This window comes from Bufo bufo, chromosome 5 (genome assembly GCF_905171765.1).
Source record: "Bufo bufo chromosome 5, aBufBuf1.1, whole genome shotgun sequence".
Classification (NCBI taxonomy): Eukaryota; Metazoa; Chordata; class Amphibia; order Anura; family Bufonidae; genus Bufo; species Bufo bufo.
In genome coordinates this window covers 320,373,133-320,445,221 of record NC_053393.1, presented here as the reverse complement: position 1 = coordinate 320,445,221, position 72,089 = coordinate 320,373,133, and the positions used below count along the sequence as shown (strand labels likewise).

The following is a 72,089-nucleotide window of genomic DNA, read 5'->3' as shown; positions in this document are numbered from 1 at the left end:
CCTCTCTCCTCTGCCTGGGTGCCTGGGCCTAAATGTGTGACAGTGGCCTGTTCCAGTGGTGGGTGACGTGAAGCCTGATTCTCTGCTATGACATGAAGACAGATTCTGCGCTGACATAAGGCCAGATTCTCTGTTACGGGACCTCTCTCCTCTGCCTGGGTGCCTGGGCCTAAATGTGTGACAGTGGCCTGTTCCAGTGGTGGGTGACGTGAAGCCTGATTCTCTGCTATGACATGAAGACAGATTCTGCGCTGACATAAGGCCAGATTCTCTGTTACGGGACCTCTCTCCTCTGCCTGGGTGCCTGGGCCTAAATGTGTGACAGTGGCCTGTTCCAGTGGTGGGTGACGTGAAGCCTGATTCTCTGCTATGACATGAAGACAGATTCTGCGCTGACATAAGGCCAGATTCTCTGTTACGGGACCGCTCTCCTCTGTCTGGGTGACGGGGCCTAAATGTGTGACAGTGGCCTGTTCCAGTGGTGGGTGACGTGAAGCCTGATTCTCTGCTATGACATGAAGACAGATTCTGCGCTGACATAAGGCCAGATTCTCTGTTACGGGACCTCTCTCCTCTGCCTGGGTGCCTGGGCCTAAATGTGTGACAGTGGCCTGTTCCAGTGGTGGGTGACGTGAAGCCTGATTCTCTGCTATGACATGAAGACAGATTCTGCGCTGACATAAGGCCAGATTCTCAGTTACGGGACCGCTCTCCACTGTCTGGGTGCCGGGGCCTAAATGTGTGACAGTGGCCTGTTCCAGTGGTGGGTGACGTGAAGCCTGATTCTCTGCTATGACATGAATACAGATTCTGCGCAGACATAAGGCCAGTTTCTCTGTTACGGGACCTCTCTCCTCTGCCTGGGTGCCTGGGCCTAAATGTGTGACAGTGGCCTGTTCCAGTGGTGGGTGACGTGAAGCCTGATTCTCTGCTATGACATGAAGACAGATTCTGCGCTGACATAAGGCCAGATTCTCTGTTACGGGACCTCTCTCCTCTGCCTGGGTTCCTGGGCCTAAATGTGTGACAGTGGCTTGTTCCAGTGGTGGGTGACGTGAAGCCTGATTCTCTGCTATGACATGAAGACAGATTCTGCGCTGACATAAGGTCAGATTCTCTGTTACGGGACCTCTCTCCTCTGCCTGGGTGCCTGGGCCTAAATGTGTGACAGTGGCCTGTTCCAGTGGTGGGTGACGTGAAGCCTGATTCTCTGCTATGACATGAAGACAGATTCTGCGCTGACATAAGGCCAGATTCTCTGTTACGGGACCGCTCTCCTCTGTCTGGGTGCCGGGGCCTAAATGTGTGACAGTGGCCTGTTCCAGTGGTGGGTGATGTGAAGCCTGATTCTCTGCTATGACATGAATACAGATTCTGCGCTGACATAAGGTCAGATTCTCTGTTACGGGACCTCTCTCCTCTGCCTGGGTGCCTGGGCCTAAATGTGTGACAGTGGCCTGTTCCAGTGGTGGGTGACGTAAAGCCTGATTCTCTGCTATGACATGAAGACAGATTCTGCGCTGACATAAGGCCAGATTCTCTGTTACGGGACCGCTCTCCTCTGTCTGGGTGATGGGGCCTAAATGTGTGACAGTGGCCTGTTCCAGTGGTGGGTGACGTGAAGCCTGATTCTCTGCTATGACATGAATACAGATTCTGCGCTGACATAAGGCCAGATTCTCTGTTACGGGACCTCTCTCCTCTGCCTGGGTGCCTGGGCCTAAATGTGTGACAGTGGCCTGTTCCAGTGGTGGGTGACGTGAAGCCTGATTCTCTGCTATGACATGAAGACAGATTCTGCGCTGACATAAGGCCAGATTCTCTGTTACAGGACCGCTCTCCTCTGTCTGGGTGCCGGGGCCTAAATGTGTGACAGTGGCATGTTCCAGTGGTGGGTGACGTAAAGCCTGATTCTCTGCTATGACATGAATACAGATTCTGCGCTGACATAAGGCCAGATTCTCTGTTACAGGACCTCTCTCCTCTGCCTGGGTGCCTGGGCCTAAATGTGTGACAGTGGCCTGTTCCAGTGGTGGGTGACGTGAAGCCTGATTCTCTGCTATGACATGAAGACAGATTCTGCGCTGACATAAGGCCAGATTCTCTGTTACGGGACCTTTCTCCTCTGCCTGGGTGCCTGGGCCTAAATGTGTGACAGTGGCCTGTTCCAGTGGTGGGTGACGTGAAGCCTGATTCTCTGCTATGACATGAAGACAGATTCTGCGCTGACATAAGGCCAGATTCTCTGTTACGGGACCTCTCTCCTCTGCCTGGGTGCCTGGGCCTAAATGTGTGACAGTGGCCTGTTCCAGTGGTGGGTGACGTGAAGCCTGATTCTCTGCTATGACATGAAGACAGATTCTGCGCTGACATAAGGCCAGATTCTCTGTTACGGGACCTCTCTCCTCTGCCTGGGTGCCTGGGCCTAAATGTGTGACAGTGGCCTGTTCCAGTGGTGGGTGACGTGAAGCCTGATTCTCTGCTATGACATGAAGACAGATTCTGCGCTGACATAAGGCCAGATTCTCTGTTATGGGACCGCTCTCCTCTGTCTGGGTGCCGGGGCCTAAATGTGTGACAGTGGCCTGTTCCAGTGGTGGGTGACGTGAAGCCTGATTCTCTGCTATGACATGAAGACAGATTCTGTGCTGACATCAGGCCAGATTCTCTGTTACGGGACCTCTCTCCTCGGCCTGGGTGCCGGGGCCTAAATGTGTGACAGTGGCCTGTTCCAGTGGTGGGTGACGTGAAGCCTGATTCTCTGCTATGACATGAAGACTGATTCTGCGCTGACATGAAGCCAGATTCTCTGCTATGGCATGAAGAGACTGATTCTCTGCTGACATGAAGCCAGATTCTTTGCTATGGCATGAAGAGACTGATTCTCTGCTGACGTGAAGCCAGATTCTCTGCTATGGGACCTCTGTCCAATTGATATTGGTTCATTTTTATTTTTTTTTATTTTTATTTTAATTCATTTCTCTATCCACATTTGTTTGCAGGGGATTTACCTACATGTTGCTGCCTTTTGCAGCCCTCTAGCTCTTTCCTGGGCTGTTTTACAGCCTTTTTAGTGCCCAAAAGTTCGGGTCGCCATTGACTTCAATGGGGTTCGGGTTCGGGACGAAGTTCGGATCGTGTTCGGATCCCGAACCCGAACATTTCCGGGAAGTTCGGCCGAACTTCTCGAACCCGAACATCCAGGTGTTCGCTCAACTCTACTGATTACCCCTTTTCCCTCCTGCCCTGATTCACCCCTTCCCTGCCACCAACTCACCCCCTAACGTTTACCCTGGTGGCCCTGATTAACCCCTGGGTTACCCCTACCCCTGCATCCCCTGGTTAACCCCTGATGGACCCTGGTCCCTGCCTACTGTGCACCCTGGCCCATGAAACCCCTGATACACCCTTTCCCTACCCTGATTAACCCCTGGTGGTAACCCCTGCTTAAACCCTGCCACATCACCCCCCCCCCCTCACTGTACACTTGCAGGGTATTTAACCCTTGCATTGCTGTACAGTTCTGATATTATCCCCATTGTAAACCCTTTGTGTTTGTGGTCGGCTTACATCCCTGTAAGACCACCGTTAACCCTCGGCGTACCCCATAGGGATAGTATATAGTACTAGGTGGGTGGGCTGTTAATATTGAATGTGTGTATCGTATAGTTAGTTGATGGGTGGAATTGGGAATGTGTAGTGTAGTTTAGGATTGTATATTTAGTGCTGTATTGTTAGTGTATTGCGTGCGTAGTGTATTGTAAGTAATAAATACCGTGTTACTTGTAACTATCTGTGTAACGTGTAGTTATTGGCGATAGTTAGTAAGGCGCATGCAGTTAGCATAAGTGACTAGTGTAAAGCATAGCGAAGGTATTGTTATTATTATATAAAGGCATAAATAGGCGGAGTTATCAATAGACGGCTCCTCCCATTTATGAATGTTAATTATTGATATTTGCATAAATATTAGTGATTAATATTCCCCCTTTACATTGGCGAGCCAGGCCCACTGCGTGGATTTTGCGTTTGTTTTTGGTCTAAAGGCTGAGGGTCGCTAGTACTGTGAATTAGCGGGCAGGAGAGACGCGGTCAGCGGAGTGTCTGAGCGTCTAGGACCCGATAATTCGTACAGGAGAAGCGATACTTCCCTTAGAGTACCAGAAATAAAACAAAATCTTTTGCAGAGAATCTATAATCTATCTGTGTATTAATATTTTTGTATTTGCTTTACACGGTCACCGTCGCTGGGGTAAGAGAAGAAGGCATGGAAAGAGATCCATCTTCGTTGGAGGTACATAGAAGTCCAGCTGGTCAGGAAGAAGCGATCCGGACGAAAAGGACTTCTTTCAAGCAGCTGCAAGGGACGGAAAAGTACAGCACCAACAAGAAGATGGAGGCTCAGAAAAATGTCACTGCATCGCTCAAGTGATTGCAAGGGAGAAGACACGTCACTGAAGGAGATCCATCTTCGTGGGAGCGGCGTACAAGTCAGGCTGGTCGGGAAGAGGCGATCCGGGAAAATGGACTTCTTCCAAGCAGCTGCGAGGTACGGCGCCAAGGAGAAGATGGACACTCATCAAACGGTGAGTATGGACTTCCCCACACTGCAACACTTGAGCAGACACAGCACATTTAACCCCATCCTCCCCACTACATACAAGTCAGCAGAAATGCTGTGGTCCGATTTGTTAGCACAGGCTTGTAGTTATGACAAGCTTTGTGTTAACAAACGGACGGTGTTGAACAAGGCCACCAAACGGCTTCGGATGCTAGCCAAACTCGTTCATATGTTTGAGGCTAGCATCTGTAAGCCAAAGGAAGTGGCGCTGGTGTCTCAGTCAACGGAGATAATTCCTCCGGCCATTCACTGCCAGTGCTGTGCCAGTAATTCGGACCAGGTTTCGGCATTGCGGGCACAGCTGGCAGAGAATGTACAGTCTACTGTTGACCGAGATGCGCAGGTGGCTAGGATAGAGTCACAGTTAGTAGAGCTGCAGAGGCAGAAGGAGGAAATTGAGGCTAAGTTGACTCAGTCTTATACTGAGGTCAAGGCCTTCAAGGAGCGGACTGCCTCTACTGACGTGACGGTAGCCAAACTGAAGGCTGAGGTTGCTGTAAGGTCCCAGCTAATGTTTGGCATGCAACAGGTTATCACCAAGTTGGTGCCGGCCCTTTCTTTTTCCGTAAAGCCAGGGTCGGAATCTCCCAAAATGTTGCCCTGTACAGGGCCACAAGGGGGGAGAGTAGTCTGTGACCGGTCTAATCATCAGGTCAAGCCGGTCCAGACTAACAGAGATTTTTCCCTGACTTTGGGAAAAAGAATTGTGGTGAAGAGTGCGTCCCTGAGGATGGGACAATTCAGGAGAAGGGAGCACGGCTGCAGTGTAAATGGACCTGGGCCATGCAGAGCAAACCACAGATGTTTTGCATGTGGTGGCCTAGGTCACATAGCGAGACACTGCAAAACAGATAGGAACATAACACACAGGACAGGAAACCAAGTCACTTGTTTCAGGTGTGGGAACAAAGGACACATTGCAAGGAATTGCCCTTGTGCAAGTAATTGCAATGTGTCCAACAGTATCAGCCAGGTAACAAATTGTGCAGTGGGGTCTAGTCAGCCTGGCCATAACGGGGTTACCTCTCGGCAGCATCACCAGCTGCTGAGGGGTCAGTGGCCAAGCTAGGCTAGGCAAGATTTGACACCCCTGTACTATTTGTTACACAGTTTGTTCCCTGTGTATGTCCATGTTGTGTGTTTTTGTTATCTGTTTGTAAGTTTTTCTTGATGTTGATGGTGGTAGTCCTTGTCTGCGGATGTGTTCCACCATGCTGATTTATGTAGTTATAAGTCCCGTCTGCTGTCTTTGTTTCATTCTGTGTCCCCTTGGAGTGGAACAGTGTTATACTGTGGATCGAGAACGTATAGGTTCGCGAGCAGATAATATCACATGGGAAATCCTGCTGGTCGGGAGAAGGCATAAGGACCTTCTCCATGCAGCACACAAAGGATGATGTGATATTATTCTGGGCAACCAGGGTCTCAGATCGATACGGGTAACACTGTTTTGCTCAAGGTTTTCGGTAGGGCTGTGTTGCACTGGGGACTGGGGCGGACAGACAACATTGGTGTAATGTTGTGCTGCGCACTTGATTCTAGTCCGAGCAGGCAGCACAGCTCTGATAGGGATTGGACGCAGAGTGTTTGGCAGCAGAGTGTGGACTGCGTTCTTGTGTTGTGGGGTCCTGGGGAGCCAGGGCATGACTATGCCATTGGTTCTGCGGGCCTCCACAAGATGGGATCACAGGGGGAAATCAACCTGGGTACACATGGGTGGACGGGGATGAGGTGCCATCAATGACAAGATGATGCTTTGTCCACAGAACTCCAGTTATCCTAACCTAGTAGGGTGGCCATCCTTATCTGTTGGTGCAGAGGGATGTGTAGCAGAGGACGCAATCCTCTGAAGGTAGGGTGTTCAGACACCAGTGTTGGGATAATGAGGAGCCCTGTGAGACAAAGGGCATCCCAATACCATTCTCTACCCATGGGTCAAAGGTATTGGTGCTGGAAATTTTCACATTTAATTGCACTGTTAGGGGAGAAATTCCCCCGGGAGCGCCTGGTGTTTTCTTCTGCCATAGGGGTGATTTTATATGGAGCGGAAGAAAAACCCATGAGATGCCACAGAAGAGGCCAGCTATTCCCCCTGACACTGTTGTGAAGCTCCAGAGGATCCCACTGGATTTTGGCAACTAAGCGACCTCTGTCTAGAGGTGTTCTACAGATGGAAGACTGCCACAATCCAGCGGGAGCATTATTTAAGGCTCTGGAGGAAGACTTGGGAGACGTTCGGGTGGAAGAACCTACTATCACTTGTTTCACCCAGTGAAACGTCTTCTGGTTCTGGTCATCGTCATCGGAGGGTCAAGGGACTTATTGACCAAATACACCAGAACCAGACAGAACTTTACAGAACTATCCGGAGGGGGAGGCTCAGGACATAACTCAAACATTATTCCTGTAGCCAAATATTGTATGGACACACTTTGTTTCCTATGAGGGTTCGGGACGTATAACTTGTACTACCCTGAAACCCCATAGCACATTGTATTGTACATTTATTGATTGTGTTTGTTGTTCGAGGGTGTACCCATAGACACTCTAGGTACAAATGTGTGACAGCCCACACCCAAGGAAACTCTCCCAACACACTGCGGTGAGTTATTATTTGGCTGTACACATTTGCATCCTATAGTCGTTTCCCATTGACACAGGGGTCTGCGACCTACCTGTGTCTTTGGAGGTGTAGAGATATGCCAGGATGCATGAGTCTCTATGGGTACACATACATATAATGATTTTGGTGGTGTTGGGAGGGATGTGACATGTGTTTTGTGTGAATGGGGATAAGGTTAGGTCACGATAGGGACAGGCACCCTTTGTTTGCCATTTGCCACCTTGAACCCTGGAACGGTGAAGTTCTTAAGGGAAGGGCTGGATGTGTAGTGTGACGGAGGTGTTCTCCGCAGTAGAATTTAGGTACTATGACATCACCGCTTAAGAGTTTGACCTTCCTTGTAAAGAACTATTAATCTGTCCACGGGAGAACCGCACCCATCAAGATGGAAACAGACGTTGGATAGAAGAAAGTTGGGACTGAGACTGTGAGGGTGAACCCGCTCCAGATGCCTTGGAGGCGGGCCATACCTGAAGATCGGCAGAACTACCGAGAGACTGTGGGGGTGTGGCCACTCCAAAGTGGGGGTGGCCGACACCAAGAGACTGTTAAAGAAAGGCCAGTTAAAGACTGTAAGGGTGAACCCACTCCAGAATTGGGGGGGGGGCGAAGATACCTGAAGATCGGCAGAATTACAGAGAGACTGTGGGGTGTGGTCACTCCAAAGTGGGGGTGGCCGACACTAAAAGACTGTTAAAGAGACTGTGGGTGTGTGGTATAAGACGGTGTATCCTGTGGACGGAGGAGTAGGTTACGGTGAAGGGCAGGTCGGAGGAAGCTAGATTAGGGATGTCTAAGTACCTAAAGATCAGTGTGCACTACAGTTCTTCCTGAACTTCCACCAAAGATGGGGTTGAAGGGGGGCAAATATATCTCAACCCGTTCCCCCATTATATTGTCGTATTATATAGTCCGACAACAGGGGGATTGTTGAGGAACGGTTGAGACGTATGCATATATATCCATGCATGCCTGCAAACACGTGCGGGCATGTATGGTATATATGTGCATACATTAGCCATAGCATCATGGAACGATGTGCGCAAATGTGCCCAGCATCTGCGCACATCTGCCCATGGTGATCCCAGGGGCTCATGGTGGCCCCTGTGGGAAATATGTGGTCCCTGGAAGCTGTGCCCCCTTATAATCCCCCTTATATTAGTATATATATGTGCCCCCTTATATGTGTCCCCTTATAGTTAGTATATATTTCCTGTATGACCGTGTATATATTGGCCCTGTATGGCAAGTGGGGACATATGCATGTCCCCTGTATGTGATGCCCCAGATATATGCGAGGGTGTGTGTATATATAGATATGTGTGTATGTATTTGCACACGTGTCTATGTATATACACTTATGTCAGCATGACAGTATGTATGTGGGCTTATTGCTGCCCATTCATACCCCCAGTTTTGTATGTGTATGTGTTTATAGATGTGCCCCAAGCATCTGTGGATATATATGTATATATGCAATTCCAACTCTTATCAACAGAGTTGTTTAGAGAAAAACTTGTGCTGATAGCCTGTAGGATAACAGCTGATTAGCATCTAGTCCCCTTTTGTTCAGGCCCAAAGCAATCAGACTCTTTGGCACCGTTTGTGAAAGAACTTTCTAACCAGAGACATCAAAAACCTGTTTTCCACACCTCTGCCCATGGCTAAAACTCCATGCCCCTACTCCCAGCATTTTTGGGACTAGGGGGGGAGGACTCTGGGGATTGTAGGCAGGCATACGTCACAGTGACCCTATGATGTCACATCCCTGAGGAAGGAGGAGGGGGGCTGGTTTTGGGCTATAAAGCCCCAAACAGAGCAGAGGTGCGGCCTCTTGCAACCAGACTAGAATCAGAGACGCATGGGAGAGAGCAGCTCCATGATGACCACCTGGAAAAGGCCTAAGTATACCTGTGTAGCCCCTACCTACCCCTCACATTTCACCCCTGGTCCTGTAACCCCTATATTTCCCTGATGTGCACCCTGGCTACCCTTGCCCCTGAAACCCCCGATATACCCTTTCCCTACCCTGATTAACCCCTGGTGGTAACCCCTGCTCAAACCCTGCCACACCCCCCCCCCCCCCCTCACTGTACACTTGCAGGGTATTTACCATTGCATTACTGTACAGTTCTGATATTATCCCCATTGTTAACCCTTTGTGTTTGTGGTCGGTTTACACCCCTGTAAGGCCACCATTAACCCTCGTCGTACCCCGTAGGGACAGTGAATAGTCAGGTGAGGTGGGCTGTTAATACTTGTATGTGTATACGTGTGAACTGTATAGTTAGTTGATGGGTGGAATTGGGAATGTGTAGTGTAGTTTAGGCTGTATTGTTAGTGAATTGCGTGCATAGTGTATTGTTTAGTATTAATAAATACTGTGTTTGGTTTATAACTATCTGTGTGGCGTGTAGTTATTGGCGATAGTTAGTCTAGTAAGGCGCATGCAGCTAGTGTATCGATCAGTGTAAGGCATAGCGAAAGTATTATTGTTATATAAAGGTATAAATGGGCGGAGTCATCAATAGACGGTTCCTCCCATTCATGAATATTAATTATTGATATTTGCATAAATATTAGTGATTAATATTCCCCCTTTACAGTAGCACACAAAAGTATCAGGGAGGGATTACCAATTTCAGCCTAAATTCATTTCCCTTTATTTCAGTCTTCACACGTTTCCAAAAAAAATTCTTTGAAGTTGTTTATTATATTCAAACTAACAGCATGTACGTGATTACTGCACAAATACACAGGGTAGTGTCCAACATTATCTGAGAGGCCCAAAAAATGTCCGGGCTAGGGAATGATTTCAAACGAAAGACCCAGAGCCTGAATGTGGGTAGTAGCAGCATCAACTACCAGTAGTAGTAGTAGTAGTAGTAGTAGCAGGCGGCAGTTGTCCCTGGTGGCTTTGGAAAGATGCAAAATTAAGTTAGTTAAGGAGAAATAGGATGAGATGGTGTATTGGATGGAGTCCGACACCGTGCCGTGGAACCAGGAGTCACAGCGTTCCTCCTGTTCCTACTCCTTGCAGCAACAAAGAAGGATTTCAGTGGAGTACACTCAGTCTTCACTGCCCATTTGTAACGGTCACATACACACACACAGGGGGGAGGATAGTGACCACTGCACTCCACCCTCACTCCTGGCCCTGCCTACTTGCCACACGAGTCCTGATGACAGGGGACAACAGGACGGCAATCCCTAACTTAGGATACATGCGGGAAGGACAGACAAGACAAATAACGGAACGTGAAAGGACCAGGTCAATACCAAGAGAGCTACGCAGTACCAAGGAATAAGCAGAGAATAGTCAGGAGAAGCCGGGGTCAAATACCAGGAGAGAGATGAAGTACAACAGGAGTCCGCAAAGAATCGTCAGGTGGAAGCCGGGGTCAGAATACCAGGAGAGATGCGCAGTACAGGAGGAGCAGGCAGAGAATCGTCAGGGAACACAGGATCAGGTAAGTATGCAGGAAACAAAACAAACGCCAGATACCTAATTAACAGGCAACCTGTGGCCAGCAGGCTGCCTGTTAAATACTGGCAGGCTGAGGTCATGTGACGTGGCCAGCGCCACATGACCTGCACCAGGGAGAACAGCCGAGCACCGAGTGTCCAGCTCGGTGCTCAGACTTCCCCTGGTTACTGGGGGAACTGAGGACGCCGGCCGCGTGGAGGAGACGTGTGTGGCCGGTCCGTCCCGCCCCTGTTACCTAGGAGACGAGGACGCTGTGCGCGTCCTCTCTCCTGTACAGCAAAGGGATGCCGACGGCGCTGAGGAGAGCGAGCGCCTCGGCGTCCCGTGACAGTACCCCTTCTCTTATGCGGGGCCACCGGACACAAGACTTCAGGCGACGGCCTTTCAGGATGTTCTAAATGAAATTTTCAAACCAGTCTAGGAGCATGAACCTCCCTAGCAGGTACCCATGTTCTCTCTTCGGGTCCATTACCCTTCCAGTGAATGAGGTACTGTAAGGAATTCCGCACTTTCCTGACATCCACTATCTTAGACACCACATACTCAACAGCATCATTAACAAGAACTGGCGGAGGCGAGGCTTTCGATGGTACAACAGGTTCAAAACATTTTTTAAGTAGTGATTTATGAAACACATTATGAATGTGGAACAACTCGGGCAGCTCCAACCTAAACGATACCGGATTAATCACCTCTGTGATCTTATATGGTCCAATAAAACGAGGAGCAAATTTTCTAGAAGCTACCTTATCAGGATCCATCTTGAAGGCGTGAGGAGTCAGGACATGCCCTAGAAACAGTATCTCTTGTACACCAAAGACACATTTTTCTTGTTTAGAGGATAACTGGTTCTCCCTCAACACCTCTAATACTTGTCTAACATGAGACACATGAGATTTGAAATCAGAAGAGAATATCAATATGTCGTCAAGATATACAATAACAAATTTACCTAAGAACTCCCTAAGAATATCGTTCATAAAGTTTTGGAACACAGCTGGGGCATTGCTGAGTCCAAAAGGCATAACCTGATATTCAACGTGTCCTGCTGGAGTATTGAACGCCGTCTTCCATTCGTCTCCCTCCTTGATTCGGATAAGATTGTATGCCCCTCTCAGGTCAATCTTGGAAAACCAGGTTGCCCCCAGAACCTGGTTAAATAAATCCGGAATCAATGGGAGAGAGTATCTATTCTGGACAGTGATCTTATTTAATCTTTGGTAATCGATACAAGGCCTAAGACCACCATCCTTTTTCCTAACGAATAAAAAACCCCTCCCATAGGAGAGACAGAAGGTCTAATGTGCCCTTTTCCGAGGCTCTCCTTAATATAATCTTCCATGGCCTTGCGTTCGGGCTTAGAAAGATTATAAATTCGCCCCTTAGGAAACTTAGCACCTTCTACTAACTCTATGGCAAAATCATAAGGTCTATGGGGTGGTAGAACCTCCGGGGTAGGTGATGAGAACACATCAGAATATTCTGTGGCTAATGTATCAGACTTTACTGAGACCCCAGCCTGTACCACGGACAAGCACGAGTCACACTTAGGTCCCCATTTCACCAACTCCCCCTTAAACCAATCTATAGTGGGGTTGTGTAATCGGAGCCAAGGTAACCCTAGTACCACCTCAACCAGTAAGTTCTCCAGGACTAAAAGGGAACATCTCTCAGAGTGGCACACACCCACGGTTAGAGAAACCTCTGAGGTACATGACCTCACCATAACACCAATCAGGGGAGTAGCGTCAATAGCCATGACATGGATAGGTGTAGGTAGAGCAAACATTGGAATACCCAGTTTAGTAGCGTACTCAGAGTCAATAAAGCTGGCCACTGAGCCAGAATCAATAAAGGCCTTACCCGGCCATTTATTAACCCCAGAGATATTGTTATGGGTACCAAAAGTTTACATTTAGTAAAATCAGGGTGGTCCTGGTCATAAGGTTACCTTGCCTTAGGAGACTTGACGGAGATGACCATCATAGGACACTGGTTGATCCAATGGTCTGGATCTCCGCAGTAGAAGCACACTCCACATCTGCGCGTGAAAATTCCCTCGGGTCATGCCAACCTGCATGGGTTCTTCGGTAGAGACCGCAGCGTTGTCTCTGGCATAGGCCTCAGGCTGGACCACCATCTGAGAAGAGAACTGTCGTTCCTGTCGTTTCTCTCTAACCCGTCGGTCAAGTCGGACAACAAGGGTCATGATCTCCTCTAGGGTCTCTGGAAGTTGATAACTGACTAGAAGATCCTTTAAGTTATCAGACAGACCTGACCTAAACTGACTCTTAAGGGCTGGTTCGTTCCATCCTGAGGGGGCACACCACCTTCTGAATTGGGTGCAATATTCCTCCGCAGGTAGATTGCCCTGAACCAGTGCCTTTCGAGCCGTCTCGGCTACCAGAGCCCTGTCTGGTTCATCACTGAGGGTACCCAGGGCCTGAAAAAAAACCTCCACTGATGTTAAACAACTGGCGCCAGCAGGTAAAGAGAATGCCCAGTCCTGGGGATCACCCTGTAGTCGGGAAATGACAATGCCTACGCGTTGACAATCGGGGCCAGAGGACACGGGGCGCAAACGGAAATAAAGTTAGCAATTTTCCTTAAAGAAAATAAACTTTTTCCAGTCTCCAGAAAAGGGTTCTGGGAGCTTAATCTGGGGCTCTAAATGCAGACTGGAGGCCTGTGGAATGGAAGAACCTTTTCCTAGCTCAAAAGAACGGAGTTTCTCCCCTAGCTCCTGCACCATCTGCGTCAGGTTAGAGACATGGTCAGTCAGGGTCACCAGAGGATACATTATACAGTGGTTATTGGGCCTGTTAATCTGTAACGGTCACGTACACACACACACACACACACAGGGGGGAGAATAGTGACCACTGCGCTCCACCCTCACCCCTGGCCCTGCCTACTTGCCACACGAGTCCTGATGACAGGGGACAATTGGACGGCAGTCCCTAACTTAGGATACATGTGGGAAGGACAGACAAGACAAATAACGGAACGTGAATGGACCAGGTCAATACCAAGAGAGCTACACAATACTAAGGAATAAGCAGAGAATAGTCAGGAGAAGCCGAGGTCAAATACCAGGAGAGAGACGAAGTACAACAGGAGTCCGCAAAGAATCGTCAGGTGGAAGCCAGGGTCAGAATACCAGGAGAGATGCGCAGTACAGGAGGAGCAGGCAGAGAATCGTCAGGGAACACAGGATCAGGTAAGTATGCAGGAAACAAAACAAACGCCAGATACCTAATTAACAGGCAACCTGTGGCCAGCAGGCTGCCTGTTAAATACTGGCAGGCTGAGGTCATGTGACGTGGCCAGCGCCACATGACCTGCACCAGGGAGAACAGCCGAGCACCGAGTGTCCAGGTCGGTGGTCAGACTTCCCCTGGTTACTGGGGGAACTGAGGACGCTGGCCGTGCGGAGGAGACGTGTGCGGCCGGTATGTCCCGCCCCTTTTAAACTTGGAGACGAGGACGCTGTGTGCATCCTCTCTCCTGTACAGCAAAGGGACGCCGACGGCGCTGAGGAGAGTGAGCGCCTTGGCGTCCCGTGACACCATTCGTAAGTTGCAAGAAAACCACGCCCTACTGCAGATAGTCAATAGAGTCTCCCTGTTGACGACTTGTGTGAACACTATCACTGTTTGGGCTATCCTGAGGAGGTGGTTATGGAGGAGGCTGGTGACCCCATGCATACCTTTGATGGTGTTGGTAATAGTGGCACCTGTACCCATGGCATTGGTGACGGGGACAGCGACAATGGGAGTTGTGGAAAACGCAGAGCAAGGGAGGGTGGTCCAGGAGCCCACCATAATATTTCACAGTCTGATAAAAACAGCAGGCAGGATGAGCACTCCGATGACGATTGTGTGCTGCATAGGACCTGGGAGCTGGATTGGGGGGCTGAGGAGGAGGACGGTGGCAGCAGCAATAAAAAGCAGAGGTCACGTACCCCCCAAAGAACAGCCAGGGCCAAGTCTGCTTTGGGATCTGGTGATGCCACTGACACTGGGTAGGTTAGGCCCAAAACATGCCAGATCTAAGCCCAGCTCGACTGTCTGTAGTTCTGTGTAAGCAACTACCATATGGCGCTTTTTCTCCACAAGGTTGGCACACAAAACCACAGCCATGTGCAAGATCTGCAGGATTAAAATAAGCTGTGACACGTTCAAACACAATTATAGGTACCAGAGGTCTATTGCAGCACATGAGTTTGTCCTTCTTTTCCTGGTCCTCTTTGTGATAGCCAACCCTCATCCCCAAGCAATACAGAATCGTTATCATCATCATCATCATCATCATTATCACCTTCTTCTCCTGCTAAGACTCATCCTTGTACTTGGCTCCATCCTGATACATCTCTAACTAAATGTTCGGTCATGAAAAAAAACTTTTCTCCACCAGCAATTAGCTTCTCTACAAGCTGACCCCTCACCTGGCAATGTTGCTGGGGGTGCAGTCTTTACAGTTACATTGTAGTAGTGCCTTGTACTCTCACGTGGCGGAGATTGTGGGCTACTGCTTGGCCACAAGCTACACTGCATGGTGGACAGCTGGAGCAGCTGTTACTGGCAAGGGCAGTACATGTGTATCATGGCCCACTATGTCAATGTTTTTTTTTTGTGGCAATGGAAAGGCAGCACTCCAGCAACATGGACAGGTCCTTTTTACCCCCTCCACCATATAATGGGGCTAGCTCCTACAGCAAGCACTTATCTGCTTTCTTCACCTCTTCTCCATGCAAATGGTCCCGTCCGCAACAGCAGCAGGGTATACTGTTGGTCACACTACCTCTTCTTCCTTTCATATGTGTCAAGTCAAACATTGCCACACTGAATTGCAGCTGATCGGCCTGGGAGAGAGTAGACACATCAGCAAGCAGTTAGTCAAGTGCATCAAGCAGCAAAAATCTCACTGGCTGTCACCTCGCTAACTCCAACTGGGCAAGATGGTCAGCGACAATGGGCACAACATCCTGGTTGTCCTGAACCTGTGGAAAATAACACGTTCCCTACATGGCCTTTAAAAAAACACACTGGCTTGCGAAAAATGCTGGCAATGTACAGGAGACTGTCCCTTTTTTCAGCCATTCTCACAAGGTGCGGAACATTCTCCTGGACTTGCAACATCCACTCAGACATCATTTATTATTGCTGTCATTGCATTCTAGGGCTTGGGAAGGGAGAGGGGAGAAGAAAAAAAAATCATTAAAAAATTAACTAAAAGAGATAAGTTTTCCTAAAAATTTTGAGTCCTAGGAGTCTAGAGAGAGTTATATACCAACAATTGGAGCAACTTCAATTCAGCCCTAACCAATTCGGGTCTGAACCAAACTTTTTAAAAAATTCGGTGAACCAGACCCAAAACGAATCTCAAGTGGTTTGCTTATCTCTAGTACCAACTTAAAACTGCATCCCTAGAGAAACAAGCCTTCATACAGCTTCATCAACAGAAAAAAAATTATATTATATGAGTCTTGGAATGCAAAACACAAACACAAGCTACATGTGATTAACATGAAGAACTGAGCTTCATGGTTTAGGTGCTATATTTTTTTCTTCATTGATATTACTTGTACAGAAGAATAATCATATTTCAGTTTCACTTTGTGAATATTTTATTAGTTCAACATTGCTTCAGAATATGATAATCTATATTAACACAACACTTTAATATGCAGGATTTTTAATGGAAAATGTGAGATGTAGAAAAAGCAGGTGTATTTAAACCACCATCCCATATGTATTTTATTTTTGCTCATATCCTTATTTCGCTTTTTTTTCCCTGTTAAATGCTTTGGGAGACAACTGTAGTTTAGCTGGCAGGCTTGAACGGCAGGGGTGGAATTGACAGTAGTAAAACCAAAAAGATTCAGCAAATAAAAGATAATATAGATTGTTCCCCGTTGTGTCTGTTTTCAAATTACTGTGTTAAATTGAACTTCTGTTTCTGCTGTCGAGTTTTTTCTTTTGTCAGCCTACAGTGACCTTTTCTTGATATATGTTTCTTGCTGTGTCTTGTAGGATTTTACATTTCATTATTTAATGCAGTCCTACATACAAGTAAGCTTTTGGACAAGGATATATGAATATATTATTGCCATAGCCTTTGCTGACTTTGTGATCCTTATCTCACATAATAATCTGTTTTGTAAAATGTGCTGCAAGAGAATGCAATTAAATGGGTGCACAAAATAGGCTTTCAGAATTGTTCCCAGCTTCTACACTGATGCTTCCTTTTACCCTTTAACATAAATAGGACCTTAGCACATCAAACTGTGAAACCATTGGTTTAAAACAGCAGTTCCGCTGATTTTTGCAGAATAAAGTCAATGAAAGGCATAATGTAATTAAATAACAAAAATGCCACACATTGAATAAAATCTTAACCTGAATTTAATTTTAGTGTAAAACTATCAAGCAGAATTCATCCACCATGTAGTATTCATTCACACCTACAGTATAGTTGATTTGAAAACAGCAATCAGCAAAAATATGTCAACTTATAATCTTACAACAGCTATATTAATTACTGTATTTTTCAAGAATTGGAAAGCTGATGGAATAAAATTCAAGGGAAAAACACAATAAGTATTATCATGAAAACTAAATGGTGGTAATATGGTTTCATAAAATAAAGGTTATTATTTTTATGATGTAAAACTACAGATGTATCTACTTTTACCGTAGTTCGAATTTGGTTGTAGGGTTATTTGCATCTCAACCTTTTAAAGTTGAGATGGGAATAAACACAGTAAGTAGAGATGGCCTTGCGGTTCGCTCGGCAGTCGTTTTGTGGTGAACTTTGCTCGTTCGCGCTTCGCCGAAAATGCAAACATATGGTGATGTTCGCATACGCCATATTGTTTTGCATTGCGCTGGACTTTGACCCCTGACACATCCATCAGGTGGGACAGGACAGCCAATTTAAACGGTTCAGCACATGGAAACACCCCTCCCTATAACAGAACCCAATCTGGCTGCCATTTTACATTCTATGTTTTGCCAGTATGGGGAGAGGTTTATTTGTGGAGCAGGGACAGGCTGTTAGGGACACCAAACGCTAGCTAATAGGGCGACAAAAGTCCTTTTGGTATAGGTGTGCTATCGAAAGGAGTGATATACTGAGGGGTGTTATATACTTATAATAAACTTTCTAACATAGAAAGTATATAGTACATTTGTATTGTGCAGCAGTTGTGTGCAGTTCTGCTGCGATACCGCAGATATATAGATGGACAATAACTATTGGAAGAACTATTTAAAAGGGGTGTAATATATACCTGTTGCCCCCCAAAAAACTAATTTAGGGGTGCAATATACCTGCTTACACCAAATATTGATTGAGGCCTGCGATATACCTGCTTTCACAAAATACTGATTGAGAGGTGCGATATACCTGCTTCCACCAAATATTGAATAAGGGGTTCTATATACCTGCTTCCACAAACTACAGATTGAGGGGTGCAATATACCTGCTACCACCAAATAATGATTGAGGCCTACGATACACCTACTTCCACAAAATACTGAATAAAGGGTTTGATAAACCTGCTTCCACAAAATACTGATTGAGGGGTGTGATATACCTGCTTTTGCAAAATACTGATTAAAGGGTTTGATATACCTCTTTCCACAAAATACTAATTGAGGGGTGTGATATACCTGCTTCCACAAAATACTGAATAAGGTGTTTGAAATACCTGCTTCCACAAAATACTGATTGCGAGGTGCGATATACCAGCTTCCACAAAATACTGAATAGGGGGTTTGATATACCTGCTTCCACAAAATACAGATTGAGGGGTGCGATATACCTGCTTCCACCAAATATTGATTAAAGGGTTTGATATACCTGCTTCCACAAAATACTGATTGAGGGGTGCAATATACCTGCTTCCACCAAATATTGATTGAGGCCTGCAATACATCTGTTTCCACAAAATGCTGATTGAGGGGTGTGATATACCTGCTTCCACCAAATATTGATTAAGGGGTTCTATATACCTGCTTCCACAAAATACAGATTGAGGGGTTGATATACCTGCTTCCACAAAATACTGATAAAGGGGATTGATATACCTGCTTCCACCAAATAATGATTTAGGCCTGCGATACACCTACTTCCACAAAATACTGAATAAGGGGTTTGATAAACCTGCTTCCACAAAATACTGATTGAGGGGTGCGATATACCTGCTTCTGAAAAATACTGATTAAAGGGTTTGATATACCTCTTTCCACAAAATACTAATTGAGGGGTGCGATATACCTGCTTCCACAAAATACTGAATAAGGTGTTTAAAATACCTGCTTCCACAGTGATGTCAGCTTGTTGCAGGTCCCTCTAAACACATGGCACAATGTGACCCTCCTTCAGAGAAAAGACACGCCCGCTTGCTGGCACAAGCCTTTTAACCTGTATCCGGCCCCTGCCCTCCGGCCTTTGGGAGGGGTCTACGCCCTCTGCTGGACTGGCAGCAAAAGACCCACAAAACCCTTTCGGGTTCATAGATCCAGACCAGAAGGTCACAGGGAGATGGCTCTGGGACCAACGGATCCTCCTAGGTTCCGGCTACCAGTAGAGTCCAAGCATGGTACCGTTATTTGGTTTCTGTGGGGAGATATGTATATCTCCCCTCCCTGGCCTCCCACCACCACACTAAGACCATAGCCATGTTCATTGTGGCCACCAGGACACAAATGTATATTCAGTTTGTGCCTGTGATGGCCGGGCAATTCATAATTCCTTATAAATCGCCGGTTCCATGCTGTCTGCTAGAGTTGATTGAACTGGGGAATATCTTAGACCCCCTGCAGGGATGCACTTCCTGTTTGATTAGCTGGGTTCCTGGCTGACTGGAGGATGTGTGAATTTGTAAACAAGTGGCTTGCTTGAAGACAGGACCCCGGTGGAGCTCACTTCCTCTACTACCTTTCAGCAAATGGTGGGTGTGGGGACATGACTGACAGTAAATAATTATTCATATTCCTCACACACCTGCTTCCACAAAATACTGATTGAGGCCTACGATACATCTGCTTCCACAAAATACTGATTGAGAGGTTCAATATACCTGCTTCCGTAAAATACTGATTGAGGGGTTTGATATATCTGCTTCCACAAAATACAGATTGAGGGGTGTGATATACCTACTTCCACCAAATATTGATTAAGGGGTTTTAAAACTTGCTTCCACAAAATATAGATTGAGGGGTGCTATATACCTGCTTCCACCAATAAATTGATTAAGGCCTACGATATACATGCTTTCGCAAAATACTGATTGAGGGGTGCGATACACCTGCTTGCACCAAATACTGATTGAAGCCTACGATACGCCTGCTTCCACAAAATACTGATTAAGGGGTGCGATATAACTGCTTCCACAAAATACAGATTGAGGGGTGTGATATACCTGCCTCCACTAAATATTGATTAAGTGGTTCTATATACCTGTTTCCATAAAATACTGATTAAAGGTTGCAAAATACCTGTTTCCACCAAATACTGATTGAGGCCTACGATACACCTGCTTCCAAAAAATACTGATTGAGGCCTGCAATACACCTGCATCCACAAAAAAGTGATTGAGAGGTGCAATATACCTGCTTCCATGAAATATTGATTGAGGCCTGCGATACACCTGATTCCAGAAAATACTGATTAAGGGGTTTGATATACCTGCTTCCACCAAATTCTGATTGAGGGGTGCGATATATCTGCTTCCACAAAAAACTTAATAAGGGGTTTGATATACCTACTTCCACAAAATACTGATTGAAGGGTGCGATATACCTGGTTCCACAAAATACTGAATATGGGGTTTCATATGCCTGCTTCCACAAAATACTGATTGAGAGGTGCGATATACCTGCTTCCACAAAATATTTATTAAGGGGTTCTATAAGCTTGCATCCATGAAATACTGATTGAGAGGTGCGATATACCTGCATCCAGAAAATACTTATTAAGGGGATATATATACCTGCTTCCACCAAATATTGATAAAGGGGTTCTAAATACCTGCATCCACAAAATACAGATTGAGGGGTGCGATATACCTTCTTCCACAAATTATTGATTATGGGGTTTTTATATACTTGCTTCCAAAAAATACTGATTAATGGGGTGCGATATACCTGCTTCCACAAAATATTGATTAAGGGGTTTGATAGACCTCCGTACACAAAATACAGATTGAGGGGTGCAATATACCTGCTTCCACAAAATACAGATTTAGGGGTGCGATATACCTACTTACACCAAATATTGATTAAAAGGTTCTATATTCCTGCTTCCACAAAATACTGATTCAGAGATGCAATATACCTGCTTCAACAAAATACTGATTAAGAGGATTTATATACCTGCTTCCACCAAATATTGATTGAGGTTTGCGATACACCTGCTTCCACAAAATACTTATTGAGGGTTGCGATATATCTGCTTCCACCAAATAATGATTGAGGCCTACGATACACCTGCTTCCACAAAATAATGATTGAGGGGTGCGATATAACTGCTTCCGCAAAAGAGTGATTAGGGGTTTGATATACCTGCTTCCACAAAATACAGATTGAAGGGTTCTATATACCTGTTTCCAAAAAAAAAATATTGAGTGTTTTGCGATATACCTGCTTCCACCAAATACTGATTAAGGTGTTCTATATACCTGCTTCCACATAATATAGATTTAGGGGTGTGATATACCTGCTTCCACCAAATATTGATGTCACCGCCAGTTCTGTGAGAAGGTCTGGCATACGTTCTTCTCTACCTCTTGTATGACGTTCTTTGTTTTGGTTTCACTTTCTCATCTCCTTTCCTTCTGGCAGGTGTCACTTATTTAGTCTAATCGTCTTCCTTTATATTCCCTCCCATACTGCCTCACTTTGCGATTTATAGTACTTCCTGGATGAAGTGTTCACTGCTGGAGGCTGCTGCTGCTGTTTTTTCAGATAAGTCTTTTTCCTTTATTGTGTTTCCTTGCTGGCTTGATTCTAAGTGACCCTGACTCGGTCCGTATTAAGTGCAGGGAGCCGGTTGTCGTGTCCCCTCACTATTATAGTGTTTTCCGGTGTCACACAGTCTTAGGTACGTGGGCATGCAATCGTCTACCTTTGAGACCCTTGCATGTGCATAGCAGTCAGGGAGAGCTCTTAGGGATTTATAGGGCTCACCTATATGCTCCTTAGTTTGGGATCAAGCCAGTCGGTCGTTGATTTATAATTTCCAGCTATCTGCAACTTCATCCGTGACATTATAAACCGCCATAACCGTCTTAAGCATGGATCCGGTTTCAGCCTTGATTGACCGCATGCAAGGTCTTTCGCTGGAGGTAGCAGATCTCCGTAAAACTGTGTCTCAGTTCCAGGTGACCGGTTCTGCTGGCATTCATGGAATTTTTTTCCGAGCCTAAGATCTCGCTTCCGGATACGTTCTCCGGGGGTAGTGAGAATTTTGTTCGCTTTAGAGAGACTTGCAAACTCCATTTTCGCCTACTTCCCCATTCCTCTGGTGATGAGGAGCAGAGAGTGGGGATCATCATCTCGCTCTTCAGGGATAGCGCTCAGTCTTGGGCCTTTTTGCTGCCGGTGGGCCCTCCGATCGGTGGATGAATTTTTTGTAGCCCTGGGGCAGATATATGATGACCCGGATCGTATTGCTCTGGCTGAATCTAAACTGCGCCTTTTATGCCAGGATAAACAGTCCGCAGAGATATATTGTTCTGAATTTCGGAGATAGGCAGCTGATGCTGGTTGGAATGATGCTGCACTCCGAAGTCAATTTTGCCATGGTCTTTTGGAAAAATGTAAAGATGCATTTGATTTTCTTGAGAGACCAGCGTCGTTAGAGTCTGCCATGTCTCTAGCTGTTCGTATTGACAGGCGTCTTAGAGAGAGAGAGGAGACTACTCTTTCCTGTCATATTCAGCCCAAGGACAGTGGGGCTGTCTCATTCAGTGCGCAGGGGTCTTAGTCTGTCTCAATACCCTCTGAGGAGGAGGCCATGCAGCTGGGTTTGCTTGCCTCTGATAGTAGAGGATTCAGCTCTCAGAGGAGGGTTTGTTTCTGTTGTGGGGGTATAAATCATTTGGCTAATGTTTGCCCCTCTAGGAGATTCATGGAGTTTTCTGAGGGTAATAAAAAAAAAAAAAAGAAAGAAACCCTCTAAAAACTTCCCATTTGCTACTATTGGCAAGGTTGAGGCGGAAATTGAAGGTTTGCCATTTGCTTGTAGTTCCCGCCAGGGTGGCGCTAGACAGCAAGAACATTGTTTGTGAGATTTTTGTAGATAGTGGAGCAGCTGTCAATCTCATTGATAATCAATTTGCACCAACGCATGGTTTCCAGGTGTGAAAAAGGATATACCTGTTTTTGCTATCGATTCCGCTCCACTTTCTCAAAGAAAGGGCATAGTTCCCAATATCCGTTTGACTGTGGGTGAAGCTCATGTTGAGGATATGTCATGTTTCGTCTTAAGCGGATTACCTACTCCTCTAGTGTTGGGGCTACCCTGGCTCACTAAACATAACCCCACCATTGATTGGCAAGCAAGGCAAATAAATGGTTGGAGTGAGTTTTGCAGAGAGAATTGCCTCACGGCGTCTCTTTCAGAGCTTTCTACCAAGACTGTGCCATCTTTTCTCTCTGAATTTTCTGATGTGTTTTCTGAGAGTGGTGTCCAGGAGTTGCCCCCTCACCGGGAGTACGATTGCCCTATTAATCTCATCCCAGGCGCCAAGCTGCCAAAATCACGATTATACAATCTCTCCCAACCTGAAAGAGTCGCTATGCGTACTTATATCTCTGAGAGCCTGAGAATCCGACCCTCAAAGTCACCTGTTACCGCTGTTTTTTTTTTTGTTTAGAAAAAAGATGCTTCTTTAAGACCTTGTCTGGATTTCAGGGAGCTGAACCGTATCACGATTCGTGACCCCTATCCGCTTCCTCTGATCCCGGACCTGTTTAACCAGATTGTTGGGGCTAAAGTTTTTTCTAAGTTGGATTTAAGAGGGGCATACAACCTAGTCAGGGTCAGGGAAGGGGACGAATGGAAGACGGCCTTCAATACCCCTGAGGGTCATTTCGAGAATTTGGTTATGCCCTTTGGTTTGATGGAATGAGGAATGGCGCCATTGGTTAGAGGGAGCCAGACACCCTATTACCGTGTTTACCGATCATAAGAATCTGGCCTACTTAGAATCGGCCAAGCGTCTGAACCCGAGACAGGCCAGATGGTCTTTGTTCTTTTCTAGGTTTAATTTTGTTGTTACGTTCCGCCCTGGGGTTAAAAATGTGAAGGCGGATGCTGATTTTGTTTTCTGGGAGGGGGAAACTTTGAAGACCCGGGTCCCATTTTGATTGAAGGGGTGGTCGTCTCTGCTCTTTATCCTGATTTAGAGGCAGAGGTTCAGACAGCCCAGGCAGAGGCTCTTGATCTTTGTCCTCCTGGGAGGTTGTTTGTGCCTCTCGCTTTACGACACAAGCTTTTTAAGGAGCACCACGATACTGTCCTTGCTGGGCACCCGGGGAGTAGAGCCACAGTGGATCTCATTGCTCGGAGATTCTGGTGGCTGGCTCTTCGTAAGACGGTTGAGGGTTTTGTGGCAGCCTGCAAGACCTGTGCTCGTGCCAAGGTCCCTCATTCACGGCCATCGGGTTCTCTCCTCCCGTTACCCATTCCTTCCCGTCCTTGGACGCATCTGTCCATGGACTTCATTACGGACCTGCCTCGTTCCTCGGGGAATACTGTGATTCTGTGTTAGTGGACCATTTTCGCAAAATGGCGCATTTCATCCCCTTTTCCTGGGTTACCCAATGCTAAGACGCTGGCGCAAGCGTTTGTTCATCACATTGTTAAATTGCATGGCATTCCTTCAGACATCGTTTCTGATAGGGGAACGCAATTTGTTTCCAGATTCTGGAAGGCCTTCTATTCTCGCTTGGGGGTTCGGTTGTCGTTCTCTTCAGCTTTTCACCCGCAGTCGAATGGTCAGACAGAATGCATCAATCAGAATCTGGAGACATATCTGCGCTGTTTTGTGGCGGATAATCAGGAGGATTGGTATTCTTTTTTGTCCCTTGCTGAGTTTGCTTTAAATAACCGTCGCCAGGAGTCCTCTGATAAGTCACCATTTTTTGGCGCATATGGGTTTCATCCGCAGTTTGGGACATTCTCTGCAGAGGGGTCTTCTGGTTTACCTGATGAGGAGAGATTTTCCTTGTCTTTGTCTTTTATTTGGCAAAAGATTCAGGGTAATCTGAAGAGAATGAGTGAGAGATATAAGCGTGTGGCAGATAAGAGACATGTGCCTGGTCCGGACCTGAATGTGGGTGATCTATTCTGGTTGTCTACAAAGAATATCAAATTCAAGGTTCCCTCCTGGAAGTTGGGTCCTAAGTTTATTGGGCCTTACAAGATCTTGTCCGTCATCAATCCCGTTGCCTTCCGTCTTGATCTTCCTCAGACTTGGAAGATCCATAATGTTTTTCACAGGTCCCTATTAAAACCTTATGTCCAACCCACTGTACCCTCCTCTTTGCCTCCTCCTCCGATTTTTGTTGATGGCAATCTTGAATTTCAGGTCTCTAGGATTGTGGATTCTCGCATTATCCGCGGTTCTCTTCAGTACCTCGTTCATTGGGAGGGTTATGGTCCTGAGGAGAGAATGTGGGTCCCAGTGGCGGACATTAAGGCCACTTGTCTCATCAGGGCTTTCCATAGGTCTCATCCTGAGAAGGTGGGCTCTGAGTGTCCGGAGTACACCCATAGAGGGAGGGGTACTGTCACCGCCAGTTCTGTGAGAAGGTCTGGCAGACGTTCTTCTCTACCTCTTGTATGACGTTCTTTGTTTTGGTTTCACTTTCTCATCCTCTTTCCTTCTGGCAGGTGTCACTTATTTAGTCTAATCATCTTCCTTTATATTCCCTCCCATACTGCCTCACTTTGCGGTTTATAGTACTTCCTGGATGAAGTGTACACTGCTGGAGGCTGCTGCTGCTGTTTTTTCAGATAAGTCTTTTTCCTTTATTGTGTTTCCTTCTGGCTTGATTCTAGGTGACCCTGACTTCGTCCGTATTAAGTGCAAGGAGCCGGTGGTCGTGTCCCCTCACTATTATAGGGTTTTCAGGTGTCACGCAGTCTTAGGTACGTGGGCATGCAATCGTCTACCTTTGAGACCCTTGCATGTGCATAGCAGTCAGGTAGAGCTCTTAGGGATTTATAGGGCTCACCTATATGCTCCTTAGTTTGGGATCAAGCCAGTCGGTCGTGGATTTATAAGTTCCAGCTATCTGAAACTTCATCCGTGACAATTGATTGAGGCCTGCGATACACCTGCTTCCACAAAATACTGATTAAAGGGATTGATATACCTGCTCCCACCAAATATTGATTGAGACCTGTGCTATACCTGCATCAACGAAAATCTGATTGAGGGGTGCGATACACCTGCCTCCACCAAAAATTTATACCTGTTTCCACAAAATACTAATTAAGGGTTGCAATATACCTCCTTCCACTAAATACTGATTGAGGTCTACGATACACCTGCTTCCACAAAATACTGGTTGAGGGGTGCGATATACCTGCTTCCGCAAAATACTGATTAAGTGGTTTGATATACCTGCTTCCACAAAATACTGATTGAGGGGTGCAATATACCTGCTTCCACCAAATATTGATTGAGGCCTGCGATACACCTGCTTCCACAAAATACTGAATAAGGGGATCGATATACCTGCTCCCGCCAAATATTGATTGAGGCTTACGATATACCTGTTACCACAAAATACTGATTGAGGCCTGCGATACACCTGCTTCCACAAAATACAAATTGAGGGGATCGATATACAGATGTAGCATTGCTAGCACTCCCATTAGACTCGCGTGAGCGCATAGCGATATCCAATTCCATAAGCAAACCCGAAGCGCGTAAATAGACTAGTGAGAAAATTCAGGCTGCAATTTAGGTTTATGAACACCAGATGGCGCATGGAACTACTGTACATGCCTAACCCTTCTCCTTCACCTGGCTGCATTAAAACATAGTTAACTATATTTAATAATAAATGGCCATAAAAAAACTAAAAAGAAAAAAATGAAAAAAGAAAGAGAAAAATTGAAAGAAAAAAATTGCTTTGCTAAAAATTAAGGATGTAAAATGTAGGGTATAAAATAGTTAATCGGCAGTACAGTTCCTGGTTACACCAGTGGAAGTCCGTGGTTTACATTCACAAAGTCTGAAATATATAGCGCACTCCTTAATTAGTTGCTGAGTTACATCGCACAATCTATGCTTTTATATTATTATATGGTCAGGACCATTGGTAATGTATATGTTCTATACAGTACGTCCTTCCTTCAGCAAATTCAGCATTAGGGGCGACTACAACAGATGAAAGAGCGCTCTGCGATCTGATATCAAACACCACCATGCCATATTCAGACATGTGGAGATTCATCCCACATTGAGTGGTTTAATACAACAGCTCCAACAAATAAGGTACCGAAAAATTACCAACAACCAAGGTGGAGTACTGTAAGTGCAAATACTGTACCCCGGCATCTTTGAGACTATTGTACCGAAGCGCATACAAATAATCATTAACCCAAATGCTATTTTGTTGTAATACATATGTGGACGCCCAAAAAATATACAGCAAATACCTGTGGCACCTAACAAATATCTGCTATTTTGATTTTATTTATTTTGCTGGCTTACATCGGGAAACAGGTTGCGCTGTCGTTCACAGATAACAAGATTCCTGTAGGAGGAGGGGGATGCAACCCTAATCAGAGCCCCAGCAAAGTACATTTTTCAGAGGTAACATTGAATATATATGTGCATATATAAGTGAACCTAATATATAAGTGAACTAAAGTGAACCTAAGGGGAACAATCTACGGAGAGACCGGCTCTGTCTTTTCCGCTGCCGTTCTGTGCCTTTCCAATTCTAAACTATTATAGCACTTTCCCCTACATTTATTTTAAAGGAAAGGGGGTGAAAGGGTTAATGTGCAGTCGGACTGGAGGTCAGGGGGACGCTCCAGAACATCAAGGGTCAATAAAAGAAAAAAAAAGGGACAGTATCTCGGCTTTAAACATAATGGGGACTGCCATTTTCTTTCTGACTGGTCCTTATATACCCCCAAGGGTGTGTTTTCATTGGTTGCAGGAGTCACATGACCCCCTGGCCATTCACATTAATAAAACTACTTTTTATTCAAAGAATACTGAATAGGCAGCCAATAGGATACATTTTCCCACGGTCATGAGAGCCAATCAGGAGCAGTCCCCAGGTAATTAAGGTTAATTGTCTTGTTAACAAATATGAAACCAGTGTTTTGACAACCTGTCATCAGCAATTAACTTTAATTGCATGGAAAATGCCCCTGATTGGCTCTCATGACCGTGGGAAAGGGGACTGCCACTGCTCGCTTAGCGGCATGACGTAGGTGTGCGTGCCGTGCTCCTCCTTCTGCCGTATCTCCCCCCTCCCTCCATGCCCCCTGCTTCCATGTGGAACGCTGAGGTCTGCCGGCTGATAGTGCCGATACCTGGAGCAGTTGTGGCGTCCGGAGGTGTTGCCTGTCTGACTGGATGGTGGTAGAGGAGATCCAGGCTGGCTGAAGTGGTGGACCGGGGGCTTAGTTCGATCCCCCGCTGCTCTGTGCGAAGGGTACCTCCAGATCCTTACTTCCGATTGGAGACAGGAGGCGGTGGGATCCTTGTGGCTTGCGCCTGTTGGTGCTGCGCCGCCTAAAACTGGTCCGTTCAGCCGCGGTCGTCGGTGGATGAGATCTTCTGCCCCCCTGCAGTTTGCTGTGGATGACCTGTTCCTGCTGTCTGGTCCTTTGTGCTCGGTGTCCGGGAGGAGCCGAGGCCGACGGTGGATTCATGCTGAAAGCACTCCTGGAGGTCGGCTGATTATCAGGTGCCTTGTGTCCCCGGCTCTGCGTGTGTTTGCTGGATGTACCCAAGGTCGTCCCCTGACTCCCAGGAACCTCTACTGTGGTGAACTGGGGCCACCTAGTCCATGAGCCAGATGAGCCTGTGATTTGGGCTGTTCGGCCTGTCTGGGTCGCTGTAATGCTATTCGGGGTAAAAAGGCAATTACTCCCCTAGACTCTGTGTTTAAGTAAAAGTAGGTCTTCCCTCCTTCAAAGTTGCGGCCCTGAGGTGGGACCTGTCCCAATCGTGTTGAAACAGTGAACTGCCTTATCGGAACTAACTCTTGCAAAGCTGGATTCACCTGCTTCTCTTGATATGGTCTTATATAGGCTTTTAGTTTATTTCTATGCCCTTTAACTCTTATAGCCGCTGGATTGTGCATGTACTCAGCCTAATATGTTTTTTGGGGCTCTATTTTCCTTTTTTTTTTTTTTTTTTTTTTACATTCATTTGTCCTATATGAAACCAACCTAAATTTATACTATGTTTATGTACTCAGCTCTCTCCTCCGTTTGACCTTATGATATATCCCTTGAACAGCATCCGCATATGATTCCAGGCATGGAATAGGTTTGTTGGGTCTGTACAGTTAAAGCTGGGACTATTAATCTTGGAACTTTCTTATACCATCCTGTGCGAATAGTGGGTTTGGTCTTGGAAACTTCTTCAGCATTTTTCATTGCTTTGTTACCAATATATGTTCCCTTGTTTTCTTTTTGGGGGGAACTACAGGGTTAGAGGGCACTCTTAAGCTTCTTCCAAATGCCCCCTAAGTATCGTAAATCTGGAGGGGTGCCCTCTCCGAAAGGTGGCAGCCCCCAGGCCCGATTAGACAGATTTCTGAAATCACCGCCACCCAAAACTAGGGAGGGGGGTGCAGAGAACAGTTTGACGGGTTGAGCTGGGAGATGACAATCTGCCTCGGATAGAACAGGACACATCCAAAGCTATCATGCCCCAGAGTGAAGGTCTGGATATCATTAACCAAAAACTCTCAGATATACTGGGAGTAGTAAATTCCACCAATGCCTCAGTTGCAGAGCTGGCCTCTTCCCTTTCAGTAGTACAAGGAGATGTTGCGATAATCAAAGACGAAATAACAAAACTTAGATTAAAGGTGGAGGAGTTGGAATCAGCAGTTACCTCTGTTACCTCAGAGAACAACTTATTAAAAAAGCGATTAGAAGAGGTAGATAAAGATCGTATTTGGCTTAGAAGGAAGGTAATAGATCTTGAGGATAGGTCCCGTAGATACAACCTGAGACTGGTGGGGTTCCTAGAGGAGGTAGAACAGGATAATGCTGCAAATTTTATTCAAAAATGGCTGGTTGAAAATTTAGGCCCAGATCATGATGCATCCACTTTTGTGTGGAAAGGGCCCACAGAGTCCCCTTTAAAAAGTCTCCTCCAGGGGCCCCCCCTAGGGCAATCCTGGCAAAATTGGTCTGTTCGAAGGACCGGGATTGGGTACTTAGGCGTAAAAGAGAAGTACTGGATATTCACTTCAACGGGAATTTAATATCTATATATCCAGATTTCTCACGAGATACCCAAAATAAAAGAAGATCTTTTCTTGAAGTTAAAAAAAGATTGGCCGCTGCTAACATTAAAGGGGTTCTGCACTTTCATTTAACTGATGATCTATCCTCTGGACAGATCATCAACTTCTGATCGGCGGGGGTCCGACACCCGGGCCCCCCGCCGATCAGCTGTTTGAGAAGGCAGCAGCGCCGTGGCCTTCTCACTGTTTACCACCGGGCCGCCGGCCCACTGACGTCACGACTAGTATCAACTAGCGTGGGCGCGGCTAAGCTTTGTTCACTTGAATGGAGCTTAGCCGCGCCCACGCAAGTTGATACTAGTCGTGACGTCAGTGGGCCGGCGGTAAACAGTGAGAAGGCCGCGGCGCTGCTAGAGCGCCGCTGCCTTCTCAAACAGCTGATCGGCGGGGGTCCCGGGTGTCGGACCCCCACCGATCAGAAGCTGATGATCTATCCAGAGGATAGATCATCAGTTAAATGAAAGTGCAGAACCCCTTTAAGTACTCAATGTTATTTCCGGCCAAACTGAGGGTGGTGTATAATGAATCTGTTCGTTTTTTTTCTGCATATGCGGATGCTGTTCAATGGCTGGATTCGATGGGTCTATAATTTACTATATAATTATGGGGAGGAGGGAGGTTTAGGGGGAAGTGGGCGGAGGGGGGGTTTGGAGGTTTGAAAGAGGTTGATGGGTAATGTTTTTTTCCTCATTAACCAAGTAGAGGGGATAATGGGGGTGGGTATAAGGGGGGGATTGGCTGTCGTCACGGTTCTTGTGTGTCCACGTGTTTCTCTCCGAGATGGGAGAGTGGAACCATTCACTAAAAATTGCTTATGGTACGCAATATTCTGTTCTGGAATGTGAGAGGGGTGGGAGACAGAGTTAAGAGGACGGTGTTTTTTGATTGTGTAGCCCGTCATTTGCCGGCAATTGTGGCATTATTAGAAACCCATGCATCAGTAGATAGGCTGTATATATTGAAAAGAAAATGCTACTAGTTACCCGGCCTTATCCCTACACATACTGTACAGTAGCCCTCTCTTCACTCAGAGAACAACTAGCAGTGGCCATAACATGGGTTTATGAACCAGGCAGATTTGGATGAGCTTTGCTACAGTAACTATAGAAAGAATTGCCTCAAAGCAGCATTGAATTGAGGAAGGGAGCAATACTGTTCAGTGCTGGTGTGTACTAATCATGAATCAGGAGGCTCAGGATGAGCTGAACATCCATGAGAGATTGTGACTATGGTACAGTATTTAATTAAATTAACTTCCAATGCGAGACTCTTGTCTGTGGAAATCTCGCCATCACCACAGATTTGAATAGTCACATACTGTAACAATAACTCTTTGTGTCCATGCTAGAAAGACATGCTTTCTTAGGCATACAGTACCTACCACTCGGGCTTATAGTAACTATGTTTTTTATTATTATTTTAGTTTTTATTTACAGGTAGCGCTGCAAACAGTTAGCCAGTTCATATATGACTACAGTACATCAAATGTCACAAATGCGATTCCATAGCATTCATGTGTACTCCTGCCTTTCTAACTTAACATTAAATTTATGTCAATGATAAAAAGATAGGCCCTTAAATGTAAACACTCAAAGAAAAAATGTCTGTAACCACTGGTTACACTAGTCTCCTAGGAACCATATACAGGAATAGCGTATGAAACAGATAGGGTGAGGGGTACACAAGTACCAAGATAGAGAGACTCTGTCAGGACTCGAACCTGTGGCCAGTCATGTACCAGGTGGTAGCTCTACCCACTAGGCTACCGTCTCTCCCTGGACTGTTTTCTAGCTAATTTCTAACTACCTCTCTTGTCCTTGCCTTGACCTGCTGATTATTCCAATCTCTTGCACCTGCTACTTCCCTATAAAACCCAGCCCTTGAACCCAGCCCTTTGCTGGTTATTGTGCCTCCAAGCCTGTAGCAAGCTTCCTCTCTGCTCCTCCACCGCTATTGCTGATTTACCATCGTTGCCAACCCGGACCGTTTTGACCTTGCTGAATTGCCGCCTGCATTGACTTACTGCTTACCACCGACCACGCCTCCGTCTACTCCTGCTGTTACCTCGCTGCCATCTCTGCTGCCGACCCGGACTGATCGACCGCGCTACCTGCCTCCTGCTTCTGTGGGCCTCTGCCACTGGACTCCATACTTCCAGCTCGGGTGTCCTCAGACTCAGGTGAGCCTCGATTGACACTACTCCCTAACAGACTCACTGCTGGGACCAAACCCTGGATGTCCCTAACTCTATCTAATTCACGCCACTATCTAGTGCAAAATCCCTGCATTCGCCCTCCCTGAAGATGGACTGCCCAGCTTTGCCCGATAGACAGAATAAATGGTCCTGTGATGACCTAATTCTCTACCGGGTGTGGGCACTAAAGTTGGCAGAAAAGACGTGATGATTGGAGTCCAGGTAGATTTACAGTGCCAATGTAAGGGGTTGCAACTCCTGGTCTAAATCAAACACGTACAAATGTGTTAATCAGAAAGATACAGTGTCCCGACGTGTTTCCTCAGTGATGTTTGATTTATCAGAGGACAAAATTAAATCTAAGAGGCTCCCTGGTATAGGGATACCTCTTCCAGCCAAAACACGTGACACAGGATGGTATCTAATTTGTAATCTCGAGTCCTGTGTAGACCCTGACTATATATGAACCGCCATCCGGTTATATATCACAATCAGGATAGCGACTCAAGAACAATCCTGTGTCACTTAATCACAGCCGTTATAAAGATGCATAAATTGCTGTGACTTTAATCCAAATTTAGTGAAAACACCACATATAAGGTTACATACATATCACAATGGGTCAAAGTGTCAGTTTAGTTTGCAATGTAACAGATCCATGCTAGTTGTAACCCCCAGCATACGTTGACGATCTGTGCAGTGCTAGATGCTTAACAATACTTAGTCATTGTGGTAAGCAAGTATGTCAGCGTGGTACACTTATCTGTCCAGTTCTAAATGGCAACTGTTCCCAGATGTCGGTAGGTGGAAGGTGCTCCTTGGCGTCCCGCGTGTAGCAGTGGCAATGGAGCCGCGTTCGCGGGTTGTTTAAAAAGGCCAGGTACCTATTATACGCCCCCTCAACGTCATGCAGTGCCGCCGTCATGTGATTTCTCAGCTGTTCGGCTTCAGGTCACATGACCGCACTTCTTCCTATGATGCAGTGTATAGAGGCGTGTACTGTCGCCAGGCAACCATCCGGGTAAACGGCTTCCTTAATGAAGCCGAGATCCAAGCATTACAGGTAACCCAGCAACCGGCCGTCTGACTAGTAACTGATCAAACGACAAACACTCTATCTTGCGCATGTGTGAGGCGGGTGTGTTATGGTGCAAAGATAAGGTCAAAGGGCAAGTTTGGCCAACCTTTGCTACCACCTAAAAGCAATGTAATTTCCACCTGAATGCCTAGTTAACAGTTCACATAGTGGAATCTCGGAGTTTCTAAGATAGTTCCTCAAAATTACTGACGTCACCAGCAGTAGCTATCGCACCCTTTTAAAAAGGGGGCTCATCCTTCGTAGGTAACCAAATCAAGTTTAAAGTAAAGAAAGCTTATTCTATCCTCCAATACATATATGTTGTTAGTATTGTGTGAATACAGGGGGTGGAAGATGTGATCGGATAATATATCCCATCTGTCAGAGAGAGACACTACGGATCTATATAGCAACTGAACGACAATTGTTCGTTCAGACCCGTAGGCACCACTGTTTTAAGATGGAAGATCCACCATGTCTCTCTCTGCAAAATCCTCCGATCCCAATCTCCTCCCCTAGTTGGTCTTGCAATGGTCTCAATTCCCATAAATTTCAAAAATGACACATCACCTCCGTGCATCGTATTGATATGTTTTGCCAGGGATGTATCTCTCATTCCTCACGTCACATAGGTGTTCACCTACCCGTCGTCGCAATTCACAGGTGGTTTTTCCTATGTATTCAAGGCCGCATCTACAGTTTGCTCTATAGATTACTCCTTGAGTGCGGCAATTTATGAAATGTTTAATTTGATAGTTTTTGCCAGTGACGTTAGCGCGGAATGACCGTCCCTGTGTAATATATCGACACGCCACACAGCCACTACAGTGAAAGCAACCGATCGGGCGCTGAAGCCATGTCTCTTTAAGATCACGTGCCTCACTGTAGTGGCTGTGCACTAGGCGGTCCTTGAGGCTAAGGCCCCTACGATAGGTGACCTGTACCCTCTCGGGGAGCACCTTTTTGATGTCCGGATCGATTAGGAGGACCTCCCAATGATTCCTCAGTATCTGTTTGACCTCGTTTGAGGCATCATCAAACGTGCCTATAAGGCGTATATACCCGTCCCCAGTTTTTTTCGGTTTCGGGTAGAGGAGATCCTCTCACTTGCTCTCACATGCTCTCTTGAAGGCCAATTTAAGCACTCTATCAGGGTAACCCCTCTCCCGAAAACGACTTCTCAGGTCATTGGCCTGTTCTTTAAAGGCTTCCCAGGTGGAACAGTTCCTCCTAATGCGCAGGTACTGTCCCACCGGTATTCCCTTCTTCAGGGGAAAGGGATGGTGGCTACTCCAATGTAGGAGTGAGTTAGTGGAGGTGGGTTTCCTAAAGGTGCTTGTTTGTAACAAGTCTTCCTTGTCCCTTGAGATCAGTATATCAAGAAAGGGCAGGGTGTCCTTTTCAAAAACTGAGGTAAATTTCATGTTGATGTCATTCACATTTAGACCTTTGACGAAATCACAGAAGTCTTGCTCTCCCCCTTTCCAGACAACAAAGACGTCGTCGATAAACCTTGCCCAAGTAATGATACATGGGGTGTGTATATTGGGAACATCACCGAAGACCAATGTCCTCTCCCACCAGCCCAGGAACAAGTTAGCATACGACGGGGCACATGAACTCCCCATCGCGGTGCCCCTGAGCTGGTGGTAGAGGACCCCGTCAAATAGGAAATAATTCCTTGTAAGGACAAAATTTAACAGTCGCAGGACAAAGCCATTGTGTGGATAAAACTGTTGTCCCCTAGTGAGGAGAAATGATTGCACTGCCCTCATACCTAGTTCATGAGGTATTGAGGAATAGAGGGTACCCAGGGCCTGGGGATCACCCTGTAGTAGAGAAATGATAATCCCCACGCGTTGGCTCTCGGGACCGGAGGACACGGGGCGCAAATGGAAGTAGAGTTTGCAATTCTCCTTAAAGGAGAGAAACCTCTTCCGGTCTCCAGAAAAGGGTTCTGGGAGCTTGATCTAGGGTTCAAAATATGGACTGGAGGACAGAGGAGTGGAAGAACCTTGCCCTAACTCACAAGAACGGAGTTTCTCTCCTAGCTCCTGCACCCTCTGTGTCAAATTAGAGACATGGTCAGTCAGGGTAGTAAGAGGATTCATGATACAGTGGTTATTGGGCCTTATAATCTGTAACGGTCACGTCCACACACACACAGGGGGAAGGGTAGTGACCACTGCGCTCCACCCTCACCCCTGGCCCTGCCTACTTGCCTCACGAGTCCTGATGACAGGGGACAACTGGACGGCAGTCCCTAACTTAGGATATGTGCAGGGAAGACAGACAAGACAAAATACGGAACATGAACGGACCGGGTCAGAACCAAGAGAGCTACGCAGTATAACGGATTAAGCAAAGAATGGTCAGGAGAAGCCGGGGTCAAATACCAGGAGAGTAGCGAAGTACAAGAGGAGTCCAAAGAGAGTAGTCAGGTGGGAGCCGAGGTCACAATACCAGGATGTATGCGCAGTACAGGAGGAGCAGGCAGAGGATCGTCAGGGAACAGGATCAGGTAAATATTCAGTAGTCCAACAAATAGCCAGGAACCTAGAAATTAACAGGCAACCTGTAGCCAGCAGGCTGCCTGTATTTATAGTGGGGAGTGAGGGTCATGTGACGTGGCCAGCGTCACATGACCGACAGACCAACCAGTCGAGCACCGAGTAATCAGCTCGGCGCTCAAGGCAGACTAGGAGCAGGGAGCCACCCAGCTAGTAAAGCCGCCCTGGGAATGAGGTCAAACACAGAACCTCATTCCAAAAGCTAAGCAACAGTTCTGCGGGCAATGGGGGACCGAGTGCACCTTCGGAACCCCGTGACAATAACTTGACCAGCTAAGACAGTAATGACAGATTTGGATGAATATAAATGTGAGGCCTATTTTTTAGGCGCTGGGTGACAGGCTCAACTTGCCCCTGATGTAGTATATGGCCAAAAAATAACCACACTATTGATGGTTAAATGCACTTAATGACAGCTTGACCCTGATGTAGGATATAGCCAAAAAATAACCACACTATTGATGGTTAAATGCACTTGGGTGACAGGCTCAGCTTGCCCCTGATGTAGTATATGGCCAATAATAACCACACTATTGATGGTTAAATGCACTTGAAGACAGCTTGACCCTGATGTAGGATATAGCAAAAAATAACCACACTATTGATGGTTAAATGCACTTGGGTGACAGGCTCAGCTTGCCCCTGATGTAGTATATGGCCAAAAAATAACCACACTATTGATGGTTAAATGTACTTGATGACAGCTTGACCCTGATGTAGGATATAGCAAAAAATAACCACACTATTGATGGTTAAAAGCACTTGGGTGACAGGCTCAGCTTGCCCCTGATGTAGTATATGGCCAAAAAATAACCACACTATTGATGGTTAAATGCACTTGATGACAGCTTGACCCTGATGTAGGATATAGCAAAAAATAACCACACTATTGATGGTTAAATGGACTTGGTGGTAGCTTGTGCTGCCGCACCACAAGCCACAAAATGGTCGCCGATCACCCCAGAAAAAAGTCACTGAAAAACGCTCTGGGCAGCCTAAAAACAGTGAGCAATTGAATAGCAGCAGTTCAATGATCCACAGCTGTAGATCGATCACTGAATGAAGTCTTTTGGAGGAGTTAATCACTGCCTAATCTCGCCCTAACGTCGCAGCTGCAACCTCTCCCTACACTTGTATCAGCAGAGTGACGTGCAGCGCTACGTGACCCAAGCTTATTTAGAGGCTGGGTCACATGCTGCACTGGCCAATCACAGCCATGCCAATAGTAGGCATGGCTGTGATGGCCTCTTGGGGCAAGTAGTATGATGCTTGTTGATTGGCTGCTTTGCAGCCTTTCAAAAAGCGCCAAGAAAGCGCCGAACACCGAACTCGAACCCGGACTTTTACGAAAATGTTCGGGTTCGGGTCCGTGTCACGGACACCCCAAAACTCGGTACGAACCCGAACTATACAGTTCGGGTTCGCTCATCCCTAATCATAAGGTCTATGGGGGGGGGGTAGAACCTCCGGGGTTGGTGATGAGAATACATCAGCATATTCCCTAACAGTGGGTAAAGTATAAGACTTTACTGAGACCCCAGCCTGTACCACGGACAAGCACGAGTCACACTTAGGCCCCCATCTCACCAACTTTATTTTCTTAATTTCACTTTTTATTATTTTTAACTGATTGTTTTATAAATTTTTCATTTATTTTACTTTTTTAATAAAAAAAGGGAATTAACTCCTTCCGTCCACAGTCAGGGTAGAAAATGGTTAATCCACAGACTGCAGGCCCACATTTAATTTTACTGCCAGCTTTTACACTTGCAATTGATCTTTGTAACATGCTTCTACAATGATGCTACATAGAGAGACCACTTTGCTTGGTCTCAGGGTTCCTTCCTGTGACCACAGCTGTGTAATGACAGTGCGGTCGCAGTGATTTGCACCACCACCGGGTGCTGGCAGATTGCAATGTAACCTGATGCTTTTATACATTGGGTTACAGTTAAGAGCCTACTGCCATGATGTATAAAGTCCTGCGATGGTAGGCAAAAGGTTAACAGAGGTCACTTTAATGTTGATTAAAAATTTTAAAAGAAATTGTAAATGTCAAGCAAGGTTAAAAAGTCCAAGCAAAAAGTATACATTAGGTCAAGTTAGACTTCATAGGTGAATACTCAGATTTTATTGGCACATATTAAACTGTTTTTGAATAAAGAGAAAGTATTAAACGTTTTCGGAATCGTTGCAATTTTCTTCACACCATGGCAGCAGACAAAAAACTTTGAAGTTCTTATTACCATAGCAACCAATAGCAGAGCCACTAGTATTCAGAAGAAAATTTGCCAGAACACACATCAACACAGAATGGTAAGCTGGTTAAATGCTATCTATGGATATAAAGCTTTAACTCTGCAAATTAATCTTGTTAATGGAGTGTTCTTGAACAGTCCCCAATCACAATTATTGTTTCAACTTTAATCAAAGTTAGAACATTTGACCAAAGTATTGTAAAGCATATTCTAATTTTGAATTCACAAATATGTAATACTTGCCAAAATGAATTCCACAACTGTACAGAATAATGTATAAAATACTATTAAATTATGTATTTGGTTATTTTTAAATATGATCTATTCTGACTATAAAATTTTAACTATTTATTTAGCAAAAATGTAAGGTGTATCTGTACCTGTTGTATTATCAGTTTATGATTTACAACCTTAGGCTAGGTTCCAATATGCTTCCAAATGTTGGTATTTTGTTCTGGCACAGGAAAAAAATACCAGATTTGCTGGGTCCAGCATATGCCGGACTCTGTTGGCGCTCAACAGATCCAATTTACTATAATGGAGTCAGTTAAGTCTCCAGCAAGAATACCAGCATTCTTCTGGACATAATACCACTGCATGCAATGGTATTTCAGTCTTTTTTTTGTTTTTGTTAAAAACTACAATGGAAGCTCCTGTAAGTACCTCCAATGCACATGTGAACTAAATGAATGAGCCCGCATTTACATTGTGTTTAGTCAGTGTTTAATCACTGATTGTAAGCCAAAACCAGGAGTGGAGCCTACACAGACATTAGGTAGGTATAATGGAAAGATCTGCACCTGTTCTGTGATTTTTAACTCTGTGTTAAAGCAGCCTTAGGCCTGTATTAGACCAGCAAACGTTCCTATCTGACAATCTCCTGCTCGTCAATGGAGGAGACTGCAGCTATTACATGCAGTGATCTCTTCCACAGAATGAGAAGGAGCGATCACTAATGCCATTGCTCGTCCCTATATAGAATCATTATTTGCCAGCAGTAGACCGTGATTAGACGGCATAATCTGCTTTTATAGCCTGCTTAAAAATTGAGCATTTGCTCGTTCATCGAGTAATCAGCGGCACTTATAAACAGGCAGACATTGGCGTAACTATAGGGGTCGCATCGGTCGCTGTTGCGACTGGGCCCTTAAGCCAGGGGCCCAGAGGGCCCCCCTTGCAAGTGGTGCTGTATATTTCCCTTTATAAGATGCACTGCATCTTATAAAGGGAATACTAGTGAGCGCTTCCATAACGAAAGTTCTCACTGGTCTGCAGGAGGGGGAGAGAAGCTCTGTGAGCGCTCTACAGTGGTGTTCCTGTTTCTTGGCTGCCTGCAGCATTAGGACATAGATAGCGCACTCTGACCTGACGATGCAGGAGGTCAGGTCACTGCAGCGAGGGACCTGAGAAAAGATGAGAGCCCAGGAGACAGCCTGACCGGAAGAGGAGTGGCACAGCAGGAAAGGTAAGTTTGTATATTTATTTTATAGTCTGATCTGAGGTCTTATTGGGGGTCTGAAGAGTCTGTTTGGGGGTCTGATTAGGGGTCTGAAGGGTCTGATTAGGGGTCTGAAGGATCTGATTGAGGGTCAAAAGGGTCTGATTAGTCGCCTAAAGGGTCTGAATGGTGGTCTGAAGGGTCTGATTGGGAGTCTAAAGAGTCTAATTGGAGGTCTAAAGGGTCTGATTGGTGGTCTGAAGGGTCTGATGGGTCTAAAGGGGGGTCTAGAGAAGTCTAATGGGAGTATGGAGGTCTAACGGGGGTCTGATTGCAGGTTTGAAGGTCTAATGGGGGTCCAATTGGGGCTATAGAGGTTAAATGGGAGTCCGATTGGTGGTCTTGAGGTCAAATGGGGTTCTGAATGGGTGTTTGGAAGTCTAATGGGGGTCTGATTGGGGTCTAGAGGTCTAAATAGTGGTCTGGAGGTCTTGTCTGAGGTCTAATGAGGTTCTGGAGGTCTAATGAGGGTCTTATCTGAGGTCTGATATTGGGGCGGGGTCTGACATTGAGGTCTAATGGGGGTCTGATATGGGGTCTGACAGAGGTCTTAAGGGGGTCTGGTCTGAGATAGGAGGGTCTCATCTGGGGTTTGATATGGGGGTCTGATCTGAAAGGTAAGGGGGTATGTTTTTCTACTGCCACACTATCTGTGTGGTACCAGTATTTTCAGGGGGACTATTTCTACAGTATAGTATTGGGGGGGTGGGGGGGTGGGATGTTTAAAAGGTTAGGAGGATGATGGAAAAGTAGGAAAGTAAGATGTCTGTTTGTTAAACTCTGCAGAGACAAGACGCAGCTGAAAGAAGTCACTATGGCAGTCTGGTCTGAAGGAGAAGATGAGGAAAAAGAATATCTACATCAGAGGAGACATCACTGGATAGAAGAGGTACATATGTGGGGCTGTATGCCCCTGTATGTTCTGTAGCGCTGTATGTAATGTTTTCCAAGTATGTCTTTAAAGGGGTTGTCCACTTTATTTTTCGTACGAGCGCTGCCTTCTCTGCTCTGTTTACCTGCTTACCACTGCAATTGCTGCAGTGAGCAGGTAAACAGAGCCAAGAAATCTGCTCTCATATCAGCACTGCCCTCTTTTCAAACAGCTGATCTCCCTGCAGGTCTGATATTAATGATCTATCTTTAGGATAGGTCGTCAGTAGTAAAAAGAGGACTGGAGGGAATGGGTTAGGTTGAGAATTTGGCATGTGGGGGATGTTTCAATTTTTGCCTCAGGCACCAGAAAGGCTAGGTGCACCCCTGCCCCTTGCCATAAAGCATAGTAACATAGTTACATAGTTAATACGGTTGAAAAAAACAAATGTCCATCAAGTTCAACCAAGGTATAGGTGGGGACGCGAATCCCAGAAGGAAGTGAGACTCAGATTTCTACAAGTTTTCATAAGCCTTTATGTTTTTTACTTTTAAGAATTCGTCTAAACCCTTTTTAAAACTGTCCACTGTTCCTGCTGTGACCACGTTCTGAGGAAGTCTTTTCCACAGATTCACAGTTCTTACAGTAAAGAAGCTTTGACGCTTCTAGAGACTGAACTTTTTCTTCTTCAGTCGGAGGCAGTGCCCCCTTGTCTTTTGAGCACATTTTACATGAAACAGCTTTTCGCCATATTTTCTGTATGGCCCATTTACAGTGGGATGCGAAAGTTTGGGCAATCTTGTTAATCATCATGATTTTCCTGTATAAATCGTTGGTTGTTACGATAAAAAATGTCAGTTAAATATATCATATAGGAGACACACACAGTGATATTTGAGAAGTGAAATTAAGTTTATTGGATTTACAGAAAGTGTGCTATAATTGTTTAAACAAAATTAGGCAGGTGCATAAATTTGGGCACTGTTGTCATTTTATTGATTCCAAAACCTTTAGAACTAATTATTGGAACTCAAATTGGCTTGGTAAGCTCAGTGACCCATGACTCACATACACAGGTGAATCTAATTATGAGAAAGAGTATTTAAGGGGGTCAATTGTAAGTTTCCCTCCTCTTTTAATTTTCTCTGAAGAGTAGCAACATGGGGGTCTCAAAACAACTCTCAAATGACCTGAAGACAAAGATTGTTCACCATCATGGTTTAGGGGAAGGATACAGAAAGCTGTCTCAGAGATTTCAGCTGTCTGTTTCCACAGTTAGGAACATATTGAGGAAATGGAAGACCACAGGCTCAGTTCAAGTTACGGCTCGAAGTGGCAGACCAAGAAAAATCTCGGATAGACAGAAGCGACGAATGGTGAGAACAGTCAGAGTCAACCCACAGACCAGCACCAAAGACCTACAAACATCATCTTGCTGCAGATGGAGTCACTGTGCATCGTTCAACCATTCGGCGCACTTTACACAAGGAGATGCTGTATGCGAGAGTGATGCAGAGGAAGCCTTTTCTCCGCCCACAGCACAAAAAGTGCAGCATAAGTTGGGCTAAAGCACATTTGGACAAGCCAGCTTCATTTTGGAATAAGGTGCTGTGGACTGATGAAACTAAAATGTAGTTATTTGGCCATAACAAGGGGCGTTATGCATGGAGGAAAAAGAACACAGCATTCGAAGAAAAACACCTGCTACCTACAGTAGAATATGGTGGTGGTTCCCTCATGCTGTGGGGCTGTGTGGCCAGTGCAGGGACTGGGAATCTTGTCAAAGTTGAGGGACGCATGGATTCCACTCAGTATCAGCAGATTCTGGAGACCAATGTCCAGGAATCAGTGACAAAGCTGAAGCTGCGCCGAGGCTGGATCTTTCAACAAGACAACGACCCTAAACACTGCTCAAAATCCACTAAGGCATTTATGCAGAGGAACAAGTACAACGTTCTGGAATGGCCATCTCAGTCCCTAGACCTGAATATAATTGAAAATCTGTGGTGTGACTTAAAGAGAGCTGTCCATGCTCGGAAGCCATCAAACCTGAATGAACTAAAGATGTTTTGTAAAGAGGAATGGTCCAAAATACCTTCAACCAGAATCCAGACTCTCATTGGAACCTACAGGAAGCGTTTAGAGGCTGTAATTTCTGCAAAAGGAGATCTACTAAATATTGATTTCATTTCTTTTTGTGGTGCCCGAATTTATGCAACTGCCTAATTTTGTTTAAACAATTATAGCACACTTTCTGTAAATGCAATAAACTTCATTTCACTTCTCAAATATCACTGTGTGAACCTGCTTTCATCTCTGAAGAGCACAGGGCGCCAGTGGCGAATTTGCCAATCTTGGTGTTCTCTGGCAAATGTCAAACGTCCTGCACGGTGTTGGGCTGTAAGCACAACCCCCACCTGTGGACGTCGGGCCCTCATATCACCCTCATGGAGTCTGTTTCTGACCGTTTGAGCAGACACATGCCATTTTGCAGGGCTCTGGCAGTGCTCTTCCTGTTCCTCCTTGCACAAAGGCGGAGGTAGCGGTCCTGCTGCTGGGTTGTTGCCCTCCTACAGCCTCCTCCACGTCTCCTGATGTACTGGCCTGTCTCCTGGTAGCGCCTCCATGCTCTGGACACTACACTGACAGACACAGCAAACCTTCTTGCCACAGCTCGCATTGATGTGCCATCCTGGATAAGCTGCACTACCTGAGCCACTTGTGTGGGTTGTAGACTCCGTCTCATGCTACCACTAGAGTGAAAGCACCGCCAGCATTCAAAAGTGACCAAAACATCAGCCAGGAAGCATAGGAACTGAGAAGTGGTCTCCACCTGCAGAACCACTCTTTTATTGGGGGTGTCTTGCTAATTGCCTATAATTTCCACCTGTTGTCTATCCCATTTGCACAACAGCATGTGAAATTGATTGTCACTCAGTGTTGCTTCCTAAGTGGACAGTTTGATTTCACAGAAGTGTGATTGACTTGGAGTTACATTGTGTTGTTTAAGTGTTCCCTTAATTTTTTTGAGCAGTGTATATATATATATATATATATATATATATATATATATATATATATATATGTAAAGAAAGCTGAGGTTATCATTCAATATAGCTATGTTAGAATGGATTATCTGTTTTTTTCACAGTATTAACTGTACAACTCTTGAGTCCCTGTATATTAATTCAATGAGTAATAACTATCCACAAGAAAACAGTTAAATAAGAAATTGAATTTAGCGATACCTCTATTTGCACAAATATTTAAATGTGTTTCGTTATCATGTATTAGACTTTTAAAGAGACATGAGGGGATCCTTACATATTAGGGCACAAGTTATGTTATAGTTATGGAACACTCTGGGCTTTCAGATTCATATTTACTGTTCTGGTGACCATGTGTTAAATTTCATTGTAATGCAAGCAGTAAATAAAGTCTTCCTAATATCCTATTTTATGAGCAGCAATCAATTGTGTTAAACACTTAATCCCCATGCTTGTTGATACAGTTGCATAGGCGGTCTTTAGCATGCACAACGTAGCTTTTCATCATTAGCATCATTAATTCAGATGTCCGTTGAGACTTTAATCAATGACAAGGCAACTTTAAATCTGCTGTGCTCAGTAATAAATGTAATGGTAAATGACTGATGTCGTTTGTGGGTAGAATATTGACTAATTAGGAGGGAATTAGTTAGGCATACATATTTTTTTTTTATGGACACAGATGATGACAAATCTGATGCTAACAATATAATTTGCATATGCATAATGAAAAGAATTGGTAACTCATAATAGTATCTTACCATATTTCTTGTTTTTATCTTATTACAAGTAACTGGATTTAAGTTGCATTTATATGTATTATTAAAGCTCTTGAAAGCCAAAATCTAATGTGCATATGTACAGGGGGTTTGTAGGTATACAGTGGGGGAAATAATTATTTGACCCCTCACTGATTTTGTAAGTTTGTCCAATGACAAAGAAATGAAAAGTCTCAGAACAGTATCATTTCAATGGTAGGTTTATTGTAACAGTGGCAGATAGCACATCAAAAGGAAAATCGAAAAAAAAACTTTAAATAAAAGATAGCAACTGATTTGCATTTCATTGAGTGAAATAAGTATTTGAACCCCTACCAACCATTAAGAGTTCTGGCTCCCACAGAGTGGTTAGACACTTCTACTCAATTAGTCACCCTCATTAAGGACACCTGTCTTAACTAGTCACCTGTATAAAAGACACCTGTCCACAGAATCAATCAATCAAGCAGACTCCAAACTCTCCAACATGGGAAAGACCAAAGAGCTGTCCAAGGATGTCAGAGACAAAATTGTAGACCTGCACAAGGCTGGAATGGGCTACAAAACCATTAGCAAGAAGCTGGGAGAGAAGGTGACAACTGTTGGTGCGTTTGTTCGAAAATGGAAGGAGCACAAAATGACCATCAATCGACCTCGCTCTGGGGCTCCACGCAAGATCTCACCTCGTGGGGTGTCAATGGTTCTGAGAAAGGTGAAAAAGCATCCTAGAACTACACGGGAGGAGTTAGTTAATGACCTCAAATTAGCAGGGACCACAGTCACCAAGAAAACCATTGGAAACACATTACACCGCAAAGGATTAAAATCCTGCAGGGCTCGCAAGGTCCCCCTGCTCAGGAAGGCACATGTGCAGGCCCGTCTGAAGTTTGCCAATGAACACCTGAATGATTCAGAGAGTGACTGGGAGAAGGTGCTGTGGTCTGATGAGACCAAAATAGAGCTCTTTGGCATTAACTCAACTCGCTGTGTTTGGAGGAAGAAAAATGCTGCCTATGACCCCCAAAACACCGTCCCCACCGTCAAGCATGGGGGTGGAAACATTTTGCTTTGGGGGTGTTTTTCTGCTAAGGGCACAGGACAACTTATTCGCATAAACGGGAAAATGGACGGAGCCATGTATCGTGAAATCCTGAGCGACAACCTCCTTCCCTCTGCCAGGAAACTGAAAATGGGTCGTGGATGGGTGTTCCAGCACGACAATGACCCAAAACATACAGCAAAGGCAACAAAGGAGTGGCTCAAGAAGAAGCACATTAAGGTCATGGAGTGGCCTAGTCAGTCTCCGGACCTTAATCCAATCGAAAACCTATGGAGGGAGCTCAAGCTCAGAGTTGCACAGAGACAGCCTCGAAACCTTAGGGATTTAGAGATGATCTGCAAAGAGGAGTGGACCAACATTCCTCCTAAAATGTGCGCAAACTTGGTCATCAATTACAAGAAACGTTTGACCTCTGTGCTTGCAAACAAGGGTTTTTCCACCAAGTATTAAGTCTTTTTTTGTTAGAGGGTTCAAATACTTATTTCACTCAATGAAATGCAAATCAGTTGCTATCTTTTATTTAAAGTTATTTTTTCGATTTTCCTTTTGATGTGCTATCTGCCACTGTTACAATAAACCTACCATTGAAATGATACTGTTCTGAGACTTTTCATTTCTTTGTCATTGGACAAACTTACAAAATCAGTGAGGGGTCAAATAATTATTTCCCCCACTGTAGCTATCTGCCAAGCTTGCAATTGGATGACAGCTATCTGCCGAGCTTGCATTACAGGCATCTTTAGGCTTAGGTCTACCTCCATGAGCAGCTGCCTAAGCTATTGGTAAATAATGTCATGAATATATGAAATCATTAACATACTTTTTCCCTATTACCAGACATGACATGGAACAAAAGCAGTATAAGATAAATAAGTGAACTTTATTGCAATAGTGTATCTCATTGGATTTGGTGTAGCTTGTCCAAAGAAGAATTTTGTTTTTAGCCTTAAAAGAACTGTACAGCTGAAATAAAAAAAAATTGTATATTGTTTTTGTGTTTAAAATATAAGCAATAAGACTTACTAATATTTTTGAGTCAACAAAAATATTATTGGAATGTGGGAAGAAACCAGAGTGCCTGAGGGAAACTAACTCAAGGACTTATAGAACATCATGGGGGCATTTATCATTAGAGAAGTAGTTGAAGTGAGTTTTTCTTGATTCTATGTTGGCATATTTAATCCCTCATTTATCAAATGTCGTAGGGGTATGTTGTTTGATACATTTGTTGTGTTACTGCAGTTTAGGGGACTACAACCAAACTAGGGGACTACACCTCGCTTGTCTGTGGGATTCAAATTGGTTAATAAGTTCTCCCCATGTGCTAGGGGATGCGGTCAACTTAAGAATCAAAGACCCAGACACTTTGCCGTTTTAAGAATTATATGCTGGGCAACGGCCATAGATCTAATTTATATTAGTTGTACATTGGGGGTGTAACCTACCCCCCTTAGCCATCAATTTTAATACAGCATGTACAATCACAAGCATGTATTAAAGCAACCAATCAGAAGGATAATCGTATGGAAAAATACATCTAGACATTATGTCCGGGTGCCCACTCCACAACATAATATATTTCATAATGTCTCAGTGTCTGAGTAGTTCCCTATCTATCGTGTCTAAGTTCCTTATGAATATTATGGAAAAGAACCAAAGAAAACAACTTAAAATTCATGCTCTTCATAGATGTTATATTAGCCCATTTAAGCATAAAACTTAAAAATGGAGAATACTTGACAATAAAGTACAATTAGCACAATTAATGTTCATTAACCACTTAATTTCTTTCAAATCTAGAGATGAGCGAATCGAAGCTGACTAAGTGGAATTCATTCCGAATTTCAGGAAAAATTTAATTCCCACTAAAGGCAAATTTCATCGCGCTTCGTGGTAACGAATCACATTTTTTCCTAAAATCGCTGCTGCACATGTGAGGACATGGAGAAAGGAACTCTGGGAAGGTGGGATCACCCATAATGGCATGCATGTAGCCAATCTGCAGCCAGCCAGCCCTGTGATGTCATAGCCCTAAAAATAGCAGCAGCCATCTTATATTTTGCCATTTACCAGTGTACTTAGTGAAGGGAGAGAGGTCAGCAGGCGCTAGGGACCACTTGATTATGGTGAAAAAACTATTTTTAAGTGCAGGGAAAGGATAGGGAGGAATCATTCCACAGCATTTGTGTAGAACAAGGTTCAGTGGGCGAGGTTGACTAGGCAATAGGAACAATCCTATTACACCTTGGTGCACTGACTGGGGATCCAAATTGCCATTATACAGCTCTGTCATTCCAGCAAATCCAGGGTGGGGGAGATGAGAGGGCTGGGATCTAAATCTGAAGTTTAAAGTCAGTCCACAGTGGTTTGTGATAGAGATGTGAGTTGAGCCATTGAGCCGTGTTAGGGGCTTTCGGTTGATTCCATTGTTGTGGTATTAAGGCACTATATCACTATCTATTATACACTGACTATCTATATTATATATTTGAGCTAACTATCTAATGTAAATGAAAAAGACTCAGCAAAGCACAGAGAACAGCAATGACACTGCTCTCTCTCTCTCTCTCTCTCTCTCTCTCTCTCTCTCAGAACTGCAAAAAACAGCAGAAAATGGCTGCTGGGGAGTTTCCTATATAGTAACGGGTAGGCAACTTTCCTATTGGTTGCTAGGGATGTTGCTAAGCACAGACAAAGATATTGCAGCCTTCTCATTGGCCCACAAGCAAGAAGCAGGAGGGTACTGATGGAAAAAATCTAGATTATTTCCGATTACTAAGATATAGCACTATATTCTACATCTTCTCGAATTCTCAAAGTGCCAATATTCACAATAAAATTAGCGATTAGAATATTCACGATCAATACTATATTGTACGTCTTATTTGCCCTTGTGGGGTGCAGTTATATGTTAAGCTGTGTATTTGTGGCAAAATAAAAATATATTTGCCATCCAGCATTGCACTTATCTGTTGAAAAGCCTTTTGTGTAGAGTATAAGAAGAAAAAAGTTAGGGCCTAATTGCCCTTGTGTGGTGCAGTGATATACTCTAAAGCCCAGTTTGCCGTGCATTAGTGGCAAAATAAATATATATTCGCCGTCCAGCGTTGCACTTAACTGTTGAAAAGCCTTTTTATGTAGTGTAAAAATAGAAACAAATTGCCGTTCAGCGGTGAAGTGATATATTTTACAGCCCTGTTTGCTGTGTATTAGTGGCGAAATAAAAAGCATTGCAATTATCTGTTGAAAATCCTTTTGTGTCGTGTAAAAGTAGAAAAAAATTAGGGCCTAATTGCCCTTGTGCGGTGCAGTGATATACTCTAAAGGCCAGTTTTCCAGTTATTAGTGCCGAAATAAAAAATATCGCCATCCAGCGTTGCACTTATGTGTTGAAAAGCCTGTTGTGTTGTGTAAAAGTAGAAAAAACATAGGGCCTAATTGCCCTTGTGTGGGTGCAGTGATATATTCTAAAGGGCAGTTTGCCGTGTATTAGTGGCGAAATAAAAATATATTCTCTGTCCAGCGTTGCACTTATCTGTTGCCTGTTGTGTTGCGTAAAAATAGAAAAAAATTAGAGCCTAATTGCCGTTCAGCTGTGCAGTGATATATTCTAAAGCCCTGTTTGCCGTGTATTAGTGACAAAATAAAAATGTATTCACCGTTCAGCGTTGCCTTATCTGTTGAAAAGCCTGTTGTATTGTGTAAAAGTGGAAAAATATTAGGGCCAAATTGCCGTTCAGCTGTGCAGTGATATATTCTAAAGCCCTGTTTGCCGTGTATTAGTGACAAAATAAAAATGTATTCGCCATTCAGCGTTGCACTTACCTGTTGAAAGGCCTGTTGTGTTCTGTAAAAGTAGAAAAATATATTAGGGCCAAATTGCCGTTTAACGGTGCAGTGATATATTCTAAAGCCCTGTTTGCTGTTTATTAGTGGCAAAATAAAAAATATTTGATCTAACATTTAGTTATTTGATCTAACAGTATGTCAGACAGAGAAGTTCCAGGCCCTGCATAGGGGAGTGGCAAAGGTCTAAATGTTTCTGGCACAGGCAGAAGTGGCAGCAAAGTAAGGGACTGTAGCAGCAGGGGTCACTTTGAGAGGCCTGAGCTCTCAGTGTCAGCTAGCGGTTGTCGTGACCAGCAACCCAGCGGTTCTTAAATGGTTGACTCGATCTTCGACTGCATCGCAAGTGACATCAGATACTCCCAGCCAAGCATCGTTGGGTTCGTCAGACACAACCCTTAGTTGGCATGGCCCGGGAGCAGGCCCTGTGCTCTCACCTGTCCTTAACCAGCCTCAGACTTGAGAAAGCTCGTTGGAAGAATGAGTGAAACGTTTTCAAGAAATCTACAGTACGTCCAGTTTCCTTGATTTATTCTTTACAGATATTTAACCTGCCTCTGTCCATTTCTGTTCCCTCACCAAGAAGTATTATATGCCATAGGCTCGGCTCCACTTTTCAGTGAGGAAGAGCTACTAGAGGACAGTCGGCAGCTACTGCCCAGCCAAGATCCGGAGGACAATCCGCCGTTTCCTCCGGTAGGCGGGCAAGTAGTGATGAGGACAGTGGCGTGGGAGCTGGTGTTGCGAGTGGTCAGGCTCCTGACCCAGATACCGTTGAAAAGGATATCAGTGACGTGCAGACAGTACTCGACGATGATGATGTAGCTGATCGCAATTGGGAGCCTGGTGATGAAGGGGCTTTATCATCATCGGGAGTAATGGGTGGCAGCTTGCCCATGAGCCCGCAAGTCGCTAGCATGGGTGGGAGTCAGCAAGGTGGCAGCAGTGGGAGGTCGGTAGCCAAACGCGCCCGGGGTAGACCACCCGCTTCGTGGGAGCCTACCTGCCCGGGAAGTAGCGGTGCAGGGGTTCAAGGAGGCAGTGGCGGCAGCAGTCAGTCACTGTGCAGTGTTGAGGGTAAAATTACCTACTCAGCAGTGTGGCAGTTTTTTTTAAAGCCGCCGGAGGAGGTGAACGTGGCCATATGTAGAATCTGTGGGCAGAGGGTGAAGCATGGCCAGGGTGCTAATGTTGTCACTATGGACCTGGGTCAACATATACAGCGTCGCTATAAAGTGGCCAGGGAAAACCGTGGCTGACTTTGATGTGGTGGTCCTGCCTGTCGCAGCAACCGTTGCATCACCCAGTGGCACGCAGCCAGTTTCTGGCAGTCAAGGCTCCACCACCTCTGCCGAAGGTAGCTGTCTGTCCTTCCCATCATCTGCCGGTCCTGATGCTCCTGATCCTCCTCGTCACTCATTTCGTCCGCAATCAATCACCAAAGCGATTTCCAAGAGACAACAGTATGCTCACATGCATCCAACGGCTCAGAAGCTGAACGTGCTCCTGTCCAAGTTGCTGGTGTTGCAGTCCCACCTTTTCCAAGTGGTGGACTCTGCACTTTTCAGAGAACTGATGGCTTGTGCTGAGCTGAGGTGGAGAGTCCCAAGCTGTCATTTCTTTGCCCAAAAGGCAGTACCAGTCCTGCACACACATGTAAAACAGAAGGCGGGCCAGTCCTTGAGCCTGTCGGTATCTGCACGGCAGCGACGACGTGTGAAGCTGTAACTACGGTCAGAGACAGTACATGTCTTTTACGGCCCACTGGGTGAATGTGGCTCCTACACAGCCACACTACCAACTTGGCCAGGTGACCCAGTTTCCGCCTCCACGTTCTCATGCCATTAGTCCCGCAACAATGTTCGCCTCTGCCTCCTCATCCTCCACCATGTCTTCAGCCTCCACTGCAGGGACAATGCACAGTGCCCCTCCAGCATACCACATGTGCAGGGCATGGCGGTGTCATGCTGTTCTGCACCTCGTTTGCCTACTCCATGTCCTTCATCAAGACATTGAATCCCGGCTTTCTTCTCGACAACTAAAAATCGGAACCATGGTGATCGACAACGGGAAGAACATTGTGTCGGTGGTACGTCAATGAGGGCTGAACCATGTGCACTGCATAGCACACGTGTTCAATCTGGTTGTCAAGCAGTTCCTGAAGCCTTCCACCCATCTGCAAGGCATCCTAAAAATGGCTAGGAAACTTTGCATGCACTTTAGACACAAAGCACACCCTCCTTGAGCTACAGCGGCAAAACAGCATCCCAGCATATGCAACGTTTCCACCCATTGGAATTCCACCCTCCATATGTTGGTGTCATGCCCTGCCCTGTGAGTGATCTGAGAAGGTCTGTCAGACTTGCGCCTATCTGACAGATTGCTTTGTTGTGTTGTTGGGCAGGGTCCCACCTCCTCGCAGGTTCTGCTCATTAGTCAGTTAGTGATGCTATTTATCTCCGCCTCTCACTATAGCCCTTGCTATTTATAGTTTCTTCTGGAGTTTTCTGCTGGTGCTTGATGGATCTCCTGCTCCCAGTCCGTCTTGAGATAAGTCCTCTTTTCTTCTGTTTTGTTGTATTTCCTGGCTAGGCCTTAGGAAGACACTGGTTACTTCATCTCTTGCAAGGAACCGGTTGTCTTATCACCTGTTCCCTAGCTGAGGGTCTCTTTCAGTTGCAGCAGGTATTAGGTTCCAGTGCATGAACACTTCTACCATTGGGATTTGTACATGTTGTTAGCAGTGAGGGAAAGGCTTAGGATTTGTCAGGTGGTGACCATTTCCTGTTCCTTAGCTGTGGGGCCTAGCCTGGTGTTTTGTTACCTGTTAGTTGTGTTTGGTTTGCTTTCCTTCCCTCACCTTCCGTGACAGTTAGACCGACTGTACGAACAGAGAAAGGCCATAAATGATTTCCTGATGATCCAAGTGGACAGGACTACTCCCCTGTGTAACTTTGATGTCAGCCAGTGGCAGCTCATGCGTAACACCTGCCGTTTGCTCAGGCCCTTTGAGGAGGCCACGTTATTTGTCAGTCGCGAGGACTAAGGAATAAATTATGTCATTCCACTGCTTCATGTCCTGGAACAGATGCTGGTAAATATGGCTGGCCAGGGGACTGGAGACGTAACATCTAGATCTCACAGCCACATAATACCTATGGGGGCTGAACTGGAGGAGGAGGAGGACATTGGAGCACAAGCAATATGTAGCAAAATGGGTGATTTTTCTACACAGGTGACATGAGAGGATGAGCAGGATGAGGAAGACACTGAGAGGGAGGACAAACTGAACTACTATAGAGACACCCTATGTAGTCAGTTGGCCGCTGCCTATCTGCGCCATCGTCCATTCTCTCGCAGGTCTGACCAGGGGGGCCCTCTACGCTCACGTTCCCCTGCCATGGCTACTAGGGATGGGTGGGGTAGCAGGAGCAGTACCAGCTCCATCAGCGGCAACCTGAGTCTGGAGTCGCTGATGAGCAGCTTTCTTCACCCGCCTAGTGAAGAAACTACTCACCAGCAGCAGCATCTAGACCTTGAGCAGAAACTGAGAAACTGAACTAGCAGGTGATGGCATACTTAGAGTGCACCCTGCCAGCCGTCATTGAATATCCGCTGGACTACTTGGCAGTCAAACTGGATTTGTGGCCACAACTGGCAGAGTTTGCCCTGGAAAAGCTGTCATGCCCGGCCAGTAGTGTGGCATCAGAGCGGGTGATTAGTGCTGCGGGGGTCATAGTTACCACAAGAAGAACTCGCCTGTCCACCTAAAATGTGGAGAGACTGACATTTGTCAAGATGAATCAGACGTGGATCAGTCAGGATTTCCACCCACCCATTCCTGATGCATCAGACTAGATCATCCATGGTGCCACACCAACACTTTGATAAAAGAGACTGGTTTCTTCTGGCTACCTGTCTCAGCTACTATTCTGATACTGCCTCCCGCTTGATGCCACACATCTGATGCCAAGTGCTGCTTCTTTCACCCACCATCTTCAGCGGGTACTGGTATTGCCACCCACCTCCACACTATGTCACCTTGCTATTCTGTGGCCTCCTGATGCTGCCGCTACCTCCATAAAATGGCACCTTGCCATTCTGTGGCCTCCTGATACTGCCACCACCTCCAAACTATGTCACCTTGCCACTTTGCGGTCTCCTCATGCTGCTGCCACCTCCACACTATCTCATATTGCCACTCTGTGGCCTCCTGATGCTGCCACCACCTCCAAACCATGTCAACTTGCCACTCTGTGGTCTCCTCATGCTGCTGCCACTTCCACACTATGTCGCCTTGCCACTCTGTGGCTTCCTGATGCTGCCGCCACCTCCAATCTATGTCAACTTGCCACTCTGTGGTCTCCTCATGCTGCTGCCACTTCCACACTATGTCACCTTGCCACTCTGTGGCCTCCTGATGCTGCCGCTACATCCACAATAAGGCACCTTGCCATTCTGTGGCCTCCTTATGCTGCTGCCACCTCCAAACTATGTCACCTTGCCACTCTGTGGTCTCCTCATGCTGCTGCCACCTCCACACTATGTCATCTTGCCACTCTGTGGCCTCCTGATGCTGCCGCCACCTCCAAACTATGTCAACTTGCCACTCTGTGGTCTCCTCATGCTGCTGCCACTTCCACACTATGTCACCTTGCCACTCTGTGGCCTCCTGATGCTGCCGCTACCTCCACAATATGGCACCTTGTCATTCTGTGGCCTCCTGATGCTGCTGCCACCTCCAAACTATGTCACCTTGCCACTCTGGCCTTTTGATGCTGCTGCCACCTCCGCACTATGGCACCTTGCCACTTTGTGGCCTCCTGATGCTGCTGCCACCTCTACACTATGTCAGATTGCTACTCTGTGGTCTTCTCATGCTGCAGCCACCTCCACACTATGTCACCTTTCCACTCTGTGGCCTCCTGATGCTGCCGCCACCTCTACACTATGTTACTTTGCCACTCTGTCGCCTCCTGATGTTGCTGCTACCTCCACACTATGTCACCTTGCCATTCTGTGGTCTCTTCATGCTGCTGCCACCTCCAAACTATTGTCACGGATGGTGTACAGGAAACAAGATGATACAAATAACATACGATGACTCACTGGATCCACAACTAAGGAACAAAAAGGGAGACCCCTGCAATCGACCTGCCGCTCTCCCTTATTGCTCAGCCTATGCGACCACTCTAAAGGTGAATGGGCGCATATCCACGTACCTCGGCTATCTGAACCTGAAGGCCCTACAATAGTGAGGGGACACGACCACCGGCTCCCTACACAAACACGGAGGGAGTCAGGGTCACCTGGATCCAGACAACAGAAAATCATAAATACATAAACAACACTTATCTGCAGACGAACTGAGAACTGGTAGCTGGGAGCTGAAGACAGCATGCACACTCATTCCAGGAAGTTGTATTAGCCACACCCAACTACCTTATGGGGGAGAATATAAAGGGAGGTAATGAGTCTGACTGCATGACAGCTGAGATAGCCTAACGAGGTGAGGAACAGAAACCAAAACAAAGAAACTCAAGGGGGAGGATCTGAACGGCTCCTGTCAGAACTTCTCAGCTGTCTGCTTGTGACAGTACCCCTCCCTCTAGGAGTGGACTCCGGACACTCAGGGCCCACCTTCTCAGGATGGGACCTATGGAAAGCCCTGATGAGGCGAGAGGCCTTAATGTCCGTCACTGGGAGCCACATCCTCTCCTCAGGACCATAACCCTCCCAATGAACGAGGTACTGGAGGGAACCGCGGACAAGACGAGAATCCACAATCCTAGAAACCTGAAATTCAAGATTCCCATCAACCATAATCGGAGGAGGAGGCAAAGGTGAGGGTACAATAGGTTGAACATAAGGTTTCAATAAGGACTTATGGAAAACATTATGGATCTTCCAAGTCTGAGGAAGATCAAGACGGTAGGCAACAGGATTGATGACAGACAGGATCTTGTAAGGCCCAATAAACCTAGGACCCAACTTCCAGGAGGGAACCTTCAATTTGATATTCTTGGTAGACAGCCACACCAAATCACCAACATTCAGGTCCGGACCAGGCATACGTCTCTTATCCGCCACACGCTTATATCTCTCACTCATATTCTTTAGATTATCCTGAATATTTTGCCAAATAGATGACAAAGACGAGGAGAATCTGTCCTCATCAGGCAAACCAGAAGAGCCCTCTCCAGAGAAAGTCCCAAACTGCGGATGAAACCCATATGCACCAAAAAATGGTGACTTATCAGAGGACTCCTGACGACGGTTATTTAAAGCAAACTCAGCAAGGGACAAAAACGAACACCAATCCTCCTGATTCTCCGCCACAAAACAGCGCAGATATGTCTCCAGATTCTGATTGACACGCTCTGTCTGGCCATTCGACTGCGGATGGAAAGCAGAAGAGAATGACAAGCGAACCCCCAAGCGAGAACAGAAAGCCTTCCAGAATCTGGAAACAAACTGCGTGCCCCTATCAGAGACTATGTCAGAAGGAATCCCATGCAATTTGACAATGTGGTCAACAAATGCCTGCGCCAGCGTCTTAGCATTGGGCAAACCGGGAAAAGGGATAAAGTGCACCATTTTGCTAAAACGGTCCACCACCACCAGAATCACAGACTTCCCCGAGGAACGAGGCAAGTCCGTTATGAAGTCCATGGACAGATGTGTCCAAGGACGGGAAGGAATGGGCAAAGGAAGGAGAGGACCTGATGGCCGTGAGTGAGGGACCTTGGCACGAGCGCAAGTCTCGCAAGCTGCCACAAAACCCTCAACCGACTTACGAAGCGCAGGCCACCAGAATCTCCGAGCAATGAGATCCAGTGTGGCTCTTGTCCCCGGGTGCCCAGCAAGGACCGTATCATGGTGTTCTTTAAAAATCTTGTGTCTCAAAGCGAGAGGCACAAACAACCTCCCAGGAGGACAAAGATCAGGAGCTTCTGACTGGGCTGCCTGCACCTCTGCCTCCAATTCAGGAAAAAGAGCAGAGACCACCACACCTTCAGCTAAAATGGGACCCGGGTCTTCAAAATTCCCACCTCCCGGGAAACAACGTGACAGGGCATCTGCCTTCACATTCTTAACCCCAGGGCGGAACGTAACAACAAAATTAAACCTTGAAAAGAACAAAGACCATCTGGCCTGTCTCGGGTTCAGACGCTTGGCTGACTCCAAGTAGGCCAGATTTTTATGGTCAGTAAACACGGTAATAGGGTGTCTGGCTCCCTCTAGCCAATGGCGCCATTCCTCAAAAGCCAACTTGATGGCCAACAATTCCCTATCTCCCACATCATAATTTCTCTCTGCGGAGGAGAGCTTCTTTGAGAAAAAGGCACACGGTTGCCATTTGGCAGGAGAGGAACCCTGAGACAAGACCGCCCCCACCCCTACCTCAGAAGCATCAACCTCAACTATGAAGGGTAAGGAAACATCAGGTTGTACTAGGATGGGAGCGGAAGCAAAACTCTCCTTGATATCAGAAAAGGCCTTACGCGCCTCTACCGACCAGGAAGAAAAATCTACCCCCTTTCTGGTCATATCCGTGAGTGGTTTAACAACAGAGGAATAATTCAAAATAAATTTCCTGTAATAATTAGCAAAGCCCAAAAAACGCATCAGCGCCTTCTGATTCTCAGGAAGCTCCCACTCAAGCACAGCGCGGACCTTCTCGGGGTCCATGCGAAAACCAGAAGCGGAGACAAGAAACCCCAGAAATTGGATCTCTGGAACCGCAAACACACATTTTTCCAGTTTCGCGTATAATTTATTCTCCCGCAGGATGAGTAAGACCTGACATAAGTGTTCCTTATGAGATTTGAAATCAGGAGAAAAAATCAAAATGTCATCCAAATACACTAATACAAATTTTCCCATTAAATGATAAAAAATGCTGTTGACGAAATGCTGAAAAACGGCTGGGGCATTCATCAAACCAAAAGGCATAACCAAATTCTCAAAATGGCCCTCAGGGGTATTGAAAGCCGTCTTCCATTCGTCTCCTTCTCTGACCCTAACCAGGTTGTATGCCCCTCTTAGGTCTAATTTGGAAAAGACTTTCGCCCCAACAACCTGGTTAAACAAATCTGGGATTAAAGGAAGCGGATACGGATCACGAATAGTGATACTGTTCAGTTCCCTGAAATCCAGACAAGGTCTTAAAGAACCATCTTTTTTCTTAACAAAGAAAAAACCAGCGGCAACAGGTGACTTTGAGGGTCGTATGTGTCCTTTTCTCAGACTCTCAGAGATATAAGCACGCATCGCGACCCTCTCAGGTTGGGAAAGATTGTATAAACGAGATTTAGGCAGCTTGGCACCTGGGATGAGATCAATAGGGCAATCATACTCCCTGTGCGGAGGCAAATCCTGAACTCCACTCTCAGAGAAAACATCCAAAAATTCAGAGAGGAAAGGTGGTACAGTTTTAGTAGAAACCTCAGAAATAGATGTTATGAGGCAATTCTCCCTGCAAAAGTCACTCCAACCATTTATTTGCCTCGCTGGCCAATCAATGGTGGGGTTATGTTTAGAGAGCCAGGGTAGCCCCAACACTAGAGGAGTAGGCAAACCGCTAAGGACGAAACATGACACATCCTCAACATGAGTATCATTCACAATTAAACGGATATTGTGAACTATGCCCTTTAATGATTTCTGAGAAAGTGGAGCTGAATCAATAGAAAAAACAGGAATATTTTTTCGCAAAGTGCAAACCTGGAAACCATGAGTTATTGCAAATTGGTTATCAATGAGGTTGACAGCTGCTCCACTATCCACAAAAATCTCACAAAAAATGCTCTTGCTCTCTAGCGCCACCCTAGCAGGCAGGACAAAACGGGAACTACAAGCAAAAGACAATTCTTCAATTTCCGCCTCAACCCTGCCAATAGTAACAGACGGAATATTCTTAAAAGATTTCTTCCTTTTTGTCTCTTTATTACTCCCAGAAAACTGCCTGAATCTCCTAGAGGGACAAACATTTGCCAGATGATTTATACCTCCACAACAAAAGCAAACCCTCCCCTGCGGGCTGAATCTTCTATTGTCAGAGGCAATCAACCCCAGCTGCATGGGCTCCTGCTCAGAAGGGGCTGACAGCGACTGAGACCCCTGTGCACAGAATGACACCGCTGCACTGTCCCGGGACTGAGCATGATAAGAAGGAGAAATCTCTCCTCTTTCTCTAAGACGCCTGTCAATACGAACAGCCTGAGACATAGCAGAATTCAAGGAGGTAGGTCTTTCATGAAAGGCAAATGCATCTTTCAATCCCTCAGAAAGACCATAACAAAATTGACTTCGGAGTGCAGCATCATTCCAACCCGTATCTGCTGCCCATCTCCGAAATTCTGAGCAGTATATCTCTGCGGATTGTTTACCCTGGCATAACAGACGTAGTCTAGACTCAGCCAGAGCAATACGATCCGGATCATCATATATCTGACCCAGGGCTAAAAAGAATTCATCCACTGAACGGAGGGGTTGTGCCCTCTCCGGCAGCGAAAAGGCCCAGGACTGAGCATTACCCCTGAGCAGCGATATAATGATGCCCACCCTTCGTTCTTCATCACCGGAAGAATGGGGAAGAAGGCGAAAATGGAGTTTGCAGGCCTCTCTAAAACGTACAAAATTCTCACTACCCCCGGAAAACGTATCCGGGAGCGAAATCTTAGGCTCAGCACAAACTCCATGAACGCAAGCTGAACCGGTCACTTGAAACTGAGAAAAAGTCTTACGGAGATCAGCTACCTCCAAAGCAAGACCCTGAAAGCGTTCAGCCAAAAGTGAAACCGGATCCATGCTAGACGGTTTTGGTGGCTGATAATGTCACGGATGGTGTACAGGAAACAAGATGATACAAATAACATACGATGACTCACTGGATCCACAACTAAGGAACAAAAAGGGAGACCCCTGCAATCGACCTGCCGCTCTCCCTTATTGCTCAGCCTATGCGACCACTCTAAAGGTGAATGGGCGCATATCCACGTACCTCGGCTATCTGAACCTGAAGGCCCTACAATAGTGAGGGGACACGACCACCGGCTCCCTACACAAACACGGAGGGAGTCAGGGTCACCTGGATCCAGACAACAGAAAATCATAAATACATAAACAACACTTATCTGCAGACGAACTGAGAACTGGTAGCTGGGAGCTGAAGACAGCATGCACACTCATTCCAGGAAGTTGTATCAGCCACACCCAACTACCTTATGGGGGAGAATATAAAGGGAGGTAATGAGTCTGACTGCATGACAGCTGAGATAGCCTAACGAGGTGAGGAACAGAAACCAAAACAAAGAAACTCAAGGGGGAGGATCTGAACGGCTCCTGTCAGAACTTCTCAGCTGTCTGCTTGTGACAACTATTAGCGTTGAGCACGAATATTCGAATAGCTAATTTTTATCGCAACTATCGCCACTTCGAAAATTCACAAATATTTAGAATATAGTGCTATGTATTCGTTATACATTCGTCTGAAGCAAGGGAAGTGGCTGCCACAGTGAAAATTGCTGACAGCCTCTCCTCTAAACAATCTCAGGAAGCCAGGGAGTTTGTTAGTCGGAACACGGATGTGTTCTCAGACCTCCCTGGATGCACTTCCATAGTCCGACATGACATTATCACTGAGCCTCAGGAAAAAGTCAGGTTAAAACCATACTGGGTACCCGAGGCTCGGCGACAAGCCATAGCGGAGGAAGTGCAGCTAATGCTCCAGCTAGGTGTCATCGAGGAGTCAAAAAAGTGAATTGGCAGTCCGATAGTCTTGATACCCAAGACGGATGGGACATTGCGGTTCTGTAACGACTTCCGCAAACTGAATGAGGTGTCCAAGTTTGACGCATATCCCATGCCCCGAGTGGATCAGCTTATTGAGAAGTTGGGCCAAGCATGGTATTTTTCTGTGTTGGACCTCACCAAAGTGTACTTGCAGGTACCCTTGATGGAGGATGCCATGGAAAAAAATGCTTTCATCACACCAGAGGGGCTGTATCAGTACAAGGTATTACCCTTTGGTCTACAAGGCGCTCCTGCCACGTTTCAAAGGCTAATGGACAATGTCCTCCGTCCACATCGTCGGTACGCTTCGGCGTACCTGCACAATATCGTTATCCACAGCACCGACTGGGAAAGTCACCTACCTAAAGTACAGGCTGTAGTGGACTCCCTTAGGAAGGCTGGCTTCACTGATAACCCAAAAAAGCGAGCAATAGGGTTCGAAGAGACCAAGTACCTGGGGTATGTAATTGGGCGCAGAATTATCAAACCTCAGGTGAACAAAATTGAGGCAATTAGGAATTGGCCCCGACCTGTCACTACTCGGCAAGTAAAGTCGTTCCTGGGTATGGTGGGGTACTATATGAGGTTTGTCCCCAATTTTGCTACAGTTGCCGCACCATTGACAGGCCTTTTGAAGGGATGCAAGTCAGTGACGGTTCAGTGGAATGAGCAGGCGGAAAAGGTTTTCTCCGCTTTAAAGTCTGCCCTGTGTGGGTCCCCTGTATTGGTGATGCCTGACTTCAAGAGGGAGTTAGTGGTACAGACCGATGCTTATGAAGTAGGCCTCGTTGCTGTAATCTCTCAGGACATCAATGGGGAGGAACATCCTGTTGTTTTCCTGAGCAGAAAGCTTACCCCAGCCGAGACTAGGTACAGTATAGTGGAGAGAGAGAGTGCCTGGCTATCAAGTGGGCACTCGAGTCTCTCCACTATTACCTGTTGGGGAGAAAGTTACGTCTGGTGACCGACCACTCCCCTCTCAAGTGGATGAGCCAGGCCAAAGAGATGAATGCTTGGGTCACCAGGTGTTTTTGTCATTATAAAACTTTAAATTTTCCATGAAACATAGGGCAGGCAGGTCACAGGGAATCGCATATGCCCTGTTCTGGGTACACTGTCTGGTGGGTATTCACCCCCTTAGGGTTGAACAAAGGGGGGGAGGTATGTAGGAAGGCATAAGGGGCCGTCATTGATGGAAGGTATGTGTCACTGAGATTCCTGGCCTCGGTGAAGTAAGAGCCGGTAGTTTTAAATGTCAGCGGCAGCTAGTGCTGACTGACACTGTTTGTTGTTAGTATAGCTGTAAAGCCGATCCGGGCCGGCTCTTACTGGGAGTAGCCAAAGTGCTGGGTGGGTGGCTGCTCCCCACGCTCCAGGCCGGGTCTTTTTGGCCTATATAAAACCCAGCTAGCAGTCTTAGCTGGGTGTGGATGATCCTCCATCTGACAAGGAAGCTGTGGAGACTCTGTTTTGGGATCTGTGAATTGGTGCTGTGCTAAAGGATTGAAAGCCGCATGCTGGAAAACAGTCACCTAAAGCCTGCTGTGGACAGCTGGGGGAAAGACTGCTAACCAGGTGAGTATTTTGCTCTATGGACATTGAATGGTGTGAACAAAAACCAAGACTGTGAACGGTCATTTTGTGTTTCCTTATGTGTGAATAAACACCAAACTGTTTAAGTTAAAGACTTTGTGATTGCCTCTATACTGCGTCCACTAGCCTGTCTACCAGAGCAAACCCCCATAATTGGTGTCGGATGCAGGCAAACGCAGTGAGGCAGGCCTGAAGGCCGAAAAGTTTTTTTGTTTTCCCCGGGCAAAAGTCCATGTCCTGTGTTACGCAAGGTTACGACCCATGTCCCCTGACAAGATGGAGGCGGTCGTGAAAGCCCTCGTGGAGGCTAACTTGCAGCAGTGGGAGGCTAACAAACAGCAGCAGGAAACTAACCAGCTGCTATTACAACATGTAATGGCATTGTTAAGCGGCCAGAGCATCCCAGAACGTCCACGATGCCTGGAAAGCTGTCCGTGTGGCGATCCCTAAGATGTCCCCTTCGGATGACGTCGAAAACTATCTGGCGATGTTTGAAAGGGTGACCATGAGGGAGAAGTTACCCCGAGACCAGTGGGCTAAGGTTGGCACTCCGTTCTTGGCGTCTAGACCCCAGCAAGTGTTTTTTTATCTCCCCGATGATCAAGTGGCCGACTACCCGACCGGTAGTGAGATCCTGGCGAGACTGGGGGTGAATGCATTGGTTTGGGCTCAGCGGGTGCACCAGTGGGAATTTAACTCAGCTGAACCTGCCAGACCACAATATTATGACCTGCAACACCGGTTACAGAAATCGCTGCAGCCTGACACATTGACTCCCACTACTATGCTGGACCGTCTGTTGGCGGATGTGTTTTGGAGGGCTTTGCCGTACCCTCTTCAGCACTGGATCGGCCAGGTGTCTCCTGATAATCCATTAGAGATGTTCGACCTGGTGGAGCGCTACAAGGCCAGAAATTTGCAGGGGGGTTATTTTGGGAGGGGGCCAGTCAAACCCCCAAAATCTCCACCCCAGACCCGGCGGCCAGTGCCAACCAAACCTGCCCAGGACGTATCCCCTGCAGACCCAGCCCCGGTGGTTTGATGGCAGTGTCACGAGCCTGGACACATAAGGGCCAACTGTCCCCATGAATACCAACTATGGCTACCACCATTCATTGTATGCCAGGAAGCTGTGTGCCACAGGAACCTACAAGACTGTAGACAATAGCCACCTGTGCCAGGTGTAAGTGGGGGACACTCTGGCAGTGGCACTGCTGGATTCAGGGAGCCTGGTGTCCCAGGTAAGAGCTTCCCTAGTGAGGTCCGTCGAGTATACTGACCGAAGGGTCGGCGTTGTGTGCATTCATGGCGACTTAAAAGACTATCCTACCTCCCTGGTCTCTCTATCAACGGTGGCCGTCAGGTGGACTTATGAGGTGGCAGTCACCACAAAATTACCGTATGAACTAAAAATTGGGAGAGACTTCCCCGGTTTCCCGGCACTATGGCCGGATACGAAAGTTACCCATGTCGGACTATGGAAGTTAGCAATGAGACAGATGTGACCCTAGCAGAGTGGCCTGGCTCAGGGGGAGACCAGAACCCTGGGAGCCTGAGTCCAAAGGACCAGCGGTAGGGGTGACTGCCACTTCGGTGGAAAAGGGGGATACAACCCCACTAAGTGCGATGGTGGAAGACAGGGAAGACTTGCCGACAGGTCCAGAGCTAGCCGACCTCAATGTCTTCGGGGATCATTTTTGTACTGCACAACATCGGGACCCAACCCTATCCTGAGTCTGGGAAAATGTATTAATAATAGATGGGGAATCACAACAATCGGGGGCAGAGTCGGTGTTTCCCCATTTTGTGGTTCATCAAGAGATGAGTAAACCAGCTGCAAGGTGAATCCATTGAACAATTGGTGGTGCCCCAGGCTTATCGCAAACTGGTGTTAGAATTAGCCCACCAGCATGTTCTTGGGGGTCATCTGGGAATGCAAAAAACTCAGGACTGGATTCTACAGTTATTTTACTGGCCCAGTTTGTTCAGAAAGGTAGAAGAATATTGTAAGTCTTGCCCAACCTGCCAGATAACGAGCCCTCAGCCACATTTCTGTAGTCCCATGGTACCCCTTCCGATTATCGAGGCCCCATTCGAGCAAATCGCTTTGGATCTCATAGGCCCAGTACCGAAGTCTGCTAGAAGACACCAACACATCTTGGTTGTCCTCGACTACACCACTCGGTACCCGGAGGCGGTGCCACTGCAGCATACATCAGCCAAACCCATAGCTAAGGAGTTAAAGTAGATGTTTTTTCGCTTGGGTCCGTCTAAGGAGGTTCTGACTGACCAAGGGACCCCGTTTATGTCCAAGGTCATGAGGGAACTCTGTAAGTTGCTCCATATAAAACAGCTACGGACGTCCGTGTATCATCCGCAAATGGATGGCCTGGTAGAGAGGTTTAATCAAACATTAAAAAGTATGCTAAAAAGAGTGGTCTCTAAAGATGGGAGGGACTGGGACCTTCTTCTGACCCATCTCATGTTCGCAGTGCGAGAGGTGCCCCAGGCCTCTACTGGGTTCTCGCCCTTCGAACTGCTATACGGCAAACACCCTCGCGGTCTGTTGGACATGGCCAAAGAGGTGTAAGAACAACAACCCACACTGCACAGAAGGATTGTTGAGTATGTCACCCAGATGTAAGGACGGATGGAAACAGTTTTACCTCTGCTCAGGGAGCATATGGAGGCAACGCAGCGAACTCAGAGTAGGATCTATAATCGGCAGGCTCGGGTCTGGACCTTTAACCCGGGTGATCGGGTATTGGTTCTTGTACCAACTGTAGACAGTAAGTTCCTAGATAGGTGGCAGGGGCCCTACGAGGTGCTTGAAAAAATTGGAGAGCTAGATTACAAGGAACACCAGCCAGGGAGGCGAAAGCCGGAGCAGGTGTACCATGTGAATCTGCTCAAACCCTGGAAAGATAGGGAAACCTGTACGAAAGACAGCTCATGACTAGGATTCCTAGGGGAAGCAGTTTCGGCCTCTCTGTCTGAAGCAAGGGAAGTGGATGCCACAGTGAAAATTGCTGACAGCCTCTCCTCTAAACAAGCTCAGGAAGCCAGGGAGTTTGTTAGTCGGAACACGGATGTGTTCTCGGACCTTTCTGGACGCACTTCCATAGTCCAACACGACCTGTCACTACTCGGCAAGTAAAGTCGTTCCTGGGTATGGTGGAGTACTATATGATGTTTGTCCCCAATTTTGCTACAGTCGCCGCACCATTGACAGGCCTTTTGAAGGGACGCAAATCAGTGACGGGTTATGTGGAATGAGCAGGCAGAAAAGGCTTTCTCCGCTTTGAAGTCTGCCCTGTGTTTGTACTTGGCATTGGTGACGCCCGACTTCAAAAGGGAGTTTGTGGTACAGACCGATGCCTCTGAAGTAGGCCTCGGAGCTGTACTTTCTCAGTACATCAATGGGGAGGAGCAGCCTGTTGTTTTCCTGAGCTGAAAACTTACCCCAGCCAAGTCTAGGTACAGTATAGTGGAGAGAGAGTGCCTGGCCATCAAATGGGCACTCGAGTCTATCCGCTATTATCTGTTGGGGAGAAAGTTCTGTCTGGTGACCGACCACTCCCCTCTCAAGTGGATGAGCCAGGCCAAAGAGAGGAATGCTCGGGTCACCAGGTGGTTCTTGTCATTACAAAACTTAAAATTTTCCGTGTAACACACGGCAGGCAGGTTACAGGGAAATGCAGATGCCCTGTCCAGGGTACACTGTCTGGTGGGTGTTCAAAGGAGGGAGGTATGTAGGAAGGCACAAGGGTCCGTCATTGATAGAAGGTATGTGTCACCGAGGGTCCTGGCCTCAGTGAGGTAAGAGCCGGTAGTTTTAAGTGTAAGCGGCACTGTTGTTAGTATGGCTGTGAAGCCGATCCGGGCCGGCTCTTTTTGGGAGTAGCCTTCTCCCCACGCTCCAGGCCAGGTCTTTATTGGCCTATTTAAAACCCAGCCAGCAGTCTCAGCTGGGTGTGAATGATCCTCCATCTAACAAGGAAGCTGTGGAGACTCTGTTTTGGGATCTGTGAATTGGTGCCGTGCTAAAGGCTTAAAAGCCGCATGCTGTAAACAGGCACCTAAAGCCTGCTATGGACGGCTGGGGTAAAGACTGATAACCAGGTGAAGATTTTGTTCTATGGACATTGCATGGTGTGAACAAACATCAAGACTGTGAACGGTCATTTTGCGTTTCCTTATGAGTGAATAAACACCGAACTGTTTAAGTTATAGGGGTTGTCCAAGTTATATACAGCCGATCAGCTGTTTGAAGAGAAGGCGCGCGCCGTTCCAGCGCTGCCTCCTCTTGTTTACTTGCTCGCCGTTGCATCTGCTATAGCGATCCGTACCATTGAAATGAATGGGGCGGCTTGGGTGTAATTACACCTGCTCAGCTCTGCAGATGCAACGACGAGCAGATAAACAATGAATATAACTTGGACAACCCCTTTAAAGACTTTGTGATTGCCTCTATATTGAATCCGCTAGCCTGTCTACCAGAGCAAAACCCCACTATATACATATATATATATATATATATATATACACACTCACCTAAAGAATTATTAGGAACACCTGTTCTATTTCTCATTAATGCAATTATCTAGTCAACCAATCACATGGCAGTTGCTTCAATGCATTTAGGGGTGTGGTCCTGGTCAAGGCAATCTCCTGAACTCCAAACTGAATGTTAGAATGGGAAAGAAAGGTGATTTAAGCAATTTTGAGCATGGTTGTTGGTGCCAGACGGGCCAGTCTGAGTATTTCACAATCTGCTCAGTTACTGGGATTTTCACGCACAACCATTTCTAGGGTTTACAAAGAATGGTGTGAAAAGGGAAAAACATCCAGTATGTGGCAGTCCTGTGGGCAAAAATGCCTTGTGGATGCTAGAGGTCAGAGGAGAATGGGCCGACTGATTCAAGCTGATAGAAGAGCAACGTTGACTGAAATAACCAATCGTTACAACCGAGGTATGCAGCAAAGCATTTGTGAACCCACAACACGCACAACCTTGAGGCGGATGGGCTACAACAGCAGAAGACCCCACCGGGTACCACTCATCTCCACTACAAATAGGAAAAAGAGGCTACAATTTGCACAAGCTCACCAAAATTGGACTGTTGAAGACTGGAAAAATGTTGCCTGGTCTGATGAGTCTCGATTTCTGTTGAGACATTCAAATGGTAGAGTCCGAATTTGGAGTAAACAGAATGAGAACATGTATCCATCCTCTGATGGCTACTTCCAGCAGGATAATGCACCATGTCACAAAGCTTGAATCATTTCAAATTGGTTTCTTGAACATGACAATGAGTTCACTGTACTAAAATGGCCCCCACAGTCACCAGATCTCAACCCAATAGAGCATCTTTGGGATGTGGTGGAACGGGAGCTTCCTGCCCTGGATGTGCATCCCTCAAATCTCCATCAACTGCAAGATGCTATTCTATCAATATGGGCCAACATTTCTAAAGAATGCTATCAGCACCTTGTTAAATCAATGCCACGTAGAATTAAGGCAGTTCTGAAGGCAAAAGGGGGTCCAACACCGTATTAGTATGGTGTTCCTAATAATTCTTTAGGTGAGTGTATATATATATAGTGGGGGGGGTTAGCTCATTCACACAAGTATCGTCGCCAGACACCAAGTTTCAGGTTCAAAAATCGCTTTATTTGGCACCTCAGCAAACCAAACAGAAATGATACAAAATAAACACCTGCCCGGCTGGGCTCTAACTAAACATATAATAAACTGACTCACCTAAAGGACTGTTCTCACACGGTCATAACACGCGGCTTTCCCAGCCCAATGTCCATCAGCCTCCTGGCTGTACAGAGCACCATTCACACACGGTCTAAAGTCCAGTGCCTTTATCGGGAGTGTGGCCCAGTAGTCCTCCCGACGCCGGCCTTGTTACCACTTGCGCCCAAGCGTCACGGCGTCCCCCAACAATCCGGCTAGCACCTAGCCCCGTGGACCATCAGCCAGCCCAGCTGAGACCACTCCTCCAGAGCTTCCAGCAGGACTGTGTTTCCCAAAGACTCTGTCTCCTTCCCCAGAATGGGAGCCACACCCAAGTCCAGCAACAGGATTAAATACCATCCCTGGACATGGGCATATTCCAAAATCCCGGGCTGGAGCATGGGGAACAGGCACCCATCCAACACATTGCCTGTTCCCAGTAAAAGCCCGCCCGGACTAGCTGGAGCCAGCTAAGCCACGTAGCTAGGTGTCCACCAACTAGCTTAGTGGCCACCTATATCTAGGGCCTTTACTCCACCAAGACCGGGCCCCTTGGTGACACGCTCCTGGTGCAAACACCCCTTTTTCATACTTCCTCGGGACTTTACTGCACCCAACACTATTCACATTGCCACAATATATATAGAACAAATGTTAAATTTGGGAATCTATATATGAGTACTACCAGTATATTTGTACTTTACATGGTAAAAATTTGTGATATTCTTTTCTTCATTTATGTTAAGGCTGGTTATGCGAAGTGTTGACTAGCATGTTGTTTGTCTAGAACTTCTCAATTGTACTTAATGCTAGCAATCAACAAAGTGGTTTAATTATTCCCTTTTAACAGTAACTATCACGGGGAAGCAGTGGAAGTGATTTTCATTTCTTTACTGCTTTACATTGGAACATTTCCAAAACAGTTTCCATCAATTTGAGTAGCAAAGAACACAGGGTGCCTATCAATCTTTAAAGAGTGTAGACATTGTGTTACAGTGCAAGGCAGGTGCCAGCTTTAGAGAAACTAATGCTTTTCTGAACTTCTGGCAAGACTCCAACAGATCTATTGATTCGCATCAATTCACTTCACTAACATGATCTTAGCACAATATTGATGGCCACTTTTATAAAATAGGTTTCTTTGTAAATTTCGTGAGATATTGAACATTCAAACTATTGGGTTTAATAGAAAAATGTCTATGTCTTTCTGTTTAGCTTCTAAAATGTGGTCAAAACTAAAAAAGAAAATGTTAGTTTATGAAAGTGATGGGTAGTTGGCATTATCTGTGTATGATACGAAAACAAACTTTTTTACTGTAAACAACCAACTATGTAAAAAAAAAGTATATATAATATATAATATACAAATACCAATAAATGAGTAAATAAAAATGTTTACACATAGTTTTCTACATATACTGGTATTGCATTTTTCTAAAATAAAAATAAATACAAATGTAATTTTGTAAAGAAGTTACAATGCAAAATCGTATATAGATATGAACCTCAGTGTGTAAATAAGAGTCTGATTAAAAACTGAATACTAAAAAATGAAAACTATTTTGTATATTCGCATAAATCATGTAGGCCCTGCACGTCATCCTTCAGCCCTTTACTTCCTCCAGGCTGAGATTGAGATAACTGCCGACATGTATACAAAATACAGTAAGAGCGATGATTATTGACTCCTAATATCTTAGGCTACTTTCACACTCGCGTTTGGTGCGGATCCGTCATGAATCTGCAAAGACAGATCTGTTCAGATAATACAAACGTCTGCATCCGTTTGTATTATCTTTAACATAGCCAAGACGGATCCGCCTTGAACACCATTGAAAGTCAATGGAGGACAGATCCGTTTTCTATTGTGCCAGATTGTGTCATAGAAAACGGGTCTGTCCCCATTGACTTACATTGTGTGTCAGAACGTTTGGCTCAGTTTCGTCAGACGGACACCAAAACGCTGCAAGCAGCGTTTTGGTGTCCGCCTCCAAAGCGGAATGGAGACGGAATGGAGGCAAACTGAGGCATTCTGAACTGATACTTTTCCATTCAGAATGCATTAGGGCAAAACTGATATGTTTTGGACCGCTTGTGAGAGCCCTGAACGGATCTCACAAACGGAAAGCCAAAACGCCAGTGTGAAAGTAGCCTTACTAATACAGGGAATTATAAGCTTTTTATCTCTATATGAAAGGGGTACTATGACCAGATGGAATGTCACAGACATTTTTGGTGCAAACAGAAATTATTCATTTAAGTTACAGTCTGTATGTTGTTTTACGGCGGTGACTCATTGGCCTCTTTTCTGAGATGTAGGTGTTGCCTGGCACTGGTCTCATGCCAGGTAGAGAAGGTGCTTGACTGTCTTGTAGGTGTTGCCAGGCACCTGCTCTAATGGGTAGGATCAGAGAAACCTCAATACCAGCCATTTAACCCCTTAGATGCCACGGTATCTAAGTGGATTTAGTGGGAGGGGGCTCCCTCGGTCACCCATTGTCACCCTGAGAATGCAATTGCAGTGTGTTGATGTCTTTAGATTGGCAACGGGGGTCTATTTAAGTCCCCCAAGTCTGCCATCAGTGTATGCCTATTAGGCCATGATATTAAATAATACATACATATAGGGTTTTTTTTACTAAGAGAAATAAGTCTATATTAGGTGGCCCATCTCAATTATCTCTTTCTATCCCTGCTTTAGGAGTAGAAAATGGTCTAAATGTAACCCAGCAAGGAAGTTAGCGAAGATTTAGAAGCCAGCGCATCTACATAACTTCGGCGGATCCAGTGTAAGCAGTGGCATACTTCTAATAGAGGCAAACTACACAGCTGATATGGGGCCCATAGGTGAAGGGGCCCAGCTGTGGAGGAAAGGTCCAGCCCCCGAATTACAATTAGTACAACAGCGCTGGTATAAAGTTCTTGCCAGGAGCTCTGGCTCCTCCTTCCAGCTCCCCTCACTGCTTCTCCTCTGCAGGCTGTGCTCTGGCTTCTCCTCTCCCCCTAGCAAGGCCCGGATACTACCAGGAGGAGATGCCTCTAGCATCAGTCAGCAGCCTGCATATGTCCTCAGGGGCTGCACTGCTGAGGAGAGTTTTTCAGAAGCTACAGCAGGATGTGCTGCTGCCATCAGAAGCCTCCCCAGTGTTCCCCTCCCCCACTCTGCTCCTCTTCCCAGTCCTAGCACACTGCAGAGCCCTCCTCTGCTGTTATGTAAACCACTTGCAGCAGTCGGGACAGAGGAAGGGGGAAGAGAGCCTGCTGCACTGCCTGCTGAGGAGAAGATGTCCTCCCATCAATCCTGACTGTTTACCCTGAAGACCTGCTCAGAAGGTAAGTGTGTGCCAGTGTAATATGTGTGCATTTACATATATGTACTTATGCCTCTGTAGTGTACAGTATTCTGTAAATATGTATGTGATCTATGTATGTGTAATTGTCTGATGTATTTGTATATATGTGAATTAATGAGTAAATGTATATATATGTGTGTACTATATGTACATTATATATGATGTGTGTCTGTCTAACAGGATAACAGGCCGAACTGGATTGGATAACAAATGTCTTTTTTTTGCTTTATGTACTATGTTACTATGTTACTATGTTTGTGTGTGGGTCTATATATATATATATATATATATATATACACAGATGCAGCAGAGTTAACACAAACTTGATGAGTTTTCACATTTAGTTGATGCGTTATGAGTAGAGTTGAGCGAACACCTGGATGTTCGGGTTCGAGAAGTTCGGCCGAACTTCCCGGAAATGTTCAGGTTCGGGATCCGAACACGACCCGAACTTCGTCCCGAACCCGAACCCCATTGAAGTCAATGGGGACCCGAACTTTTGGGCACTAAAAAGGCTGTAAAACAGCCCAGGAAAGAGCTAGAGGGCTGCAAAAGGCAGCAACATGTAGGTAAATCCCCTGCAAACAAATGTGGATAGCGAAATGAATTAAAATAAAAATTAAAAAAATAAAAATGACCCAATATCAATTGGACAGAGGTCCCATAGCAGAGAATCAGGCTTCACGTCACCCACCACTGGAACAGGCCACTGTCACACATTTAGGCCCAGGCACCCAGGCAGAGGAGAGAGGTCCCGTAACAGAGAATCTGGCCTTATGTCAGCACAGAATCTGTCTTCATGTCATAGCAGAGAATCAGGCTTCACGTCACCCATCACTGGAACAGGCCACTGTCACACATTTAGGCCCAGGTACCCAGGCAGAGGAGAGAGGTTCTGTAACAGAGAATCTGGCCTTATGTCAGCACAGAATCTGTCTTCATGTCATAGCAGAGAATCAGGCATCACGTCACCCACCACTGGAACAGGCCACTGTCACACATTTAGGCCCAGGCACCCAGGCAGAGGAGAGAGGTCCCGTAACAGAGAATCTGGCCTTATGTCAGCACAGAATCTGTCTTCATGTCATAGCAGAGAATCAGGCTTCACGTCACCCACCACTGGAACAGGCCACTGTCACACATTTAGGCCCAGGCAC

At 46.0% G+C, this 72,089-nt stretch overlaps 1 long non-coding RNA gene across 1 annotated transcript; it reads left to right on the top strand.

Moving 5' to 3' along the window:
* The first annotated feature begins 39,822 nt into the window (after window positions 1-39,822).
* Window positions 39,823-40,402, top strand: LOC121002486. The gene is made up of 3 exons (XR_005779295.1): window positions 39,823-39,897; window positions 40,036-40,096; window positions 40,375-40,402. It is a non-coding gene; the product is annotated as an uncharacterized LOC121002486 (long non-coding RNA).
* Window positions 40,403-72,089: the final 31,687 nt, after the last annotated feature.